The 72,089-nt window shown below is 36.5% G+C and overlaps 1 protein-coding gene across 1 annotated transcript; it reads right to left on the reverse strand.

Moving 5' to 3' along the window:
• Window positions 1-28,800: 28,800 nt before the first annotated feature.
• LOC122587804 lies at window positions 28,801-29,723 on the reverse strand. Its single transcript, XM_043759970.1, has 2 exons — window positions 29,553-29,723; window positions 28,801-29,463 (listed from the first exon to the last, which is right to left on the reverse strand). Exons 1-2 carry the CDS (start codon window positions 29,721-29,723, stop codon window positions 28,801-28,803), a joined length of 834 nt encoding a protein of 277 aa, XP_043615905.1.
• Between the last annotated feature and the right edge of the window lie 42,366 nt (window positions 29,724-72,089).

The following is a 72,089-nucleotide window of genomic DNA, read 5'->3' on the forward strand; positions in this document are numbered from 1 at the left end:
ATAAGTGTCGTAGAACACTTAAACGATGATTGGATGTTATGTACGAGCCAAACAAAGTCAAACAAAGAACAATGGGTCGTCCCTCGTGCTGACGTCATCAGCATGAAGGATCAGCCTCATGCTGACGTCAGCACGAGGCAGATCGGTTTGTTATTGTTTCGTGCCTAATACGTAATTAAGGCCTAAGCCCACACGATCCAATACTTAACTAGTATAAATACAAGACCTAATCTACGAAATTAGGTTAATGATTTTCGAATTCTTGATAGTTATTCACGAATTTCAGAGCTAAGGTTAATTGTACCTTGGTGTGTTCTTCTACACGAACCACAAGCCTTGTGCATCTCCTTGGGTTGATTAATTACTTATTAATTAACAAAAGGCAATAGCAATCTAGTTATCTCAAGAGGATTCCACACTCTTGACATAACGAATCACATCTTATTACGATCCACGCAACGATAGGGCACCTTACACGGGTCTTAATTTAATGATCGTACATTGTAAGTTTGGTTAAGTTGTGATATTTATCGAGAATTTCTTTAATAAGAAAAATACGAAAAATTATAATACAAAAAGTGTTTGTATTTGGCTTTATCGTGTTATCTAAAGAATCCTTTTCGTTAATCATATCAGGTTCAAGAAAATTCTATGTGAATTTTCAAAGTGTTAATCAAGTTCGTGAAAGTTGACTTTGGGTAAGTCAAGGTTCACATGAATCGATAAATAAGTTTAACTTTATATGCAAGATGTATCAAGTGAACTCGTATGCATAATTTAACAAAATGGGTTAAGTATGCATATTTTTGTTAAGTGGGTATAAATTTGCATGTTTTACTTTGGACTTAATATGTGCATTTTCCCAATTGAGTTGAATTTGCTTGTTCTAGTCTAGTAAAAGTGCATTTGCGAGTTTAACTTATTAAAGTCTCATATGCGTGTTTAACCTAGTGGACATCATATGCGTGTTGTGCAAAGTGGGCTTAAATTTGCGTGTTCTGGCATATTGGGCCACATATGCGTGTTTCTTTGACAGTATAGGGTTTGCGTGTTTGTGTGAGTATATAAAGAAGGAAAATACGCATTTAATGATATATTTTTGTTTTATCATTTGTGTGTTCTTCACAAACTCTCCACATTTGCGTGTTTCCAATCCGAGCACTTTTCACGCATTTTGAACAAAGGTATATGATTAACACAATTTCTAAGTCCAGATTTTGTGTTTAAATGACCAAATATTTAGGGTTTTTATTTTCAAACATAAAACCACTAAATGGGACTATTAACATGAAATGGATGAAGAAACGGAACCAATAAACATTTAAATCGGACTAATACGAACCTAATCGTACCAGATTTAGAGGTTTTCGGGTTCAAATCGTTTGGATTGTGTTTTAAAAGGATGAACAGCCATATGCGTGTTCTTGTGAACCAAGAAAGTCATCTTCAAACACTTCCAGAATTTGCTTGTTCTTGACGACGTCATCAAGGTCAAACACGCATTTGACCAGATATGCGTGTTTCTAAGTAAAATACACCATTTACGTATTTTGTCACTATTTGCTTGTTGTTACTCCATATGCGTGTTTCATGACTTGTAAAATTTTTAAATTGGAAAAATTTTAAAATAAGTAAAATATGAAACAAAACATGTACTATCCAGTCAAACCCGACACCATATGTGTGTGTATGGTCACCATATGCGTGTGTACAAGGAATTCACTTATTCTAGGACTTCGGAAAATTTTCAAATTGGGAAAATTTTCAAATGAGTCAAATTAGAAAGTATGAATTGCCATATAACTTTGAACTTTAAAATTTAAGTAAAACAAATGATTTTCGGTTAAATTTTAATAAAGTTCAAAGTGTCGCTTATTAAAACTAAAAGTTTTGGAAAGTTATAAAACAAATTGTTTTGCGACTTTGGAAAACTATAAAAGTTTTAATTTCGACCTATTGAAATGTTTTGGGGGATTATGAAACAAATGGTTTCGATATCCTAGAAAATGTTAAGAATTTTATTATTCAACTTATTTGTTGATAAGTTGAAGTTGATAACATTCTCCGAACCGATGAAATTATGAGTTTCAAGGGTTTTTGAAAATGTTAAAAGCTTTAAAGTTCGACTGATTTATCAATGGTTAAAGTTTATAACATTCTTAAACTTCATAAACTACAGGGTTTCAGAAGCTTAAAATGTCAGGACTTGCCAGAGATAATGAAGATAGTTCATCTCAACAGCCCAATAGGAGGAAAGTAGCCGAAGGAGGTGAACCGTCTTTGATATCTTCTCAACCAAGCAGCTCAAAATTCAATGAAGACGTTGTGTCTGGTTTGGAGAAAGAACTAAAATATATGAGAGTCTTGATTGTAAGCTTAACGGAAAATATTTTCCAAGCAAGAAGAGTCACACCATGAAATGCTTGAAGAGTTGAAGGAAGAAAATACTCAACTCCAGACAAGACACAAGGCTCTACAGAAGATTCAATCTGAGACAATGGAGTATCTGAAAAGAGTTGTCAAGAAACTGAATAAGCATAAAGAAGCAATAGAGAGCCAAACGGAGGGTCTGGCAAGCTTTGATGTAGATTATAAGGAGCTAAATGAGATAGTTGATAATCTTGGATCTCAGGGGGAGAAAGATCCAATTTGTAAGGATAGTGATCTTAGGAAGCAAAGGAGAGAGGATGAGATCAATATTCCTAGTAGACAAGAAGAAAATATCTCAAGATTATCAAAGGGCATATGGATTGGCACTCCAATTGCTACATCTCAGTGGAGCAAAGCTAGCATGATGCAGTTGTTACCTCTCAGGCTCCCACTGCTCAAGACAAAGGGAAGAGTGTTCCCGTTACTGACTGGAGATGTAGATGTCGGTTTCCAAACTCATGCTTATGAATCTGAGAATGATGAGGAGCTCATTGCCATTGATGCCATCAATGACTTGGATGACATAGCTGAAGAAGATTCGGAAGGCTCAGAGGAAGGGGAATGGATACCTCACTCAGATTGGAAAGGAGTGATGGTGTCACCTGAGCATAGGTTTGAATATGAAGATGCACTTATCGCAAACCCGAATCTCTTCAAGTCTGAAGGTCAGAAGGAGCGTAAAATCAAATCCTTTTATGAGCTTCTTGCTCAGGATTTGATTTTCTTTGTCTACTATAAGAAAGGTACAGGAAGAGATGCTAAACTAGTTAGCAGTCTCATGGATGAACAAGGCAGAGATATTAATGATGCTTTTGCTTCTGATGATGAAGATGAGTATTATCATGTCATACCAAATGTTTATTGTGGAGATCCAAATCATCCATATTGTACTTTGGATATTCCTCTTCCACATAGGTATTTCGAGTACGTCAAAGATCCTCGTGCATCAGTTCTACAATAACTCATCCTCAGTTGGACATTTGATGAGGAGAAGAGGCTCTTCATGATGGAAAGACTTGATGGATGTCAGTACCTTGAGCCTAACATTGAAGCTTTTAATTCAATGCCCAAGGCAGACTTCTATGGTCTTGCAGGGCTTAGGCTTATTGGTAATCACAAGCATGCGAAGTTGTTTGAGAGCTGGATCAAGAATGACAACCATCAACCATCTCAAACAGAGTGGAGAGTCAGATCCAAGAAAGTTCATGTTCAACCCAATTCTGAGAAACAAGCGTGTCACTAAAGGACCAAATGGTGAAGAGATCGTTGTTAGATTTATTAACAAGATCAAGAATGTTCGCAAGGTCCCTTTGAAGAAATGGACGCAAAACATGCTTGGTGACAAGGAGCATTGGAAAGTAGATGACTTTAGTGAAGCCACTGTTGTTATGTCAACAATAGCAACTGGGCACAAAGAGTTGCTTAGAGTCTACGATCCACTTCAGGTTATTAATCTATCAAGAAAGGACTTGAAAAGATTACATAGGAATCAGCTAAGAAGCTCACAACTCCTTGTAGGCATAAAGGGTGTCTATAAAAGGATGGTGAAGGTTTCTCTAGCTTAATTATTCCATGCTGACAGTCGAAGATTCTTTGATGAAATACCTAGATGGGTACGAGCAAGGGCTCCAGTTGGAAGTGAACAAAGTATGGTTCCTCCAGTTGTTGATCCAAGTGCAGAAGCAGAGATTCCAACTGGAAATGAACAAAATAAGGTTTTTCCAGTCATTGAACCAAGTGCAGAAGCAAGGGATCCAGAAGGAATGGAACAAAATGTGGTTCTCCCAACTGTTGAACCAAATGCAGAAGTAAGTGTTCTAGCAAAGGATGGTAAAAGTGTTGATCCTCTTACAGCAAGTGAACCAAGTACTTCAGTACCAGTACCTTATACTGACGTTCCTGAAGACAGGGTTTTTGGCCAGCACTTAGGATGACAAACGAAGACTTGAAGGTTACATCTAGATGTTAATGTCAAGGGGGAAACTGTTAGTGCATGTTTCTCGATGACAAAAAGATTCTAGATGTGTTACATATATTTTCATATATATCTAAGTCTTGTAATTACCGTTTGTCAATAATATTACATTGGCATATATTGTTGATCATATTGGGATCCATTTATGCTTATGTGTTTGTTTATTATTTGTATTTTGCAGGTTCTAGACATTACATGTAAAGAGTCATTAAGTTAATATTGTTTCTGTGTTTTACAGCACTTGAAATATTAACTTAATGTACTTCCAAAGGGACGTTAAGATAGTTGTGTTTCTTCGTATTAACAGCAGGAGAAACATTATCTTAAATATATACTTCCAATAGGTAATATTGACGACGTTGTTGCTGCGTATTTACAACAGCAGAAAAAATTATCATAGCTAATGTCGTTTCTGCGTATATTTATAGCAGTAGAAACATTAGCTGAGTTAATGACAGCAGTAAAGACATTAATCAAATATTCCTAAGTGTTATTTGAGTGTTCTCGGGAACTAGCAATTAGTTGCATGTGGTGAGAACACTCAAAAGGTCATTTGAGGGTTCTTGGGAACGAGCAAAAGTTTGCTTGTGTAAAGAACACTCAAATGGTCATTTGAGAGTTTCTGGGGAACAAGCAAAAGTATGCTTGTTCATAAGAACTCTCAAATGGTTTGAGAGTTTCTGTGGAAACAAGCAAAAGTATGCTTGTACACAAGAACTCTGAAACTAGGCCAAAACCCTAATGGGCTTGACATGAAAACACTCAAATCCATTGGATTTGAGAGTTTTTGTCACTTGCCTATAAATAGAGATGTGTGTTCATGCGTGTTCTAACAAGAGTGTAGAGAGAGAAACGAGCAAAACCTATGGAGAGAAAACCAAGAAACACACACGGTTTGATCTTGTGGGTTCTTGACTCACGTACGAACCGCAAACACACACCCGGTTTGGACAGCTTGTAGACTTAGGTTGCCACGGTGGTTGGTAAAGTTTTTCTGCAGAGCCGTTTCACTATATAACCAAATACGAGTGTTTATATTGACACAAAAAGATATATATATATATATGTAATGAATGATATTGAGCTTAATATGTGTAAAAATGGTGGAATGTGTGTTTTAGTGTGTGTGGGTGATGAGAGGTAGAAGATGAAGTTAGAGAGAGAAAGTAAGTTAGAGAGAAGTTGGTATGAAAATTATGACTAAAGTCTTTTTACAAGGTTAGTCATAAATGACTTATGGAGGGGTATTTATACAAATCATCTAATTAACACTAATACCCCTTCCATAGATAGAATATACAATTAAACACCACATTTATAATTCTAACAATCTCCCCCTTGGTGTTGAATTGTAAATGTTGCATTGTCTTTGGTCTTTAAATAAACATGATGAGCCCATTTGTTGAAAATCTCCAGTGTTGATTGGACTTTGAAGCTTTCTCATTGTCTTCAACGTCTTGTATCAACCTTGACTTTAAATCTTTTCAACAAACATATATTCTTGACGATGACTTTCTAAATCTTGATCTTCTCTTGCAACTTTGGATACTTGGAAGCATCTTTGAAATCTTTGTAGCTTTTGAGCTTCCACAACTTGAACTTATGAATGTTGATTTCAACTTGATGTTGTTTGGAGAAGTAAGTTGAATCTTTTAGTAGCATGCTGAAGCTTGGTTTTGACTTTGAATTCTTTTGGATTGCGGAAGCTTGATTGTCTTGAACTCTTTTGGCATTGCGGAAGCTTGGTTTTAGGAATGCAGAAATTTGATTTGACTATGAAGCTTCAATTCTTGATCTAACTTGTCTCTGAATCACAATCATCATGGAGCATTTTATCCTTGAATTCTTGATGTAACTTGTCTTTGATCAAACAATTTTGCTCCCCCTCAAACAAACAATCATTTCAGAACATATTTAACAATTCATGAGTTTTTTCTTGCTCCGCCTCAAATGAACAATCTCTTCAAAGCATGAACGAACATAATATCAAAAGATCAACCATTCAATCTCAAACTCTTCTTATCAACAAACAATGATCATTTTACCAATAAATCTTTCAAATATCGACCATGTACATCATCTTGAATATACTAACGATCTCTCAACTTAGCACGATATTTATTCACTCTCTTCACCTAAACTAACGATCCTTTGAACAACCAAACACAACGATTATCCTCAATCAAAATCTACCAATCAAATTCTAATCAAATTCTACCTAGATCCTTGAACTCTATCTATCAATCATATAAACATTTCTCCCCCTTATGATGAAAATGTGAAACGGTTTCATCATACAATAATGATTCGCATAAACGGTAGATGACAACAAACGAGCAAGCAAATTAACCCAACCCAATTCCCAAGGAACCTATTGGTGAACTAGAATGTGAGTTTGCGTTGTGGGAAAAAGATTTTTATATGGTGTTTGTTTTTTTTTTGGTTTTTTGTTAGAGAGAAGCTGTTATGGAACTAGAATTTACAATTAAACACCACATTTATAATTCTAACAATATATATATCATAAAAGGTAGATATAGTAACCGTGGGTTATCTCGAGGGATTCCGTACCTCGACATATCCTTAAGTCGATCTCGGTTTAGTAAGACCCGAGGGACTTACAATTGTTACCAAGACGTTCGCTTTAAACAAGAACTCACAAGAAGTATGAGTCATTCTTTGCAATTTCCATTGAAAACCTCACTAGTACTATTACAAGGTTTACTAATTTAATTAAAAATTCCGGATTCAAAAATTTTCATAATAAACACCACAAAAGGCGGAATAGGTCTTATTAAATGTAAAAATTGTCGACTAACAAGTCGAGTTTAATAGTATGTTTCATTAGGGGTGTCGATCACCAGCTAATCTTATAGACATAAATCAAATAAACCCAAAATACAAATGCATGGGCAAACACATGCCAAGAACTAAAGACAATATTAAATGTCTAAATGTATCTAGTGCCTAAGGCCTCTTCAAGACTATGCACTCTAATCTACCCGCTGCTCATGACACGATCCTTTATCCATGCTACTCTGCAAGACACAATCGACAAAGTAGAAACAAGCGTCAATCTATAAAACTGAGTAAGGTAAAGACATTATATAAATATATTCCCAAAAACAGTTTCTTGAAAACGATTACTAATATATATTTCGCCATGGGTTACTCCAACTCAAGCAACCCGCCCGAATCAACAGTAGACAAACACCGAATAGGATCAAGATGCAAATTTTATATATGTTCACGCACATAACCTCAGGTTATCTCAATAGTATGTGTCCATCATGTAAGTCCCCTTGACATGGATCATTAATAGTTTGATCCCGTTATCCAGAGATGCATAATTCCTCTCTATAACGTGGTGATTCACAATGAAAGCCTCTAGATCATCTGCGGTCTCGCAATTCGACAAATGTTTGACCCTAATCTCTGTTAGGGTTCTGGTATTTATAGGAAACACCCGAATGGATTTCCAGGGAGTTGGCCTTGCAAATCCAAGCCCAGCCCGTCACTAATACGAGGTCGTATTCTGTGATTGGCCTCGTATTTGACCCTGCAAATACGGGGTCGTTTTCCTATAGCCACCTCGTAATTGTCCCTGCAATTACGAGGTCATAATCCGTCTCAAGCAGATTAATTATACATTCAATACTTAAACTTAATTTAGTATTCTATGCATACCACAAAGTTCATTAATGACAATTACAATGACAAAGACATATTACAATATAAGTCCAAACAATCTAGACTGCTATTGACGTAGACGTGCACTTACAGACTCCCCCTTGGTAATAGCTTCTAGACGTTAAAATAAATGTCTTCGTCTCATCTTTGTCATCAATCTACTTCTTCTGCTTCTTTTTCTTGCTCTTAATCTGCTCCTTCTCAGTCTCTGTCTCATAATCAGAATCTGACTCTGACTCTGAAGGAGTATGAGTTAACCCTAACCTTTTCTTCATTTGATCCCTCAGAGATCCCGGATCAAAATAATCATCACTACCCATAATCTCTACTCTAGCTTTCATATGAGCCTGTGGATCATAACCCAATCTCTTCTCTAGTCTATGCACGATCACTGGGTGCAAATTTGAATCTGTAGAAGCATTGGTAGTAGAATCGGTCTTGGTCGACTCACTATCCTGAGCACTAGCAATTTCTTTATTAAGAGCAACAACTTTAGATTGCCCTACCAAACCCTTACCTAATCTGTCAACGTCAACATCTCCTGTAAGGAGTTTGGTTTGAGGTGCCTCAGACTCAACTAACATATTCATCTCGGTGACAACCAGTTCTTGAGTCTGTGGAGCTTATGAGGTAGCCTTGCCAGCAACAGCAGCCTAGCTAGACTCTCCTAGAGTCTCTGTTCTGAACACAGAACTCCCTCCTAGCTCTTGAGTAGCTCTAGCAGCATCAGGATCTTCATTATGATCATCAACCCTTGCCTTAGCCAACTCATCACCTCTGCATCCTAAGCTATCTCTCTTAGCTCTAACCTTGAGATAGTTGTCGATGAGCTCATGCAGTTTGTCTTCAGAGATCTTAACTCCCTTCTTTAATGCATCTGCCATCCTGACAACCTTCTCATCTAGAGCCAAATACTTTTTGTACATGTTGGACACCACCACCTCAGCCTTGCCCAACTTGTCTTCAACAATCATGTTCTTGTCACTAACAACCTTCAAATCACCAGCCAAACGAGTGATCAAACTTCTCATCTCATTCATCTGTCTCTGCAGATCACCAGAAGTTTGGTACACTCTACAAGACACCAACAGCAGCAGAAGTTTCTTGTTCCTTGACAAGTCTTGTTCTCTTAAGTAGCGGCTGCTCTGGCACCCAACAGAAGATATAGGGATCATGTAGCTGCTCTGGAAGCTCAACATTCCCTGCAGCTTCACCATCCTCTGGTTGAGGCCCTTCATAAGCTGATATGACCCCATTAGCCGGTGCAATGTAGTTTGCATTGATGATCGCACCAAAAAATGCAACATCCTGTGCATTTGGATCATTCGGATAGCGAGACAAAAACTCATCATAACCACGGTGAATGATCGAACTCACTTGGTTCACTTCCCTTCCAGCAGGTAGATTCGGAAGTCGAGCATTGATAATCATCATCACAAGTCGAGGAAACAACAAAAACCTCCTCTTGCTTGCAGCTGTGATCTGTTTTCTCATCTCGTCGAAGAAGACCTTCGAGAAGCTATATGGCTTATTGAAAAACTAAGCCAACAATTTGTGCTTGGGCTTCCTGGTTCAAAGTATCGAAACCAGACTTCTTATTACTCAACCCAACATTAATCACATGAGCGAGATACCTCCACCTGCCGTAGAAACCCTTCTTGAACAACATTCTACTGGCCAGGTCACCTGCAAAGCCCATCCTCCGGAAAGCACCCTGAATTAACTCATGTCGGAATCTGGTGAGACCTGTAGCACCACCTTCCTGCTCAACTGTGCCTAAACGAAGTATACCAATGAGATCTAAAAGTCCCTTTGCCACCTGATCTAACGAGATTAAGTATATAATGTATAAGTGCGGAAATTCTTATACAAAAGCAATCAATAACAAGAACACGAATGTGAATATAAACTTGAACCGTAGATCCAACTTATATGCCTTATCCCAATGGGTAGACCGCTGGACCAGAAACGTAACAATCATCCGATGCAATAATTTCAGCCTGACATTCTTGATTTTAGAAACAGTACCTGAACCACCAGATGGTCAGGCTTCTCCTCCTGAAATTCGAGTCCAATATTGTGCAACGGACTCATTATCACCAAGATCCTGCTTAACATACAGTCCTCTTCACAACACTTGCCTGAATTCATTGTTTCTCAACTGTTCCTGTGAGTACATACCAATATAATAACCAAATTGAGCAATAGATATCTTCCGTTGTGTTCCCCCGCAGTAAAATGAAACACATCTCTCCTCGAAACTATCTTTCACCTTGTTCAACTCCTTAGATAGTTTCAGAGTTGAATAGAATTCCAAGCACAACTCACGGTACACTGGTTCCCTATTCAGAAAAATTTCTTACCACATATCAACATGGACTACCCTATCACCTACGGGCACCTGAATACTAAACCATCTATTAACATCAGCTTCAACCCCAAACAAACAAGCCCCAGTATGATGAAGATATCTTGGCGGGCAGACAACCTGCTTGTGTAGTGAGAACAACTTATTTAAATAAATGTTCTTATGGGGTTGTCTTACCCCTTCAAATGTCAACCAGGTATGCCTTTCATTCCAACTTCCAGGCCAAAACGTAACAGGTGATGGTTCCACTGTTCTCCTAGCAGCCATAGCCGGTTCCTGAGTGGTACAGCTCCCTTGTCCCTCTTCCAGTTGCTTTCTTTTGTCCATTCCAGCAGCATCCTACAATCACAAACCATAAGATAATCACACCTCTTAAATAAGGAATGCTAAACGGGAATCATGTAAATTAACCGAGCTAAATTGGACAGGAAAAGCCCCCCACTGCGGCGCAGTGGGCATAAGCACCCCCTCACTGCGGCGTAGTGGGGTGTAAGGACAAACAGAGACGAAGATTGCCACTGGGGCGCAGTGGCTAGGTTTTCTGGGCAATTTCATCATTGTTCATCACGAATTCAAGCAAACTAATCGGGCTAATTAATCATTCTAACAGTTATATTAAGCATCAATTACCACTTAATCACACTTTAATTCCCCCCCCCCCCACTTGTTCATAAAAAAGCCCTAATTTTTTTTCAAAACCCTAGCTTAAATTTCAAATTAAATCCGGTTGAACAAGTGGTTGAATTGGGAAATCACATACCACATTGGCTTAAATACCCCATAACCAACAAAACCCACAACTTAATTCGGAAATTAAACCTCAAAAATTAAAAATCACAAATTAAAGAAAATAGTCAAGAAAACTTACTCCTCTTCCCATGTTGATGATGAATGGATGATAATCTAAGAGAAAGAGAGAATAAAAGTGCAAGATTGATGGTGGATTAAGATTAAAAATCGGAGCTCTTGGAGGGTATGAAAAAGTCCCGTTTGGTTTTGAAAATAGAGAGAAAAAGAGATAGAGATTTTTGTGGTGAAAAACAAATACATCCCTCCTTATCCCTTTTTCTATTTAAACCCCGCTCCCTTTTTTGACCGGTCAGCATGCCCACTACGGCGCAATGGGCTTCGATCTCCTCCACTGCGGCGCAATGGGGCTTAATGCACTTGGAGCCAAGCAAACAGACTGCGGCGCAGTGAACTCCCCACACCCCCACTACGGCGCAGTAGGGTGATGGTCAATTCTGGACGAGTAATTGGACTGCGTCGCAGTCACCTAATCACATCCCCACTGCGGCGCAGTAGGGCAAAGTGCATTCCAGGGCCGTGGTTTTGGACTACGACGCAGTCACACTTACCTCTCCACTGCGGCGCAGTGGGGATCCACGGCCCAAATTCCTTTTTTTTATCTCATTAGAAAAAATTTCAATGAAAATCTATACCTACACTTTCTTGAGAAGACAAAATCAAAATCTAACTAACAAAACGAAATACAAAGCAACAAAATTAGATACGGGTTGCCTCCCGAGAAGCGCTTAATTTATTCACGAGTCTTGAGCTAGACTCGACCTACTTCAAGTTTTCGGTTCAAAAATTGGGACTTCTTCAACCATCCCCTCTTCCTACTCTTCTTCCAAATATAACTTTAACCTATGACCATTGACAATGAAAGACCCATTTCCATCCCTTTTAAACTGTTCAACATAACCGGACGGATACACATGTTTAATACAAAAGGACCTATCCATCTGGAAGTCAACTTTGGTTGTTTGATTTTAAATTTTGACAAGAACAACAAAACTTTTGCTCCAACCTTAAAGTCCTTCCTACGGATCTTTTTATCATGACAAACCTTGGTCTTTTCCTTATAAAGCCTAGAATTCTCATAAGCTCCTAACCTAAGCTCATCGAACTCATGGAGCTGCAACATCCTAAGTTCACCGGCTTCCATCATGTCTAGGTTCAAGTTTCTCAACGCCCAATACGCCTTATGCTCTAGTTAAACCGGTAGATGACATGTCTTTCCATAAAGCAACCGGTATGGCGTGGTGCCAATTGGTGACTTAAAGGCGGTCCTAAATGCCCACAAGGCGTCATCTAACATTTTTGACCAAACCTTGGGGTATCCCCTACCGTTTTTTCCAAGATTCTTTTTAAAGCCCTGTTGGTGTTTTCCACTTGACCACTGGTATGTGGGTGATAAGAAGTCGAAAAATAATGAACAACACCATATCTTTTTAGGACCTTAGCTAACTGATGGTTTGCAAAATGTGTACCTCGGTCACTAATTAAGGCTCTCGGACAACCAAAACGACAAAACAACTGTTTCAAGAAATCAATGACTACCCGAGCATCATTCGTGGGTAAAGCATTGGCTTCGGCCCACTTTGACACGTAGTCAACAACAACTAAAATATACTAAAACTTATTAGACAGTGGGAATGGTCCCATGAAGTCTATACCCCAAATGTCAAAAATTTCACATACTTGAATTCCTTGTCGTTGTTCATATTAGTGATGTTCATATTAGACGGTGGGAATCATCCCGTCTAGTGATGTTCCCTTGTCGTTGGCAAATGTCACAAGTTTCTACCAAAGTCCGGGCCTCTTGAAAGATTGTAGGCCAATAGAAACCTACATCAAACACTTTTTTACCAGTAACTTGAGGACCATAGTGACCTCCAGTTGGACCATAATGACAAGCATCCAAAATCTCCCTGGTTTCAGCTTCAGCTACACATCTCCTCACCATGCCATCTGCACAAATACGAAACAAATATGGGGACTCCCAAAAGTAGAGCCTAGCATCGGTCTTAAGCTTCTTCTTTTGCTGTTTCGAGAAATCATCTGGTATCTCTCCTGCAACCAAATAATTAGCTATATCTGCAAACCAAGGACCATCATTAGTATTATAGAAAACATTAACCGACTCATCGGGGAAACGATCATTGATCTCCCCCTCTTGAAGTTCCTCCCGGTGAGGATCCTCTAGACGACTTAAATGGTCGGCAGCCAAATATTCGGCCCGTTTCTTATCCTTAATTTCTATGTTAAATTCTTGCAATAACAAAATCCAGCGGATAAGTCTAGGCTTAGCATCTTGTTTCGAGAACAAGTACTTTAGGGCCGAATGGTCAATAAACACAACGGTTTTACTCAATACTAAATATGATCTAAATTTGTCAAATGCATAAACAACTGCAAGCAACTCTTTCTCTGTAGTTGTGTAGTTCTGCTGGGCTGGGTTCAAGGTTTTACTAGCAAAGTAGATCGGCTTGAAATGCTTATCAATCCTTTGCCCAAGCACTGCTCCTACGGCATAGTCACTTGCATCACGCATTAATTCAAATGGCAAATTCCAGTCCAGTCTAACCATGATAGGAGAATTAGTCAACTTCTCCTTTAATACCTGAAAAGCTCTCAAACAAGCATCATCAAAAACAAAAGGGACATCCTTCTCCAACAGGTGGGTCATCGGACGAGTAATCTTGGAGAAATCTTTCATGAATCTCCGGTAGAAACCGGCATGACCAAGAAAACTTCTTACCCCTTTCACATTGGAAGGCGGGGGTAGCTTGGCTATAATGTAACAACCGTCTTAGAAATGTAGTAAATAAAACCCACAAATTTCATCAAAGTTCTAGACGTGCTTTAGACTTAAGATATATGCTCACATGTAGGTCAATTCGATCTTAAACCTTAGAGTTATATGACGAGTTTATAATTTAATACGATAAAATACTAGATTTCGAGTCGTAGACGATCGTATTTAAGAAAGTTCTAGTCCAAAAATGTTCACAAATAGTCCCTACATTTATTAGGTTATTTAATATTGGAAAACTATAAATAGATTCTCTTAGAGAGAGAAACCCCATTTCTTCATCTTCTCCATCTCACCTCTCTCTCTCTAAAACACTCTTGCAACCACCATTTTCACACACAAAATCCATCTCTTGATTTTGGGTTGTTAAACCAAAATTTCTTGTACTTTTAGCTTTCTTGTGATAATCAAAACATATTTCTAGCATCAAATTTCAGGTAACAACATCAAATTTTGAGTTTTTGATCAAAATAAAAGTGTACTTTTTCAAGTTTATGTTCTTGATGATTTGGTCCATTTTTGATATGAAAAACGTGTTAAAAGCTAATGGGTTTGTGTCTAAATGTGTTTAGTAACCTTTTTATGCACGAATTTGGGTCATAACATGCTTAAATCTACAAAACCCATTTTTGAAAATGAGGGAAAACTTGTTCATAATGTGCCACGTCTTATTTGTGTTATAGATGGTCTTGAAATCGTTAAAAGTGTTAATGGTTAGTGTTATTATGTACATATGTACTAGTTTGATGTTCTAACAAGTCCCGGAATCGATCTGGATCATTCGTGTATTGATTAAGTGTTGTTTTCAGCCGTCCTGGAGACTAAGACGATCTCCTAGGACGATCTCCTAAGACGATCTCCCAGGACGATCTTGTTGTTAAGATCGTCCTGGCAGCCTTCTCAATTCTTGTTTCGTGCTCGTTTGTTCTTGTGTGATGTTGTGTTGTATTGGAATGTTTAATGGGTAACCGATCCTTTGGATTGGTTTAGCTCAAACACTTGATCGTGAAACGATCTTGTGACTTTTTCATGTCCTTAAAATGGGATGATCTTCATCCTTGGTGGCCAAAACGATCTTGAGAAACGATCTTGTGAAACGATCTTGACCCCTCTTGCACCTAAAACGATCTTGAGGAACATCCAGGACGATCCTGGCTAGCCAGTGGGACGATCTTGGCTAGTCACGGGGACGATCTTGCCTTCCAAACAGTAGAACGACTTTGTTCATTCCTTAAACAACTTGAGCTTGTTTTATATCACTCCACACTTTATCCTTTAACATCAAAACAGTTCATAACAACATCATTACTCGATTTAACACCTCAAGGGCTGATCATTGACACCAAGGCTAGTTCCTAATTCGATCTAAGGCAACGTACGAAGTGCAAACCCTAATTAAAGTACAATAAAGACATGTTTTATCTTGATTATTAAAGTACAAATCCTATGAACAACTAAATTGAGTTCTTAAGTCTAAAGTTCACTATTTAAAGGCTCATACAACTCATTATTACGATAAGTACTTATGTGTGAGTTCAAAGACATTCATTTCGGGTCCAATTCATGTACAACACTTTTGAGTCAAAACGTTCAAAGATCTTTAAGGGACCAAATCATCAGTTCATCAAGGACAACTCAGTGAATAATTAATCACAAGAACTAACACATGTATCCATCTATGCTCAATGATTTGTGATTAGGTTGACATCAAGACATACTTGGATTCGAATAGACATATCTCACTTATATCTGTGCTCATACTCTGTACTTGTAGAACTACGCTTGTAGCAGATCACTGTGAGTCTTCGTAGCCCCTTTTTCCATACTTATATTTTGGGGTGAAAGGAATACTATCTATGCTTTTATATATGTCGTAACTGCTTTTACTACTCCATGGCTATTTGACTACTTGATACTGTTAGCCGGTCCTGTTGAGGATTGTGTGTGCTCGATTGATACTATTAGCCGGTCCTGTTGAGGATAGTGTGTGCTCGATTGATACTATTAGCCGGTCCTGTTGAGGATTGTGTGTGCTCGATTGATACTATTAGCCGGTCCTGTTGAGGATTGTGTGTACTCGATTGATACTTTTAGCCAGTCCTGTTGAGGATTGTGTGTGCTCGCTTATTTATGTGCAAGTTGATCTTTAGCCATTACATACTACTTTACAATTGATTTCTATTGACGGCATAAAACGCTTTTATACTACTTGTTTATACTCAAACCTACGAACTCACCAACCTTTGTGTTGACACGTTTAAGTATTCCTTTCAGGTAATCAAGCTAATCGTGGCTAGGATTGGTAGCATGGGACTCTTAGCAGACTTCAGGATTTAGGATGGGAGTTTGCATGCTTTTACTTATGCTTGGTGCCAATATGCCTAATTGTTTCCCCTGCATGGGAACTTATCGTACTTGATTTGATTACTTTTGTTGAACTTGTGTGTGATGACTACTACTATGCTTGCTTAGTTATGAATTTGACTATTTACGGTTATTCTATACACTCATTTAGTATTCCTATGTAACATCCATGTGTGCGTGTGCTTTATCTTACATCCCGAGTTTCCGCCTTAGTCGGGGTGTTACATATAACATCTATCTTAGCCCTATCAACCTCTATCCCGGCCTTTGACACTTTGTGCCCCAACTATAATAACACGATTTCTGCTCTAGATTTGATCTCAACAATGGCGGATGTAAGTGTGTGTGTTCTTGGTGTGTTTAGTGTGTGTATTGAGAGAGTATGTGTGTGTGTGTGTTTTGGATGGACTACGGTGTGAGTCGAATTATGAGGGCTGTTATTGAAATAGTTATATGTACATGTATGTATATGATGCCTAAGGAATGAGGAGTATTTATACTATAAGTCCTTACACATGCTAAACTATACATTTAGCTCCTCATCCTTAGTTATCATATATCTATCATTTAACAACAAGTAAGTCCACAATCTTGATTACAATTTATCACTATTTTTGGATTTTTAACATCCTCCCCCTTAGTGATATATTGTAATGGATGAAGTACGTGTTATTTTGTCTTGTAGGAATGAAGTAGATGAGCCCGGTGGTGAAGACAATTGGTATGATGAAACAAGACTTCAAAGCTTTCTCATTGCCTTTGGAGATCTTGAATCAATCTTGCTCTTGGACTTCTTGAAGTTAAAACATAAGGTAATTCTCAATGTTCTTAATTGAATAGAGAATAAAAAATGTGTCTTGAATCTTTGAGAATTGTTGAACCAAGAATCAGAGTTGTCTTTTGAAATGCGGAAGGTATAAACTTGGCGTTGGTTCTTCAATCTTCGATTCTTGAGTGAAAATTGTTTTCTTGGAATAAAGTATCAAAAGTTTGTACTCTCCCCCTTGATGTATGCATAGGAACATTCTTGAACAAGTGTAAATAAACAACTTGAAGATCTTCAATGAAATCTGTTGATGAAGACTCTTTTGAAGCTTTACTTCTTGGTCTTGAATCTTCCAATCAATTTTCAACTTTTCGTAACTTTGATCTTTGTTACATTTAACTTGAACACTTTGGAGAGTAAATATTTGAATGAAATTTGGATAAATCTCTTATAAAGTGATCATAAATATTTGAATGAAATTTGGATAAATCTCTTATAAAGTGATCATGCTCCCCCTCAATTCATGAGTATAAACATTTTGGAGCATCTTTGAACATTTGTTCCATCTTGAGATAATATCCTTGACTGAAATTCCATTAATTGCAAGTTTTTCAATTAATCCCATACATCCTTAACTCTAAATATTCTCTCTTATCTTCATCCCTAACCTCCATACACTCACTTCAGCACAAATCAAGCTAAAAAATCAATTATAATCGTTTCTCCCCCTCATAATGACAAAGTTGGGAACCAATGTCATTATGCAAACATTGATTGATTAAATACTAAAAGAAATAACACAAGTTAAAACAAGATTTGCCTGGAGAAATATCAAGCATCCACTCATCAACTCAAATCATTAGCCCAACCCAAAGAATCCTAAGGGTAACTAAAATGTTAGGTTGAAATTGTTGGTACAAATGTTATAGAATGGTGTTGGTGGTTTCAGTGTTTGTGAGATGAGAAAAGAAACCGGATAAGAATGATCCGTTAACATGTTCAAAAATCAAAAGGATTAATGAAATGATCGAAAGAAATGTATAACATTTTTCGGATTTCCTATGTATCATTGAGACATGCACAAAGCACTGTTCTAACATAGTTCGGTCTGCGACTTTTCACCACTAGATTGCTCTAAAGAATATAAATCATGGTTAGTACAGCCGAAGCGTTCGATGACCACAATCTATTATCCTTAAAGACTTTTAGGTAAAATCCGAGGTCACTATTAGACTTCTCGTTCACTTGATAATCACATAAATGCAATTATGAGACCTACGTTCAACGTTGGAAAAGATGTTAGCATTGGTAGGATTTCCATTTGATCATCGTGGAATATCAATTAAGATATCACTACATATGTTCCGGCTATATCACATAGATAAGCAATAATATCACAAAGATATGACTCGAATGTGTCTTAAGAAAATGAAAATGATCAAATGAATGATCAAGCACGATAGCTCTAGACACAATGTGATCAAATGAAGTCGGGGACTGGAGCAGAATGTCTCCCTTTTTCAATATCAACATCTTCCAAATGAAGAGTCAATAGAAATGTGAAAATATCCATGAGAAATGAAACAAGTATTTGTTAAGAAACACTTGAGTGGTTAGGTAAAGATGTGCATCGCTTCACCGGGTCTATGAAGTCTTTATCAAGATATCAACAAATGACATTCGATAGAAATTTGTTTTACCCGGCGATTTGAGAAATTTAGGGAAGGGTATCATTTCTTTTAACCCTTTTCTCACAACATATCACCATAACCTCTCACTTTTCGACTTTACTCCCTCCACCCTATTTGCACGAAATCATCATCACTCAAAATACCCTTACTATCTAATGAAAGAATTGAATACTCCGGGGTTAGAACTTATCGGCGATGATGAAGTTTATGGAGTGAACGAATCGCTCATGTGCACACTAATCACCGAACTTCAATTGATGAGAAGTCATTTAGAAATCATCAAACATGTGTATGAAAAGATTTAAAACACATTTGAAGTTTTGAAATCATAAACTACCCCTTAATCTATGCAAAGTTATATCAAAATGTTTTTCATAGAAAGGTAGAGCAAAAATTGATTTTTGTGAAATCAAAAAAAATCTTCGTTGTGATATATACAGAAAAATTTGAGAGTCTAAAGTGAACAAAAATTTATTTTTTTTTTAAACACAAAATTTTTGCTTCAACAACAATGTTCATAGTAAGAATACTAGGGAGTACACAAAGGCGTTCGATCCTTCGCATCTTACATCAACAAGTTGGATGCAACATAAAAGATTTAAGCACATTTAACTCAATCAATTGTTCAAGATGAGACAACTAGGGAGTACACAAAGGCGTTCGATCCTTCGCTTCTCATATCAACAATTGAGAGTGAAAGAATATTTTGACGGGAAAAATAATACTTTTGGAAATAAATAAAAACTTTTAAGAACGGGTTATACACAGAGTATGTATAAGCCATTAAGTAATAAATAAATCATTTAAGCACGGGTTACATACAGAGTATATGTAAACCACTTTGAAATAAATAAATCTTTTTGTTATTTTTTTTTAAAATTTTACATTTTTGTATTTGATTTTTGTCTTTTCAAATTTTGTATTTTGTTTTTCAAGAATGAATCAAAAACAAAAAAAGTTAAGGTTCAAGATTTAACATGCCAAGCTTAGAGATAAGAAAATTAAACCTCTTTTCGTCCAATGGTTTGGTGAACAAATCTGCAAGCTGATAGTTAGTTCCCACAAAGTAAAGCTCGATGTCACCTTTCTCAATATGATCTTTGAGAAAATGATATCTCACATCTATATGCTTTGATCGAGTGTGGTTTACTGAGTTGACTGCAATAGCAATGGCACTTTGAGAATCACAATAGATAGGGATATGATCATATTTCAGACCATAATCTGTAAGTTGAGTCTTCATCCATAGTACTTGAGCACAACAACTAGCCGCAACCACATATTCAACTTCAGGTGTTGATAGTGACACACAATTCTGTTTCTTGGAAGACCAACTCACAATTTTATCACCTAAAAATTGTAAAGTAACGGAAGTGCTCTTGCGATCAAGTTTACAACCTGCATGATCTGCATCTGAATAAGCAGTTAGATTGAATCCAGTATCCCTTGGATACCAGAGACCTAAATTGGGTGTACCCTTCAGATAACGAAATATTCGTTTCACAGCTTGAAAATGTAAATCTGTTGGAGCAGCTTGATACCTAGCACATATACATGTTGCAAACATTATATCTGGGCGAGATGCTGTAAGATACAACAACGAACCAATCATACTTCTATATCTCTTTTGGTCAAATGGTTTCCCATTTTTATCAGCATTAATATTTGTTCGAGCAGCCATTGGGGTAGAAATTGAAGAACATGTAGTCATATCAAACTTTTTCAACATATCATTAATGTATTTACCTTGTGATATAAAAATACCATTTGGTAATTGTTTGATTTGAAAACCCAAAAAATAGTTCATTTCCCCAATCATGCTCATTTCAAAATGATTAACCATTAGAGATGAAAAATTTCGACAAAATGTTTGACTGGTTAACCCAAAGATAATATCATCAACATATATTTGGACAAGAAGAACATGTTTACCTTGTTTACGAATGAACAGAGTAGGGTCAATTGTGCCTTTGGTAAAGCCCCCTCTTATCAAGAAAGTAGTTAAGGAATCATACCATGTGCGGGGTGCTTGCTTAAGACCGTAGAGAGCCTTGTCTAACCTGTAGACATGGTTTGGCCTTTTAGAATCAACAAAACCTTCTGGTTGTTCAACGTAAACTTCTTCTTTGAGTTCACCATTCAAGAAAGCTGTCTTCACATCCATTTGAAACACAGTGAAGTTTCGGAATGCGACATAAGCTAAGAAAATCCGAATGGCTTCCATTCTTGCAACTGGAGCAAAAGTTTCATCGAAGTCAACACCAGGTTGTTGGCAATAACCCTTTGCAACTAGTCGAGCTTTGTTCCTTACTACTACTCCATTCTCATCCTTCTTGTTCTTGAAAATCCACTTTGTTCCAATAGGTTCATCTTTTCTTGGATTTGGAACTAATCTCCATACTTTCAGTCTTTCAAATTGAGCGAGTTCTTCTTGCATAGCTTTAACCCACTCTAGATCACGAAGAGCTTCAGAGACAGTTTTGGGTTCGATGTTGCTGAAAGAAAGTGCAACAAGACACTCGTTTACTGAAGTACGAGTAGATACTCCGGCTTGTGGATCTCCAATAATTTGATCAGTAGGATGATTTTTCAGCATACGTGACCACTTGCGATCATGCGGAAGAGGATCTTGTTGTTGAACATCTACATCATCATCATTAAAACCTGAGTTTTGTTGAGAGATGGAATCATAGCTTGGTAGAATAGCTTCCTCATAGGATGGATGATCGAAGTTAAGTGGCACATACACATTTGGAGTGTTTATCGGATTGGTAGTCTGAGTAAACTGGGTAGGTTGTTCTTGAACATTCACTTGAGAAGAAATATTAGGAGAGGGTGGTGAAGAAGAATCATTAGAAGAGGATGAAGAGCTACTACTAGAAGATGTAGCACCTTGCTCAGAAGAACTTGACGATGATTCATGATTGTTGTCAGGAATTGGATTATTTGTCTGAATTGGTTCAACGATGATTTGAGATTCTTCATCATGAATTGGTTTAGAATTGTAGAATTCTTCAAAAAGAATATCTAATTCATCACTTGTTGGAGTTGGAAACTTCTTGAATTTTGATGCTAAAGTAGAAGTCCTTGATGAAGTACCTGAAGCACTTGGATCATTACTTGTTGGTAACAAACTTTCTTGTTCAAAGATCATGCCCGACATCTCATCAAACCAAACATTCATTGTTTCTTGAATTGTATTTGTTCGGCGATTGTAGATTCGGTAGGCAATTGATGTCTTGGAATAACCAACAAAGTAACTTTCATCACCTTTCTTCTCGAACTTTCCAAGATTCTCCCGATCATTCAAAGTATAACAAACACACCCAAAGATATGAAAATAGTTAATGTTGGGTTTGCGTTTGTTAACAACCTCATAAGGAGTCTTCTCGAAACGCTGATTGACAATGGACTGATTCTGAGTGTGACACACACTGTCAACAACTTTAGCCCACATATTGGAAGGCAACTTGGAATAAGCAAGCATTGTTCTTGCAGCTTCCACTAGCGTTCGATTTCTCCTTTCAACCACTCCGTTTTGTTGTGGGGTACGAACTGCTGAGAATTGGTGAGTAATGCCCTTGGATTTACAAAACTCATCAAATACGGTATTCTTGAACTCGGTACCGTTATCCGAACGGATGTAACAAAATGGAAGTTGAAGATTTACTTGAGTAGTAGTGATGAAATTGATCACAATCTGAGTTGTTTCATCTTTGAATGCAAGGAACTTGACCCAAGTATATCTTGAATAATCATCAACAATAACCAAGATGTATTTCTTCCCATTTCGACTTTATACTTTCATCGGCCCACAAAGATCCATGTGAAGCAAATGAAGAGGTGCTAATGAATTTGGAGATTTCTTTGGTTTATGAGAAGCTCGTTTAATCTTCCCAACAGCACAAGAAGGACAAACATGCTCACTCTCATACTTATAGTCCGGCAAGCCTTCAACAAGATGCTTGTTGACCAAAGTATTGATGGTTGGAAAATTTAGGTGAGAAATCCTTCTATGCCACAACCAAGAATTCTTTGATGTAGCTTTCAAAATGAGACAAATATTGTCGGTTGGTTGGTTATCATCAAGATTGACGGTAAAAAGGTTATCATCGCGATCGCCACACAGAATGTCAACTCCATCTAGAGTTTGGATTTTGCAAAGAGATTGTCGAAAAAGAACTTGAAGATTGTTGTCACAAAATTGTCCAACACTGAACAAGTTATGACTTAATCCTTCAACATAATGAACTCTCTTGATGACAATTCCATTGCGTTCAATGTCTCCATAACCTAAGATAGGAGCGAAATTGTTGTTCCCAAATCAGACAGTTCCCATGAATCGTTCGATAAAGTTCTTGAGCAATGCTTTATTGCCAGTCATGTGTTTTGAACACCCGGAATCGAGTATCCAAACACAGATGGTTATTTCCTTCAATCAAAGAAATTTAACCGACTTTAGGTACCCACTTGAAGACGGGTCCTTTGTGGTTAGTTAACACAGGCAGGGTATATAACTTAGGAATTGCATTCAAACATTCTTTAGAATCTACATGAGCATTAACAAGCACATTATCAATAAGCACACTTGGATAAAAAGTACGAACATTCACACATGAATTAAAATTAACATGTCTACCAGCATTCAAACCATACACACGAGAACAAGAATTAACATTGTTTACAACATCACAAGGCCTAGCCTTGGCACCATTAACATTGTTTTTCACTGAGGACTTAAAAGATAAATTGTTTGACTCAACAGAAACATGCTTCTTCTTACTACCAGTTTTTCTACTTTGTCTTTTCTTCTTTTTCTCAACATTAGTGAACTTAGGTACTAACAACTCAGCTACTCATTTAGTATCACTATTTATGCTTTTTCCACCTGTTGAATTGACACTAAGAAGATTAGAACGAGGGTTTTGAAGCACTTTTATCTTTTTAGACTCTTTTGGAGGTGTGGAAACTTCTTGTTTCTTAGCTACCCATACAAAGGTTCTATTTCATCCTTGGCTTTTTGCCATGGTGTGATATTCTCAAATCCCAACCCGAGAAAAAGATCATCTTTTGCAATTTTTGACTTGTTAAAATAGGCAGTGAAACCCAAGAGAGGGTTTTGCTCAACTTTATATAACTTCTCTTGATAGAAAAGTATATTCTTTTTAAATTCCTCAACTTGTTTTTCAAGATTTCCAATCTCAACGCCTTTTAGAAATAAAGTATGATTTAAGTCAGAAATCTTTCTTTCGAGTTCAACGTTGTTTGGTTTAGCTTCTTGAAGCTTCTTATTGAGAATATCAACATCCATTTGTCTAGCATTTGCCCGAAGTCATTCATTGGTCTTTTGAATTTCAAGATCTTGATTGGCTTTTTCAAGATCTTGAATGGTCTTTTCAAGATTATGACATTTTTCTAATAACTTAGAATCAGGAGAGGCATTCAACTCACATTCTTTAACCAACATCCTTTCTTTATATGATTGAAAGTCTTGTTTAATAGCATCATGTTCAAAAAGTAATTTTGAATGTTCTTCAAGAAGTTTTGAAAATTTACTTTTAGACAATGAAATACTATTTTGCAAGTTTTTGTTTTTGTTGGTTAAAGACTTAATATGAGTTGTCAAGTTTGACAAAGCTAAATTAAGCGACTCTTTATCTCTAACTAATGAAAAAGTAGAGTTAAGATTTACCTCATCATCTGGGTACTCATCATCAGTGCTTTCAGCCTCAAAAGCCTTGTCCTTGGCCAACCTTGCCATAAAGCAAACATTAGCAGAAAGATCTTCATCTTCATCATCCGAGAGCAATAGCCATTTGTCATCTTCAGCAAGCAATGCATGACTGGCTTCCACTTGCTTGGCTAATAACATCTTCTGCTTGTAGTACTCATAGTTCTGCTTACGAGGTTGCTTGCAATCAATAGAAAAATGATCAGGAATTCCACAGTTGTAGCACTTTTTGTCTGATGTTTTCCCTTTCTCAACAACTGGTTTCTCAAATCCTTCTTTCTTCTCACCATGCTTTGATCCACTTCCTTCACCATGCTCATAACTCTTTGAATGATATTGTTCCTTCTTTGGAAATGCACTTGTAGAAGAGGTGTGGAGATTGTTGTTTGTTGGCCTCGCTTTGTAGAATTTCTTCTTGAAATGCTTAGTTACCGGGCAAGAGCTTGATATAGTTCATCTGAGACACCATCTCTTGTAGCCATCATATCATCTCCCTCCTCATCAGATGAAGAAACAACTACCATTTTCCTTTTAAGAGCTTCAGAAACCTTCTTTTCAACAATCAATGCCAAAGGATCAGAAGATACAACTTCTGGCATTTTGTTTGATGAAGCTTTGTTTAGAACTTGATATTCATTGAGTTTGAAGGATTCATGAAGATTATGGATGGTGAACTTGGCTAGATTTTGATGTTGCTTAATCTGTGTTCCATAATCTTCCCATTCAGGACCAAGAGCTTTGATGAATTTGATGTTTAACTCAATCTCTGATTTCTTGACATTGTTCTTCCTAAGTTCATTTATGACATTGCAGAATCTACAGTAGACAGCCTCTAGAGATTCATTTGGCAATTTTCTGAAGTTGTCAAACTCAGTCAACACATTTGTCAATCTTATTGTTGAAGTCAGGTCAGATGCTTCCATTTCTCTTGCCACCTCATCCCATATCTCCTTGGCTGTATCATAAGAATCAACAGAACCATAGATTTCATCTGGTAGTGCTTTGTATAAGCATGATCTAGCTCTGTTATCTGCAGCTGTACGATCTTTTTGTTCAGCATTCAAAAGATCAAGAGTGAGAATTGCACCGGTAGTGGGATGGCGATGAACTGCAAGTCCATTAAGAAAGGAATCTTTAAGTAGGTGACCATTCGGTTGACATTCCACATAGTCCATGAATCTTTTCTTCCATAGTCCATAAGAACCACGGTAGAGAACTGGAGGTCTTGTATCGGAACCCAATGCCAATGCTTCACGAGAAACCATTTGAAAGAGATTTGTTTTGAAACTTGAAATGAGAGTTTAAAAAAATCAGGAAGTGAAACGATCTTGATGAAGCTCGTTTTAGGTGAAGATCGTTTTTGAAAGATCGTCCTAGATTTGGAAAAAGAAGCAAGACGAATGAATGGAAGATCGTCTTGGAAGAAATTCAGTGGAATTTGTCTAAGTATGAAATGAAATTGAAATTGAGATATGTTTTTGGATTTTTGAAAATGAGAATTGAAATTGAATTAAAGGAATTGAAAATGAAAAATTGAGAAATGAAAGACTTAGAAATGAAACGATCTTGTTTAAGATCGTCTTAGAAATTTTGAAGAGAAAATGAGACGGTCTTGAGATGAAGATCGTTTTGGGTTACTGAGAAATTTTCTAAGTAATTTTTGAAAAATTTGACAGAGTTTCAGTATGACTTTGGAAGGAATGAATATGAGCAAAACCAATCACGAATGATCAGTTACCAAGGAAGTGTGTGATTCCCAATCACAACAACTTCAATTAAACAACCAAAACACACCAACTTTCAACAGACACTAAGACGATCTTGGGCAAGATCGTCCTAGAGTCAGGTAACTGAGACGATCTTGGCAAGATCGTCTTAGTTTTCTGCCTTAATTTTCAAAGTAAACCACTTTGAATAGACCAAAACCGATCCTTTCGGATTAGTTAGCCACAAACAATACTTCACACCACAACCACTTGCTAGAACGATCTTGTGAAGATCGTCCTACAAGCCACAACACACAGAGTATGAACGAATGAAAATTCAAGCATTGAGACGATCTGCAGAAGATCGTCCTAGTGAGAATCGTCCTGAGATCATCCTCTTCATCAGATAACAACACATTTTCAGAAACTCCATTAATGACTTTTAAAACTTCAATATCTTTTGAATTACTTGGAGTTAGAACTTGAAATCACTTGCAAACTGCTTGTTTTCACGTCCGCAACAAATCCTTGAACATAATTCAGCTAAAAACACAACAAAATCAAATTCCGAAATTTGAGCGCCAAAATCTAAAAATTCAATCTCAAGTTCTAGATCGAATTGAAACTTGAAACTTAACAGGATTATGTTTTAAGCTATAAGGAATCTAAATTTGAACAAAAATTGATGATTTTATGTGATTTAAACGATGAAAAATGATGAAACAGGGGACGGTATGAAAAACGGTTTTTGAATTTGATTTTTGATGAAATTGAGATCAAAAACAGTTATGGATCGATATCAAAGTGATGTTTGCTCTGATACCACATGTAATAACACGATTTCTGCTCTAGATTTGATCTCAACAATGGCGGATGTAAGTGTGTGTGTTCTTGGTGTGTTTAGTGTGTGTATTGAGAGAGTATGTGTGTGTGTGTGTTTTGGACGGACTACGGTGTGAGTCAAATTATGAGGGCTGTTATTGAAATAGTTATATGTACATGTATATGATGCCTAAGGAATGAGGAGTATTTATACATGCTAAACTTTATATTTAGCTCCTCATCCTTAGTTATCATATATCTATGATTTAACAACAAGTAAGTCCACAATCTTGATTACAATTTATCACTATTTTTGGATTTCTAACACCAACATAATTCCCTCAGTCACCATGAAATGACACTTTTCCCAATTCAAAACAAGGCGTGCCCTTTCACACCGTGTCAACATCTTATCTAAGTTATGCAAGCAAGACCGAAAAGAATCCCCAAAAACCGAGAAATCATCCATGAAAACCTCCATGGAGGTCTCAGGCATGTCCTGGAAAATAGCAATCATGCACCTTTGAAAGGTGCCCGGGGCATTACACAAACCAAACGGCATTCGCCTATAAGCAAAAGTACCAAATGGGCATGTGAAAGTGGTCTTTTCTTGGTCTTTTGGATCGATGGGCATTTGAAAGTACCCTGAAAATCCATCTAAGAAACAAAAGTATTCATTGCCTGCAAGTCTTTCCAACATTTGATCAATAAATGGCAGGGGAAAGTGATCCTTTCGGGTGACATCATTAAGCTTACGGTAATCAATATAAACCCGCCAACCCGTCACTGTTCTAGTAGCCAAAAGTTCATTATTTTCATTTTCAATCACTGTCATGCACCCTTTTTGGGCACACAGTGAACTGGACTTACCCAAGAACTATCGGCAATAGGGAAAATTATCCCTGCATCTAACAATTTAATGACTTCTTTTTTCACTACCTCTTTCATGTTAGGATTAAGCCTCCTTTGTCTCTGGACAACGGGCTTCACATCATCAGCAAAATCAATTTTATGTTGGCAAAAATCAGGACTAATATCTGGAATGTCGGTAGTCTTCTAAGCAAAAGTCCGCTTATGAGCCTTAAGTACGGCCAAAAGAAGTCCTTTCTCGTCACTCGAGAGTGAGGACAAGATAATTACGGGTAGAGAGGATTTACCTGCCAAGTAAGCATACTCCAAGTGGGCAGGCAATGGTTTAAGCTCCAAATCAGTAGGTGGTACATCAACCAAATTTGGTACCCTCGAGCTTCCATCCGCAACAACCTTATCAAAACTCTCATCTTCTAGAGGTGTCTCATCCAGACTAAGTGCCATCACCTCTGCAAACAAATCATCATCATCAATTTCTCCAGCTCCTAAGCATGTGAGCTCTTCATCAACTTCTGTCTCCATGAGTTCCTAAAATTCTTGATCTAAAGCATCATCAATGACATCAATCCTGAAACAAGACTCGTCAGTAGAATAAGAATGCTTAATAGACCTTTCAACATTAAACACAATCCTATCAGTACCCACACCCAAAGAAATCTCCTTAACTTTTACCCGGATAACGGCATCCGCGGTGTTAAGGAATGGTCTACCTAGAACAAGGAGTACCTTAGTGTCTTCTTCCATTTCTAAGATTACGAAGTCAACCAAAAACACAATATGGCCTACCTAGACAGTCATATTTTCAGCAATCCCAATGGGATACTGAAAAGAATGGTCAGCTAATCTTATACTCATTCTGGTAGGTCTCAATACTCCCAAAGCCAGTTTACTCCAAACCGAGTAAGGCATCAAATTGATACTAGCATCTAAGTCGGCAAGTGCCTTACAAGTAAAAGAACGAATAGAACAAGTGATAAGGAAACTCCCTGGATCCTCAAGCTTAGGTGGAAAATGTTGGTTCTGCAAGATAGCAAAACACTCGGCATTAAGATAAGTGGCCCTCACCTCATCCATCTTTCCTTTATCCGTCACAAGTTCTTTGATAAACTTGGCATAGTTGGGCATTCCCTGAATCAAATCAACCAAAGGAACATTAATGTGAAAATTTTTAATCATATTGACAAATTTATCATACTGTTCCTTCAACTTCGCCTTTCTGAACAGTTGTGGAAATGGAACCTTAGGTTTGTATGGCTTAGCCTCGGGTGTCACAGCCGGTTTCGGTGGATTAACCAGATTCTTCACAGTTGGACTATCCTCCATTTCAATCTTCTCATCAACATCAGCATCTCCATTCCCTGAATCCTGCACATCTGAAAGAACAACATTAGGCATAGGAGGAGGATCATAGGATCTACCTGTTCTGGTTGTAATGGCCTTTGCTTGCTCCTGACGAATTGGAAGTGGAGTGTACTTATGTCCATTGTTAGGACGTTGGTTCTGCTTTGGATTCTGCTGAGTGTTACTAGGCAAAGCACCCTGGGCCTAGTGATAGCAGCCATCCTACTCTCAAGATCCTTGAAGTTGATATCCTGATTCTTGGCATTCATCTCCACTTTGCCATTGATCCTATCCAACCTCTCACTCAACTCCTTAGTATCCTCTCTTATATTCTGAATGCTTTGGCTGGTCTCAATCTGGTTGCTCATCATTTGCTTCATCATCTCTCTCAAATCGGCATTAGGATGGGTAGTAGAAGATGAAGAAGTTGATCCTTGACTTTGTTGAGTCTCCTGCTGCTATGGCTGACTTTGATAATTATTCCTTTGCCACCTGTTGCCTGAAAAACGAGTAGAATTAGCAGGAAAAGAAGAGTTATAGGAGTTACTACCCGATGACCGGTTCTGAAAACCGGTGTTTTGCTGAAAACCTCCTTGTAGCTGATTCTGAATGTAGTTTACATCTTCAGCTCCCCGATTGGGACAATCTTCAGAATAATGTGTAACACCACAATGATCACACCCATCAGCAAGAACTTTCACATCCCTTTCAAGGTAACCAAACCGAGACTCTTGAGCTGCAAATCCCTTATCCATACGTGCAGACAAAGCCTGAATCTCGTCAATGACATTAGAATTGTGGCTACCATCGGCCCTTGCAACTTTACCTTGCTTAGCTCCTCTGTTGAATCTACTCTCATTCTTCAAAAACCTCTTATCATCCATAGCTGCATTATCCTTCACGATAGCTTCTAAGATGTCATAACCTTCATTTGGAGTAATCTTGCTGAAACTTCCACCAAAAGCATACCCCATCTCTCTTTTGGAAGCTTTATTCAATCCATCGAAGAACAACTCTACATACTTTTCCTTGGTTAATTCATCTCCCGGACAAATTCTCAACATTTCTTTAAATCGGATCCATGCATCAACAACATCTTCCCCATCTTCTTGCAAAAAGGATCTAATCAAATTTTCCAATTGTCTTTGAGTTCAAACTGAATAAAACTCACCAATAAACGCTTCTTTGAGTTGATCCCAAGTAGTAATCGAATTCTCGGGAAGATCATTGAACCAATCTTCGCCTTTTCCGGTTAAAGTAATGGGAAAAGTCTCAAGCTTCACGACATTCATTTGATTTTGGCCATATTGATAAAGCCGTGCTAACTTCTCAAATCTCTCCAAGTGCTTATATGGATTCCATTTCACTTTCCCATCAAACTTCTGCTCTTTGATGCTCTTAAGATGATTTGGCTTCAGGTTGAAATTTTGATCAACACCCGGTGTTCTAATAGCGAAACCACGAGCTGTAGGAATAGTTCGGGCTCGGTCACCATACCGGATGTTATTTGGATCTCTCGGTCTTTCGTCACCCATTTCTTCTTTAATAAAGGCAAGATTAAAGAATTCCTCTAAATTAAAGCCTTCATCATCTGAATCTGGAGTGGGTAAGGCTAGAGGTGAATACGGTGGTGGTGCTTCGAAATTAATCTTGCGTCTTGGTGGAGTTCTCAAAGGACTATTCAAAGGTAACCCTGAAGAACGCAAGTTCATCAACTAATAAAGCAAACCTGCAAAACACACCACACGTCAAATGCACCTGTGATAAACAAAGAAAAAGAACTAAACTATTAAAGCAAATAACTTCCTCACGCGTGAGGAAGGATCAAACCACTAAATTAACAACTAAATCGGCACACAATCCCCGGCAGCGGCGCCAAAAACTTCATGTGCAAAATTGAGCTTTAAATTTATAAAACTAGAACTACCTAAAAACTCACTACTACGCACTCATGGGCAGTGGACCCGATCCTTTGTAATATAGTTAAGAGGTAAGACCGTGTTCGTTAGCAGGGATTGGATTGTCTAGTTGTTGGAAGAAATGGTTTGTAAAACGGGTGTTGCTTCAAATTTCCTTTACCAAATTTAATTTAAAAATAAATTGCATTAAATAAAAGAGAACCTCAGACAATGATAATAAAAGTCATCCACCTTGACTTTACTTGACTTCAAATGTGATTGCATTTAATAAAGACCACATTCTTTAGAGTTTACAGATAACCGTGACAAGATTAAGTTGCTCACGTGGTACCACCAACCGTGAACAAATTACCGAATCACCTAATTGCTAGTTAAATTAACCAAGCCGGTACCACCAAAACAAAGACAACCTTTTCCAACAATTAGTTTTATTGACTATCGAATTATCAATTGCACCTATGTGACAATAACGTGGTTCCACCAACCGCTATGAATCACGTTGACAAAATTAATCTTTTCTTAAAATGACATTCAATATCATACCATGAGCTAGTGATAATTACTCATAGACAAGTAACCGTTTTAAAATCACATATACATTCAACTGGTACCACCAACGAAGAAATATATGCAACCAATATCATATTTAATTATTAAAAAGAATTAAACCATCAAGATCACGGAACAACGATAATTAAATAAACTCTTTTGAATTAAAAATATTGCAATCACATCATTCGTCTCATTTCATCAAGGTGGATGATTAAACGTTTAGCCACTCATGATTAATTCAAAATAATAATTAACATAGAAGAAAAAACATGATGTAATAATCATTTGAGAAATTGAAATTGCAAGATAATAAAAGTAGATATGATCTAGATGGGTGCTCGTGAATCTTTAACGAATCTGCCTAAGAAAAACTTGCTTGGAGATTGAAGAACCCTTGTAGAACAACTCCTAGAAAGATTTTTGATAACCTGATAATTAGGGTTTTGGTTTTTGTTTATACCCTCTCAATATCTGATGCAGAAACACTCCAAATCTTCAGCCCCCGTGCACTCACTGCGGCGCAGTGAGATGTGCCTTCCCTCACTACGGCGCAGTGAGGGGTCTTTGACTTTGACCTTCAAGTGACTGCGACGAGTGAGAATTACATCCTCCACTGCGGCGCAGTCCAAATCCATGTCCCCGTTTCTCCTTCCACTGATTGCAGCTCAGTCGGTCTTATGCACTCCCCACTGCGGCGCAATGGGGTAACTTCAATTCCTTTACGTGGATCATGGCTGCGGCGCAATGGGCTAGGTACATCCCCACTGCGGCGCAGTCTCAATCTTGTGAACAAGTTCTTCTTTCGATCTTGAACTTGTTAACTCGCCGTCTCTTACACTTAAATCAACTTCTGGCCAATAAATCTTCCGAAAATGTGCCAAATGAACGCGTAACCTGTTTAGAGCCCGAAAATGTGCCAAATGCACATAAAATCGACTTAAAACATATAATAAAATGGCCAATAATGATGTGGGTAATGGGTATAAATTAGTCACATCACCATCGAATATTCATGTTTTCCCTGATCTTCGTCTTAAACCTGAAAAGTTAATAAACTTACACAAAATTCTTTAACTTTTCCACAATCAATCTTTCTTAAACAATCTCGAAACGAGCTTTCCCTTACTGTACCAGTTGCAAATAATTTACCACTTGTAAAATTGACAAACGTATTCATACAATTTCACAACATATTCATAGTTATAAAATTGATTCTTCATTCTTACACTCCCCCTCAGTTTTATGACTAGGAGTATAACTATGATCAATCAACATAACTACCATCATTCTTATGTGCTCCTCCTAATTTATGACTGGGATACATAACTATGATGTTGTTTTGAATAATTAATCATTCTTATGTACTCCCCCTCAATACATAACTATGATTAATTATCAGAGCAATAGAAATTCTTATGATATAAAATCCTTTTATATCATACAAATATCATATTATCAGAGCAAAATATACATTATGAAATGTAGAAATTCTTATAACATATCTTTACATTATATAAATTTCATACACTTTAACATATTGATTATAACTTCATATTCTTATGAAAATAATTTCATAACTATATGACCTAAATAATCAATAGTTATACATGAGTATATGTTTCTATATCTAAAGTTTCAAAATATCTTTGAACACTTTTCATATTCAAACATAATACTCTTGTCTAAAGTATAATTTACCTTTCACATTCATATATTCATTTCTATTTCTAAGGTTTATACCTATAAAAACCTTTCGAATTTAAACGAAATATCTATGTCTAAAGTATATATAACATCAACCTTTCACATTTAAACATTAAACATTATGTTTCTATGTCTAAGGCATATAATAATGTAAATCTTTTCATATTTACTTAATGTGTTTATAACATGTACATTAAGTCTATATCTAAGGATTTAACATAACCTCTACATTCACATTATGTATATGTCAAAGATTTATCTAACCTTTTACACTTACATTATGTCGATGTCTAAGGATTTTATTATAACCTTTTATATTCACAGTAAGTCTATGTCTAAGATTTTAATTAATCTTCTACATCCACAAACTATCTATATCTAAGGATAGTACTTAACCACTTGTGAAATTCCATTATGTCTATTTCTAAGACCTAATAGTCTTCTACATTCACATAATGTCAAAGTTCACATAACCTTTCACATTTACTTAATATCGATGTTAAGGTCTTACTTAACCTTCTACATTCATACTAAGTTTATGTCTAAGGATTTCCATAAGAATTATGTTTGAATATACATAGTTGATAATCTTTCATATTTAAATCAAGATTTCTATATCTAAGATCTTCAACTAACAATATTATAAACAGTACTATAATCATCTTGTTAATAACTGTATTAGAACACGTCTGGCATTAACCTTGTCAGAGCAATGATCCCTTTAATAACCTGATGATCTTAGCTTTGCTTATCAATCTTTAGTCTTTTGCTCAAAATTCCTTTCTGGAGATCTTTCGTCCAAAATCTGACCCTTTTTGGAGATCAACATTTTTGAACCAGTTGTAGGAAAAATCAAGAAAAACATTGTTCTAGATGGATTTAGACGACACAAAAAAATTTTCAAAATTATAACTTCAAGAGCTATCTCGTTCATATGTATTTACTACTATTTTTACACATGACTAAAATTTGAGACATCTGAAGCCCTTGGTTTATAACATCAATTCGACCCTCAAACCAAAACTTAAAACCACACATACTTCCAGATCATATTTACACATAAAAGTGACCATTTTGATGATACAAAACCAAAACCAACCCTTACTCAATCACAACATTTACATTACAAACGGTTTACCAATTGACCAAAAAACGTTAATTTTTTATTATGAAAGAAACCATATCATAAAACCCAGAGATTATACTAATTACAAGACCTAAAAATACAATTAACAACAAGTAAAATAGTACCTCAAACCTGAACTTTGACCATTGGGACGATTTAAGGCCTTAACGGACATCAAATCTCTACCGGGAACTCTAGAATGCAAAGAAGGATTAAGGATGGTTCATAGCTGCTTGTAATCCTCCGTAACTAGTTCAGGATCAGTCAGTTTTCCTCCAATTAGCTTTTCATGAGCAAACACAAACGAAGCTAGCATGCCTAAATGTCCCTCAGCAGATCTTATGCTCATCGGCATACCTGATAAACCCGAGCTTGGAGAACTACTATTCTGATTATCATTATGAACAACAATCGCTGATCCGGAGAACTTACATACAACAAGTTGTTTGTCAGAATCCATCGTCATCTTCTTTCTCTCATCATCTCCACTGTAGAAGGTAGTAACCCCTCCACTTGAAGATCTTACAGAAGGAACGCTTGATTTGCTATGATAAAGTTCAGGGTACTGAACAAAATCACTGCTACCTGCTTCCTTCGATTTTCGTTTCATATCTTGACTTTTCAGCTTTCGAATAATCTATTCCAGAGTCCATTTACTGAATTCGGGATTTTGTTGGATAGACATGATAAATCCTTCCCATTTAATTGGAAGTGCCTCCAAGAACTTCTCGATGACATCTTCTGGATCAGGATTATACCCAAAGTAAGCAAGCTCAACCAGCAAATGACTGTAACGAACCAGCGTCTCATCAAGAGATTCATCCTTGAAGCTAGTAAAAAACATAATACTGCTTCTTTAACAAGTCTATCCTACTCTTCTTGAGATCATCGTCACCTTCACAATGCTATTTGAGTGCATCCCATAAGCCTTTATCTGTATCATACTTTTTAGACAAATGCAGAACTTCCCCTTGGAGAGCCATTCGAAGTGATCCTAATGCCTTGCTTTCAGCCTCGTAGTCTTTCTTTTTGTCCACATCCATTTGTTCATACGAAGCTAGCCTAGCACTGCTCGAACCTAGAGTGTCACCTGGCACTGTGGGAGGAGTATAACCATTCGTAATACAAATCCGCATCCTCACATCCATCAGTCTGTAGTATGACTCAAATCTGCCCTTCCAATTGAAGTATTTGTCTAGGCTTATCAACTTTGGTGGTGAATTGGCCTTTCCGGTTTCATGATCCATCAGAATCATTTGATTCAGCAAAGCTTGATAGTTTGCGGGTAACTGAGATGTCATATCCTCCGATCTAGCAAAGTTCACGAGCGGTTCAAAATAAACGAGGTCGTAAAGTTCACGAGGTCAAAGAAATACGAGGTCACAATTAGAAGTCGAGGTTGTAATTGAACTGTGAGGTCGTAATTGAGCTCACGAGGTCACAAACGAAATACGAGGTCGCAATTGAACTGGAGAGGTCGTAATTAGCTGCTCAGGTCATAATACGAGTTGGATGAGGTAATACGAGCCCACGAGGTCGCAAACGATGTTGTAACCCTTAATTCTCTTGAATTCGAACCCTAAAAGCCAATAACACACTTTCGACGGCTGCAAATACCAAGATATATCACGAACAAGATTTTTGGTCGTAAACTTGTGAAAGAATCACGTCTAAATGACCATAAATCAAACGTTGTCTATCACCACAAACTATAACCTTCCGGTATGAAACCTAGAGGTTCTGATACCACTTGTAAGCCCCCTTGAATCAGATCGTTAACAGTTTGCTCAAGTTATCCAGAGGTGCGGAATCCCTCTCTAAAACTTGGTGATTCACAACGAAGCCCCTAGATCACTTGTTGCCTCGCAGATCTTCTTCGGGCTAGCGGAACAACCTTTGACGGCTATAACCTGCACAATATGCTTGATATTTAGACAAATGTTCAACCCTAAACTCTGTTAGGGTTCAGTATTTATAGGAAAACATCCGAAAAGGCTTCAGCTCATCGGGGTCGTATCTCAGAGCCCAACTCGACTCAATTACGACCTCGTAATTGTGCTCTAGCCTCGTATTTGTCCCAGCAAATACGGGGTCATATTCCCATATGAAATGCGAGGTCGCATTTTATACTTAAGCAGATTAATTATACATTCAATACCTAAATTTAATCTAGTATCTATGCATAATACAAAGTCTATTAATGACAATCACATTACAAAGACATATTACAATAAAGGACCAAACAATCTAGACTGCTATTGACTTAGATATACACTTACAGAAAAGTTTCTAAACGATTCAGGCCACATAACACATGTGAAAGACCAGAAACCGAATCCATTTATTCACCAACAATCGAAACAAAATCATGAAAACCGAATCAAAGTTTCCATATGTATCGGGGCATTGAGTGTTAGAACTTTCTGTAGTTGTTCAAGGCAGTTTTGCAATAACACCACTAGAGCCGAAGTCCTATATAGTCCCACATCCATATTGAAAAGAGCACACATCCCATGGTTACATGGGTACAAGATCAACACCAATTCGTACTAAAAGTTAACAACAATGGCAAAAGAGTGTGTATATGGTTAATGAATTTCTGATATAAGCGAAGAAGATGAAATGATATAAAAGTAAGAAAAAGAAATACGTTCGTTGAAAAATGCTTGATGCATTTGATTAGTGAGGAAATGTAGTATCCGAATTGTAATGAAGGGATGAGATCATGATACTGCTAATTGGTGGAAGGATCTTCTTAATAATTTTGTGATTTCAGTATATATGATAGAATATTATATAAAATTGGGTAAATATGAAATTTCTAATTTTTATTAGCTATATGTGTAATTGTTAAAGTTGGGTATATATCAAATTCTCCCGAAAAAAATAATAAAAAAATGATATGGTGAAAAAAAAGAAAAAGCTATTATATATAAATATTGTTGCCGGTAAGTGTTGATAAAATTAAATATTAGCCATAGGATGTCTATTACTTTTAATCTGGAACGTTCAAATTAGTCCTTTTAATAAGGGAAGTTTCTTATTTCATATGTAACATGTGCTCTTATCTAAAAGAAAACTAATATGGCAGTTTATATGTTACGAAAATTATGTGGATATTAATAATATTTAATAATTACTATATATTAGGAAAGTTTGTTATTTCATATTTAATATAATATGTGCTCATTTCGAGCCGGCTTCCGTGGAAAATTCAGACTTTCTTTTTGATGCGGCCCAGTTTAATAGATTCAATGGTCGACTTGCTTGAATCGAAGAGGAAGATTTTTTTTTAAAGAAAAACTCATGTTGGCAGTTCATGTAATACAAAAATTCTGGGAATAATGCAACTTTTAAGTTGCGATTTATTAGTCATTTTGATACTAATATTAATTAGGGATTTGCTAACTAGTGCCCCTAGTGCACTAGTTAAGAAGCATTCAATAAACTTGTTATTTCCTTATTAATCAAAAATTATATTTAATGTGTATCAATTTAACCTAACAATTTTTATTTTTAAATGAATAATTAATACATATTTTCATATTTTAAGAAGATTGGACTTCATTAAATGTTACTTAACTGGTGCACTAGGGGCACTAGTTAGCAAATCCCTATTAATTATTGTTAGAAATCCAAAAATAGTGATAAATTGTAATTTAAGTTAATGGACGTTGTTGTTGTTAAGACATGGTGAAATGATTTCTAAGGATGAGGGACTAGGAGTGCCAATTAGCTTAATTGTAGATTTAGACAATAAATACCCTCAACTCCTTAGAAATCATAAGCCTTTAATCCATTTTGACATAAAACTTATTCAGATCGTCTCTCTCTCTCTCTCTCTAGAAAATCACACACACTAAACACACCAAGAACATACACAATTGAACTGCCATTGTTGAGATCGAATCAATTGCAGAAATTGTGTTATTACATGTGGTATCAGAGAAAAACATCACTTTGATATTGATCCATAACTGATTTTGATCTCAATTTTCATCCAATTTCATTTCAAAAACCGTTTTTCATACCGCCACTGTTTCATCATTTTTCACTAGAAAAATCATAAAAAATTATCATTTTTTGTTTACCATTAGATTCCTGATAGTTTTAAACATAATCCTGTCAAGTTTCAAGTTCCAATTCGATCTAAATCTCTAGATTGAAATTTTTAGTTTTGGCGCTAAAAATTGGGTTTTGATTCTATTGTGTTATAAGCTAAATTGTGTATTAGGATTTGTTGCGGACGTAATTACAAACATTTTGCAAGTGATTTCACATTCTAACACTCAGTAAATCGAAAGTTATTGAAGCTTGAAAATTCATCAATGGAGTTTTTACTTTGTGTTCTGTTGGAGAAGAAGACCTCAAAACGATCTTCACTAGGACGGTCTCTTTAAGATCGTCTCAGTGGTTGTTTTTCCATATTTGATACATTTTGTGTTGTGGCTTGTAGGACGATCCTCACAAGATCGTTCTAGCAAGTGTGGTTGTTGGAAAAGTGTTGTTTGTGGCTAACTGATCCATTTTGGATTGGTTTGGTCAAAATTCAAAGTGTTTAAACTTTGAAAAAGAGTTGGCAGAAACTAAGACGATCTTGCCAAGATCGTCTTAGTTACCTGACACTAAAACGATCTTGACCAAGATCGTCTCAGTGTTTGCTATTTGTTGTGTTGGTGTGGTTGATCATTTCAAGTTGTTGTGATTGGGAATCACACACTTCCTGGGTAACTGATCATTATTGATTGGTTTTGCTCAAATCTAATTCCTTCCAATTCAAAACAAATCTCTGTCCAAAAATTCTCAAAAACACTTAGAAAAATTTCCAAGTCTTCTAAAACGATCTTATCAAGACCGTTTCATTTCCTTGATCAAAATTCCAAGACGATGTCTTTTAGAATCGTTTCATCTTCAAAGATCTTTATACTTCAATTTCCTTTAATTCCTTTTCAGTTTTCATTTCCAAATCACAAAATCATTCCTCAATTTCAGTTTCATTTCATACTTAGCCAAATTTCATCAAAATTCATTCAAGACGATCTTCTCTAAATCGTTTTACTCTTCTTAATCCTAAAACGATCTTTTCCAAGTCGTTCTTAAATTCATTCATCTAGGACGATCTCTTCCAAGACGATCATATCCTAAAACGATCTTCTCAAGATCGTTTCAGCTTCTGAAAATTTCAACTTTCATTCTAATTCAAGTTCCAAATCAAATCTCTTTCAAATGGCTTCTCGTGAAGCTTTGGCATTAGGTTCTGACACAAGACCTCCAGTTCTCTACCGTGGTTCTTATGGACTATGGAAGAAAAGATTCATGGATTATGTGGAATGTCAACCAAATGGTCACCTTCTTAAAGATTCCATTCTTAATGGACTTGCAGTTCATCGTCATCCCACCACTGGTGCAATACTCACTCTTGATCTTTTGAATGCTGAACAAAAAGATTGAACAGGTGCAGATAACAGAGCTAGATCATGCTTATACAAAGCACTGCCAGATGAAATCTATGGTTCTGTTGATTCTTATGATACAGCCAAGGAGATATGGGATGAGGTGGCAAGACAAATGGAAGGATCTGACCTAACTTCAATAATTAGATTGACAAATGTGTTGACTGAATTTTTCAACTTCAGCAAATTGCCAAATGAATCTCTAGAGGCTGTCTACTGTAGATTCTACAATGTCATAAATGAACTTAGGAAGAACAATGTCAAGAAATCGGAGATTGAGTTAAACATCAAATTCATCAAAGCTCTTGGTCCTGAGTGGGAAGATTATGGAACTCAGATTAAGCAACATCAAAATCTGGCCAAGTTCTCCATCCATCATCTTCATGAATCCTTCAAACTCAATGAACATCAAGTCCTAAACAAAGCTTCATCGAACAAAATGCCAGAAGTTGTATCTTCTGATCCTTTGGCATTAATTGTTGAAAAGAAGGTTTCTGAAGCTCTTAAAAGGCAAATGGTAGTTGTTTCTTCGTCTGATGAGGAGGGAGATGATATGTTGGCTCCAAGAGATGGTGTTTCTGACGAATTATATCAAGCTCTTGCCGCAGTTACCAAGCACTTCAAGAAAAAGTTCTACAAAGCGAGGCCAACAAATAATAATCTCCGCACTTCTTCCACAGGTGCATTTCCCAAGAAGGAACACTATCATTCAAAGAATAATGGTCAAGGTGAATCAAGTGGATCCAAGCATGTGGAAAAGAAAGTTGAAGGTTATGACAAACAAGTTGTTGAGAAGGGGAAAGCTTCTGATAAAAAGTGCTACAACTGTGGTATTCCTGGTCATTTTGCAGTTGATTGCAAGCAACCTCGTAAGCGGAACTATGAGTACTACAAGCAGAAGATGTTATTGGCAAAGCAAGTGGAAGCCGGTCATGCATTGCTTACTGAGGATGACAAATGGTTGTTGCTCTCGGATGATGAAGATGAAGATCTCTCTGCAAATGTGTGCTTCATGGCGAGGTTGGCCAAGGACAAAGCTTTTGAGGCTGAAAGCACTGATGATGAATACCCGGATGATGAGGTAAATCTACACTCTACTTTTTCTTTAGTTAAAGATAAAGAGTCGTTTGATTTAGCTTTATCTAACTTGACAACTCATATTACGTCTTTAGCCAACAAAAATAAGAAGTTAAAAAATAGTATTTCATTTTCTAAAAGTAAATTTTCAAAACTCTTTGAAGAACATTCGAAATTACTTTTTGATTATGATACTATTAAACAAGATTTTCAAACCTACAAAGATCAAATGTTGGTTAAAGAGTGTGAGTTGAATGCATCTCCTGATTCTAAGTTATTGCATAAGTGTTATAAACTTGAAAAGACCATTCATGATCTTGAAAAAGCCAATCAAGATCTTGAAATTCAAAAGACCAATGAGTGGCTTCGGGCCAATGCAAGAAAAATGGATGTTGATATTCTTAACAAGAAACTTTTAGAATCCAAACCTAACAATATTGAACTTGAACGAAAGATTTCTGATTTAAATCATACTTGTTTTTTGAAAGGCGTTGAGATTGAAACTCTTCAAAACCAAATAGAGGAATTTAAAAAGAATATACTTTTCTATCAAGAGAAGTTATATAAAGTCGAACAAAACCCTCTTTTGGATTTTACCGCCTATTTCAACAAGTCAAAGATTGACAGATCGGAACTTCTTCATGGGTTGGGATTTGAGAATATCTCTCCATTACAAAAAGCCAAAGAACAAATCGAACCCTTGTATGATGAAAGATTTCTTCGCCTTGGTATGGTACAACAATTTATTCATCCACTGGATGACGATTTTGAGACTGATGAAGTTGAGAAATTACCACAAAATGATTTTTTGGTTAACTATGATGTTATTAATGCTTCAAATAACTCGAAAGAATCTTCAATTTTCAAATTGGAAGAAATAGCATCAAATTTTCAAAACCAAGAGTCAGTTGTTAATTCACCTAAACCTACTAAAATGTATGTTCCATCTACCATTTTGGAAAAACAAATAGAAGGTTTGCAACAAACGGTGAAATCTCAACAAAATGAAATTGAAAAACTTAAGTCTCAAAGTTTGAATTCGGAGGATAAATTAGTTGTTGTGGATACTAAGAAAGTTTGTATGGATGCTTCTACTCAAACTGACCTAAGTGCTTTAGTAGACCATTCCACTCAGACTACTTGTGTTTCATCTACTGATTCCTCCACCCAAATCTTGACTGATTCTCTTGAGTGTTCATGTCAAGCTGCTGCTACTATAGCTGATGATTATGTGCAATCTGATTTATCTAATGACAAACTTGCACATAGTTTAGTTTTGATATGGTACTACTTTAGGTTTTTCACTTGTGATTCTTTTGAAGAGTTAGATGTTCACCCTAAGCTTAGTGCTAGTATAGGTGTTGATACTTCTACTCTAATTTCTTGTGAAACCAAAGATGTGTCAGTTCAAGTTGAACTAATTCCTGAGACTACCCATGGTGTAAAGTTGGATACCAAGATTCTTGATTTTTCAAAAATCTCTCCGGTTGAATCTTTCACAAAAGATGATTTTGATAAATTCATGGAGGAAGAATATGCTTTTGATTCTGAAACTGAGAAAAAGATTGAATCTACCAAAATCAAAATTGAATCAAAAGAGGAATCTTCAAAATTGTTTTCCAAATATCCAACTTCACATTATTCTAAGCAACAAGTTATTCCAAAACTTGTCAAGACTGAAACAAAGACTGTCAAAAAACCAAGAATCAATAAGTTAAAAACAAAGTGTCTTACCCCGGAAAAGCATGTTAAAACCAAACAAGTTGAGACCATTCCCAAAATCAAATACAACAAAGTGAAACTTCTGGAAATCAATTCAAATGTTTCTTCGTCTAGCTCTCAATCTAGTTCATTATCTAAAGTATCTAAAACTAGCTCAGTTTTGCTAACAAGGGATGCTTCAAATGGTGCAACTAGGTATAGGGATAGATATGGCTGGTTTTCTCACGATAAACCTAAGAAACAAGAAGTTTCTGCACCTTCAAAAGAGTCTAAAAAAATAAAAGTGCTTCAAAACTCTCGTTCTAATCTTCTTAGTGTCAATCCAACAGGTGAAAAGAGCTTGATTAGTGAGTCTAAATGGTAGCTAAGTCATTAGTACCTAAGATCACTAAAGTTGAGAAAAAGAAAAAAAGGCAAAGGAGAAAAGTGGGTAGTAAGAAGAAGCTTGTTTCTGATGTTTCAAACAATTTATCTTTTAAGTCATCTTTGAAAACAAATGTTAATGATGCCAAGGCAATGCCTTGTGATGTTGTAAGCAATGTTAATTCTCGCTCTTATTTGTATGGTTTGAATGGTGGTAGACATGTTACTTTTGATTCGTGTGTTAATATTCGTTTGTTTGATCCAAATGTGCTTGTTAATAAGTATGTTGATTCGAAAGCATGTTTGTATGCATATCCTAAGTTATATACCCTGCCTGTTTTAACTAACCACAAAGGACCCGTCTTCAAGTGGGTACCTAAAGTCGGTTAAATTTCTTTGATTGCAGGAAATAACCATCTGTGTTTGGATACTCGATTCCGGATGTTCAAAACACATGACTGGCAATAAAGCATTGCTCAAGAACTTTATCGAACGATTCATGGGAACTGTTCGTTTTGGTAACAACAATTTCGCTCCTATCTTAGGCTATGGCGACATTGAACGCAATGGAATTGTCATTCAGAAAGTTCACTATGTTGAAGGATTAAGTCATAACTTGTTCAGTGTTGGACAATTCTATGACAACAATCTTCAAGTTCTTTTTCGACAATCTCTTTGCAAAGTTCAAACTCTAGATGGAGTTGACATTTTGTGTGGCGATCGCGATGATGACCTCTTTACCGTAAATCTTGATGATAACCAACCAACCGATAATATTTGTCTCATTTCAAAGGCTACTTCAAAGAATTCTTGGTTATGGCATAGAAGACTTTCCCATCTAAATTTTCCTACCATCAATACTTTGGTCAATAAGCATCTTGTTGAAGGCTTGCCAGACTATAAGTATGAAAGTGAGCATGTCTGTCCTTCTTGTGCCGTTGGGAAGATAAAACGAGCTTCTCATAAACCAAAGAAATCTCCAAATTCTTTAGCACCTCTTCATTTACTTCACATGGATCTTTGTGGACCAATGAAAGTTCAAAGCCGAAATGAGAAGAGATACATTTTGGTTATCGTTGATGATTATTCAAGATACACTTGGGTCAAGTTTCTTGCCTCAAAAGATGAAACAACTCAAACTTTGATCGATTTCATCACTTCAACTCAAGTGAATCTTCAACTTCCAGTCCGATACATTCGTTTGGATAATGGAACTGAATTTAAGAATGTCGTGTTTGATGAATTTTGTAAATCTAAAGGCATTACTCACCAATTCTCTGCAGTTCGTACCCCACAACAAAATGGTGTCGTTGAAAGGAGAAATCGAACGCTTGTGGAAGCTGCAAGAACCATGCTAGCTTATTCTAAGTTACCTTCCAACATGTGGGCTGAAGCTGTTAACACTGCTTGTCACACTCATAATCGGTCCATTGTTAATCAGCGTTTTGAGAAGACTCCTTATGAGGTTGTTAACAAACGGAAACCCAACATCAACTATTTTCATATCTTTGGGTGTGTTTGTTACACTCTGAATGATCGGGAAAATCTTGGAAAGTTCGAGAAGAAAGGTGATGAAGGTTACTTTGTTGGTTATTCCAAGACATCAATTGCCTATCGAATCTACAATCGCCGAACAAATACGATTCAAGAAACAATGAATGTTTGGTTTGATAAGATGTCGGGCATGATTTTCGAGCAAGAAAGTTTGCTACCAACAAATAATGGTCCAAGTGATTCAAGTACTTCATCAAGGACTTCTACTTTAGCATCCAAATTCAAGAAGTTTCCAGCTCCAACGAGTGATGAGTTAGACATTCTTATATTAAAGAATTCTACAATTCAAAACCGTTTTTATGATAAGGAACCTCAAGTCATCATTGAACCAATTCCAAACAATGATCCAGTTCCTGACAACCTTCATGAATCATCATCAAGTTCATCTGAGCAAAATGCTACTTCTTCAAGTAGTAGTTCTTCATCCTCTTCTAATGATTCTTCTTCTCAATCCTCTCCTGATAATTCTTCTCTAGTGAATGTTCAAGAACAACCTACCCAATTTACCCAGACTACCAATCCAATAAACACTCCAAATGTATATGTGCCTCTTGATTTCGATCATCCATCTTACGAGGAAGCTGTTCTACCAAGCTATGATTCCATCTCTCAGCAAAACTCTGGTTTTAATGATGATGATGTTGATGTCAATCAACAAGATCCTCTTCCTCATAATCGCAAATGGTCACGTATGCGAAAAGATCATCCTACAGATAATATTATTGGAGATCCACAAGCTGGAGTAACTACTCGTACTTCAGTGAATGAGTGTCTGGTTGCAATTTCTCTTAGCAACATTGAACCCAAAACTGTTTCTGAAGCTCTTCGAGATCCAGAATGGGTCAAAGCTATGCAAGACGAACTCGCTCAGTTTGAAAGACTAAAAGTATGGAGACTAGTTCCAAATCCAAGGAAAAATGAACCTATTGGCACAAAATGGATTTTCAAGAACAAGAAGGATGAGAATGGAGTGGTAGTAAGGAACAAAGCAAGATTAGTTGCAAAGAATGGAAGCCATTCGATGAACCTATTGCCAACAACCTGGTGTTGATTTCGATGAAACTTTTGCTCCAGTTGCAAGAATGGAAGCCATTCGGATTTTCTTAGCTTATGCTGCATTCAGAAACTTCACTGTGTTTCAAATGGATGTGAAGACAGCTTTCTTGAATGGTGATCTCAAAGAAGAAGTTTACGTTGAACAACTAGAAGGTTTTGTTGATCCCAAAAGACCAAACCATGTCTACAGGTTAGACAAGGCTCTCTACGATCTTAAGCAAGCACCCCGAGCATGGTATGATTCCTTATCTACTTTCTTGATTAGAGGTGGCTTTACCAAAGGCACAATTGACCCTACCCTATTCATTCGCATACAAGGTAAGCATGTTCTTCTTGTCCAAATATATGTTGATGACATTATCTTTGGGTCAACCAGTCAAACATTTTGTCAAAACTTTTCATCTCTAATGGTTAATCATTTTGAAATGAGCATGATTGGGGAAATGAACTACTTTTTGAGACCTCAAATCAAACAATTACCAAATGGTATTTTCATATCATAAGGTAAGTATATTCATGACATGTTGAAAAAGTTTGATATGACTACTTGTTCTTCAATTTCAACTCCAATGGCTGTTCGTACAAGTATTAATGCTGATAAAAATGGGAAACCATTTGACCAAAAGAGATATAGAAGTATGATTGGTTCATTGTTGTATCTTACAACATCTTGCCCAGATATAATGTTTGCAACATGTATGTGTGCTAGGTATCAAGCTGCTCCAACTGATCTACATTTTCAAGCTGTGAAACGAATATTTCGTTATCTGAAGGGTACACCTAATTTAGGTCTCTGGTATCCAAGGGATACTGGATTCAATTTAACTGCCTATTCAGATGCAGATCATGCAGGTTGTAAGCTTGATCGCAAGAGCACTTCTGGTACTTTACAATTTTTGGGTGATAAAATTGTGAGTTGGTCTTCCAAAAACAAAATTGTGTGTCACTATCAACAGCTGAAGCTGAATATGTGGCTGCGGCTAGTTGTTGTGCTCAAGTGTTATGGATGAAGACTCAACTTACTGATTATGGTCTGAAATATGATCATATTCCCATCTATTGTGACTCTCAAAGTGTTATTGCTATTGCAGTCAACTCAGTAAACCACTCTCGATCAAAGCATATTGATGTGAGATATCATTTTCTCAAAGATCATATTGAAGAAGTTGATATCGAGCTCTACTTTGTGGGAACTGACTATCAGCTTGCAGATTTGTTCACTAAACCACTGGATGAGAAAAGGTTTAACTTTCTTATCTCTAAGCTTGGCATGTTAAATCTTGAACCTTAACTTATTTTGTTCTTGATACATTCTTGAAAAACAAAATACAAAATTTGAAAAGACAAAAATCAAATACAAAAATATAAAATTTTGAAAAATAACAAAAAGATTTTCTTAATTTTTTTCTTTTTCAAAGTGGCTTGCATATATTCTGTATGCAACCCGTTCTTCATTGAGCTATTTATTTCAAAATGGCTTATGCATACTCTGTGCATAATCCGTTCTTATTTGAAATTATTTATATTTCAAAGTTGGTATAAAATGTGTTGTTATACATATAGATTGATATAAGATAACGCGGAATTGAATGCCGTTGTGTACTTCCAAGTGGTCTTATATGAATATGTATGTGTAATGGCAATCTTTCATTTGTTTAAAATTGCAAACAATTCTCTTCAAGAGTCTTGATGTTGTTGCAAACAACTTCAAATTTTTCAAATGAATTTCATGTTTGAAAAAACACTCAATTGTTGATATGAGAAGCAAAGGATTGAACGCCTTTGTGTACTCCCGAGTTGTCTCATCTTGAACAATTGATTGAGTTAAATTTATGCTTAAATGTTTTATTTGCATCCAACTTGTTGATGTAAGATGCAAAGGATTGAACGCCTTTGTGTATTCCCTAGTAGTCTTACTATGAACATTGTTGTTGACGCAAAAATTTGTGTTTCTTAAAATCTTGTTCACTTTTAGACTCTCAAATTTTACTCTAGTTGACTTCATAGAAACCAATTTTTGCTCTACCTTTCTATGAAAAACATTTTTGATCTACCTTTGCATAGATTAAGGGGGAGTTTTGTGATTTCAAACCTTTGTCAAACTTCAAATGTGTTTTTAAATCATTTTTTTTTCACATTTGATGATTTTCAAAAGATTTTCTCCAAAGGAAGTTTGGTGTTTAGTTTGCACATGAGCAACTAGGTTTTCTCAAAATTTACTCCATGGACTTCATCATCGTCGATGAGTTCTAACCCCTGAGTATTCACTTCTTTCATTAGATAGTGAGGGTATTTTGAGTGATGATGATTTCGTGCAACTAGGATGGAGGGAGTAAAGTTTAAAAGTGAGAGGTTATGGTGATATGTTGTGAGAAAAGGGTTAAAAGAAATGATACCCTTCCCTAAAACTCTCAAATAGCCGGGTACAACACATTTCTATCAGATGTCATTTGTTGATATCTTGATAAAGACTTCATGAACCCAGTGAAGCGATGCACATCTTTACCTAATCACTCAAGTGTTTCTTAACAAATGATTGTTTCATTTCTCACGGAGATTTTTCACATCTCTATTGACTCTTCATTTAGAAGATGTTGATATTGAAAAAGGGAAACATTCTGCTCCAGTCCCCGACTTCATTTGATCACGTTGTGTCTAGAGTTATCTTACTTGATCATTATTTTAATCCTTATTCATTTTTCTTAAGACACATTTGAGTCATATCTTTGTGATATTATTGCATATCTATGTGATATAGCCGGAACATTTGTAGTGATATCTTAATTGATATTCCACAATGATCAAATGGAAATCCTACCAATGCTAACATATTTTCCAACATTGAACGTAGGTCTCATAATTACATTTATGTGATTATTGAGTGAACGAGAAGTCTATCAGTGACCTCGGATGTTTCCTAACAAGTCTTTAAGGAGAATAGATTGTGGTTATCGAACGCCTTAGGTGACACTGACCATGATTACTATTCTTTGAAGCAATCTCGTAGTTGAAAAGCTACAAGACCGAACTATGTTAGAAAATTGCTTTGTGCATAATTCAATGATACATAGGAAATCCGAAAAATGTCATACATTTCTTTCGGTCATTTCATTAATCCTTTTGATTTTTGGACATGTTAACGAATCAGCCTTATCCGGTTTTTCCATTTCTCATCTCACCAACACAAAAACCACCAATATCTTACTATAACATTTGTATCAACAACGTCAACCCTACATTTTAGTTATCCTTAGGATTCTTTGGATTAGTACTATTGAATTGGGTTGATGTGTTGCTGTTTGATAAATCTCCATGCAAATCTAGTTTTACCTTGTGATATTTCTTTTCGTATTCGATCAATCAATGTTTGCATAATGACATTGGTTCCCAACTTTGTCATTATGAGGGGGAGAGAAAGATTATGATTGATTGAGAAAGAAAATCTTTGAGCTTGATTTGTGCAAACATGGAGTTAGTAAGAAGGTTGTAGTGAGTGTATGGAGGTTACGGATAAAAGATAAGAGAGAATATTTAGTGTATGGGATTGATGGGACAATTTGCAATTAATAGAAATTTAGTCAATTGAGCTCAGATTTTCAAATTTGAGTTGTTCATTTTATAAATTGAGTTCTTGACTTGAAAAAAGGATAATTACAAAGATAAGGATATGATGTTCAAAGATGCTCCAAAATGCTTACACTCATGAATTGAGGGGGAGCATGATTAATTCAAGTTTTGTTTAAAAGTTTACTCTCCAAAGTGTTTAAGTCAAAATGCCAAAGATCAAAGCTACAAAAGTTGAAAGATTGATTGGAAGATTCAAGACAAAGAAGTAAAACTTCGAAAGAGTCTTCATCAACACATTTCATTCAAGATCTTCAAAGTCATATAATAATACTTGATCAAGAAGCTTCAATGCATATATCAAGGGGGAGAGTTTAAGTTTTTGATACTTCATTCCAAGGAAACAAATTTTCATTCAAGAATCGAAGATTGAAGAACCAAAGCCAAATTTATACATTCTGCACTTCAAAAGACAACTCTGATTCACGGTTCAACAATTTTCAAAGATTCTAGACTCATTCATTTTATTCTCTGTTCAAAAAGAACATTGAGAATTTCATCATGTTTTAACTACAAGAACTCCAAGACCAAGATTGATTCAAGTTCTCCAGAGACAATGAGAAAGCTTTGAAGACTTGTTTCATCACACCAATTGTCTTCACCATCGGGCTCATCAACTTAATTCCTACAAGACAAAATAACACGTACTTCATTCATTACAATATATCACTAAGGGGGAGAATGTTAGAAATCCAAAAATAGTGATAAATTGTAATTTAAGTTAGTGGACGTTGTTGTTGTTAAGACATGGTGAAATGATTTCTAAGGATGAGGGACTAGGAGTGTCAATTAGCTTAATTGTAGATTTAGACTATAAATACCCTTAACTCCTTAGAAATCATAAGCCTTTAATCCATTTTGACATACAACTTATTCAGATCGTCTCTCTCTCTCTCTCTAGAAAATCACACACACTAAACACACCAAGAACACACACAATTGAACTGCCATTGTTGAGATCGAATCAATTGCAGAAATCGTGTTATTACAATTATTATATTCGTTTAGCATCAAAAGTTGCATATTTGTTTTATAATAATTATATTTATTTTAGTTAAAAAAAAATAATCTAAACTTTCAAAGGTGACTGTTGGATATCAAATTCAATGCATTTTAGTTGTATAAATTCCTCCTTTTTAAGTGCATAGGCAACTAAAAGTGATAATAAGAACGTGTTTAATTGGTATGTAGTTTGTTAATTATAGTGGAAAAAGTCATGGGTGTGTTAAACGAGTTTGAAGGAGTGGACTAGTTATTTTGGAGTTTCCATTAGGATTGGTAAATGATATATAGTGATTTTGTATGAATAATTCCTAATTGTCTACCCATACCATATTTGACACTCACATCCATCAAACCAATACAACAAGCCATGCTTCTCGATATTTTATTCATATGCTTACTTTATATTTCTGTCACCATCATGCATCAATTAAGTTTCAAATTTCATACTCATTTTTTTGTTCTTGCAGATTTATGCATGAGTTACCCATCATGGTCATGTGGCCTACTTCTAATATGCAAGTTAAATTCAGTTTTTTCTATTTTTCTTTTCCTTTTATTTATATGATGATTCACGGTGTTGATTGTGTGTGCGTGTATGTGTTTTATTTTGTTTGCAGATTCTTTAACTCTAAATCTCTAATGCGATGACTCATAATGGTGATCGTGTTTTTGTATGCTTATTTTTAATCTATTGTGTGCAGATGTATACTTTATTTACTAACGAGCTCCTTCAAATTCGTGAGTGAGTTTATGTTTTGTTTCATTATGATTAATAATAGATGATTTTTCAATCTAGCTAAGCATTATAGAAATCAGCTATTATGATGCAGAAATGTCTAGACTCGCTGATTGGGCCCTTGTCAGTGAGCGGAGCAAAACAACTGAAGTGACCAAAATTTCTGAGGAAAAAGAAGATTCTGAAGTGAAGTTAAATTCTGAGCTGAAGTCCATATATGAGCTGGTGCAGAATTTTGATGCCTTGATGCCATCTGAGCAAGCCATGTTAATTCTGCCAGCGATAGCCCATTTCAGACAAGTGTTCACTGAACAAGCTCAGTCTCCAGTTGTAACACTTCTCCAGTGGCAAGAAGCTCCAGATACCACCCTCAGAAATCCATCAAAGAATGTCTCCACTGAAGTGCTCCAATCCACTAAAGCTCTCCAGTGACCAGTTCCAGTCTCCGAATGGATGCTCCAGACATACATCTCTAGTGGAAGTCCAGATTTTAGATTTTTCAGTGACCTTAATAAAGTGTTCTGACTGTGCTTGTAGGGTCCAATAAATGAAGGATGACAGCTGTCCAAAGAAGATGACAACAAAGGAATGAGTGCCCATGTTATTTCTAACGGTTTGTGGGCCCTCTTGCAAAAGGAATATTTCTAGAAGCTTTGTGTGTGCTCTTCCTATTGGTCCATTTTGTTAGTGGATGTCCCCACCATGTGCCAGTCTTTTATTTATTTTATTTCCTTATTATTTTAATTTCGATGATTCCTAGGCAGGTAGTTATCTATAAATAGAGGCTTATCTCTCATTGTAAAAACAGATTATGTTGAGTTGAATGAAATTAACAGAGCAGCCTCTATTTCTTAAAAATCTTCATTTACCTTTATAGATCTTTGATCTTGGTGGTTTGGAGTGATCCCTTTATTTATAATTGTGGTGGTTCGTCCTTTATCAATTATAGTGATGAGATCCAAAATCTTCGATTCCTTTATCTATGTTTGTGATGACTCGATCTTTATCAAACATAGTGGTGGGTTGGAGTGTTTCCTTTATCCTTGGTTCCGCTGGCTTGGCCTTTATGAATCTTGGTGGTGGATTCTTTTATCTATCATTTTATTTATCGTCTTGCTTTGTTGTTTATTTCATAAAATCCAGAAAATACCAAAAATATCTAATTCCATTTTGTTTAATTTCCGTTGTGCTTGAGTTATCGCGTGATTTACGCATCAAATTTGGTATCAGAGACAGGTTTGAAAAAGGTTTATTAATCTTTTTATCCGTGGGTTTTGTTATCTTGTCTGTTGGGTCAGATTAGATCTATTGGGATTGTGGTTTGTTTTGTCTAAATCTGGTATTATTGGTGTTATTTTGTTGAATATAAATGGCTTATAGAAGAAATATGACTCTAGAAGAAGCTCATAATGCTAGGAGAGATAGGCAGATTGAAGATCTACAAGAAACACTTGGTAAGGTTGTTAATCTGTGTAACACCCATCGTTTAAAAATAAGGATTTCCAAAAACTTTTGCCTAACGGCGTTAAGAGAAGCGGAATTAGCTTTAAAAATCCAAACTAGTAAAATCTGTTTGGTTTATTCATTAAATGGTGTTACTAGCCATATCATCAAAATAAGTCTAAATGGAAATTCATCGGTTGCCCAACATTAAACAACCGAGTACATTATCAATACAAGAAATTAATATTTAAACATAAAGCAAATGTCTAAAGCGAGCAGCCACTATGGGTAATCTATAGCTAGCTTCAAGATCATCTACCCATGCCTCACATCTTCTCACATCTACCTGCTCACTATTGTTGGACCTGAGGGCACAACACATTTTAAAAGAGCAAGTGTTAGCTAACGAATTAGCTAAGTAAGATAACACATAAGTTATGAAACATTTGTCTATTTAAAACATTATATAAAAGTCATATTAAGTCGTTAAGGCACAAATCCTCAAACAGATCATCACACTTACATATCATATCATCAACATCATTTATATTAGGATGGGTCATTCTACATGTGCCTAGTCATCTTTTGCATCATCACCTATCACATTTGAACATCTTTATAATTGTGACAAAAGTCACGCGTCTCATATAACATATGCATCTCGTTAAGTGTGACATAAGTCGCACCCGACTAGATGAACCACCATTCAGTAGTGCATCAATGTCGTTAAGGAATGGCAAGCCAATCCAGGAGTAATCCGTATGTTCAATGACAATGGGGCTGGTAAGACCTCCCGTATTACTCTTCACGTTGTACCATGTTGCAAGGAGCCACCCAAGCAACCACATCAACGCACTTAACCGGGCTAGGGCAAGTACAGCTTAACACCTTCACATCAAATTTACGAGCTCGATTTCACATCACATATAGTTTAGGTGTTTACACAACCTAAACAATCATCACATATACATCTTTTACGTTTGGGCCCTTAAACGTGCACATGTCATGGCAACTTAATAAGTCTAGTGAACTAGATGGACAAGCCATGTAATCATGCACATTTCACATATCATCATCATACATCACATTTCATAGCATTTCATTTCATATCATCACATCTCATATCATTGCATAACATTTCATAGCATATCATTACATATCGTATCATTGCATAACATTTCATAGCATATCATTACATATCATATCATTGCATAAGTACATTTCATATCATAGGGACTGCATTTCAGGCCTCAATAGTCATGTACATAGCCCTTATCACCTCCCGTATAACCCCGAATACTCATAAGCAAACAAGTTATTATTAGGGAAGTTATTATATGAAAACCATGTTTATGTTGAACCCTCAGCGTGTCAAAGTAGTGTATCTTACCTCGTAGAAGCACACAACAAATGATAACGTAAGTTACCGAGCTTTGCAAGTATTCCCGACTACCTATAATCATTAAACGACATAATGAGCTAATAAATACCCACTCACTTATGGTCATGACTCACGTCTAAATACCTATAAACATGACTCATGACAATGCTTGATGCATTGGACATTCGATTAATACTTTAAAGCTTACATAACTCGACGAAACTCGGGATACACTCACTAAATTAACCTTTCTGGAAACTTGACATTACAATCATCTTTCAAAAACATTTCCATTAGAAGGTAGACTCTCTCACGATTCCGTGGATATCTTATTTGTCAAAAACGGAGTTACGGTTCAAAAGTTATGGCCATTTGAAAATTCTGTCGCTATTGCGTTGCAACTACCAAGTTGCGTCGCAACTAAAGGTCACTGTTTTCTAGTTGCGCCGCAGCTTAGTAGCTGCGCCGCAGCTAGTCCCGGTTCTGCACAAAACTCATTGTTTAACCTCCAAAACTTAACCAAACACACCCCAAACCTTATGAACGACTTTTGTACCTCAAAATTCATCATTTTAAGGCCATAATGATGCAATGAAATCATTGATTAACTCCTAATTGATTTGCATCACAATAACAAACGTTTTAGGTTATCGAATCGATCAAAACTCACGTTTATGACTCCAATCAACCCTCTAAAGACCTAGATCAGTTATGGAACGAATCAAGGGATTGAAAGGACACGAAATCAATGTAATAATACCCCAAATACCTGTAGATTACAAGAAGGATGCAAACTATGGATCAAAACCTCTACAAATCATCAAGAAACGAGCAAAACGCGTGAGGATTGATCAAGGAATTGGAGGGGCGGCTAGGGCTTGCAAAAGAGAGGCTAGGAACTGAGATGAGAATGTGATTAGGGCTTAATGAACCCTTAATCAGCTGGAGCATCTTTCCTAATCTCACACTTAGGTCCTTCCACTATTAAACATCACATTTAAGGCTTAAACGACTTAGCGGGAATACTTACTGACACCTTTAACACATCTTAATCATCTTTGACATCTTAAACACATTAACATATACGTCATTAAGGCATTGAAGCCTTCTATATATGGCACATTAATTACATATAAGCATTAAATCTCCTAGAGACTTAACGGACACGTTGTGTTGACTTTACGACTCAAATCAACCGTTGATTAAAAAGTTCGGGATGTTACATCTGTTAGAAGATGGTGGTTTAAGGTTCAATAGGGAATGTGTCGTAGGTGAAAGGGATGATGAATCTCCAGATCCTAGTGATAGATCTGATAGTATTCATAGATCCTCTAGTGATTCTGATGATGGGTCTAATCAGTCTAGAAGAAGGCATAGGAGACATAAGGATGATACTAAAGATATTAAAATAGATCCACCAGATTTTATTGGTTCTTTAAATCCTGAAGATTATTTTGAATGGGTTCAGGTGATGGATAGAATAATGGAGATAAAAGGGTATGATGATAAGAAAAGTTTTAAGGTTGCCATTATTAGGTTGAAAAAGTATGCTTCATCCTGGTATGATAATATGAAAGATGAAAGAAATTATAAAGGGAAAAGTAGAATCAAGACCTGGTCCAAACTGAAGGAAGTTATGTAGAAGAGATTTGTTCCTCAGTCGTACAAGCAAGATCAATATCTTCAGATGAACAATCTGAAGCAAGGCTCAAAAGAAGTTGTGGAGTATATCAGGGAATTCGAGCAATTGAAGACTCGAACTGGTGTGAAAGAAGCTGAAGAACATACTATTGCCAGATTCCTTGGTGGGTTGAATGCATCTATTACTGAGAAGAAAGAATTGCAGCCCATCTGGACATATGAAGGTGCTTGCAAATTGGCTCTCCAGATTGAGAAGCAACTGAAGAAGAAGGTCCAGTACAAGCCTTTTACTAAGACTTCTTCCAGTTCTAGTCAACCAGCTCTGAAGCCTAGTACAACTGGTCAGCAGTCCTTCAGAGGCAAAGAGAAAGAAACTGGAGGATCAAAAGAGCCAGTTGGAAGAAAATGCTTTAAGTGTTATGGTTTTGGTCACTTCCAGACAAAGTGCCCCAACCAGAGAGCACTTACTGCTAAGGAGATTGAAAGCTTACCAGATGTTGACACTGAAGAAGGTGAACCAGTGTATGATGATGATGAAAGTGAAGAAACATATGTTGGTGCAGATATTGGAGAAATGTTGGTCGTGAGAAAAGTGATGCATGCGAATGAAGTTGTAACTGATGCCGCCCAGAGAGAGAATATTTTTCATTCCAGATGTAATGTTAAAGGTAAGGTGTGTGATCTGATTATCGATGGTGGGAGTTGTGCTAATGCTGCTTTTACTTACATGGTAGAGTAACTGGAATTGCCAACAGTAAAGCATCCTCGTCCATACAAGTTGCAATGGCTAAGTGAAGGATCTGAGGTAAAAGTCAATCGATAAGTTACTATTCCTTTTTCCATTGGATCTGTTTATCAAGATAAAATTGTCTGTGATGTTGTCCCTATGGATGCTTGTCATATTTTACTGGGTAGACCTTGGTTATTTCATAATTATGTATTTCATAATGGTCGTGCAAATTCTTATTCATTATTTGTAAGTGGGAAGAAGGTCACTTTGACTTCTCTAAAACCCAATGAGTTATTGAAAATTAATGGGAATCAACCCAGCAAGTCTTTATTTATGTCTCAAACTGAAGTTGAAGAAGAGTTAACTGGAGGCTCTCCAGTTATGATGTTACTGGTGCTAGAGCGTACTGGAGAAAAGGAGCTCACTGGAGTCCCTAGTCTCCTGAAATCTTTACTGAAAGAATTCACTGATGTTTTCCCAGAAGACCTACCTGAGGGTTTGCCACCAGTAAGAGGTATTGAACACCAGATTGACCTGGTTCCAGGGTCAGTTCTTCCAAACAAAGCTGCTTACAGATGTTCACCAACTGAAGCAAAAGAATTGCAAAGACAAGTAGATGAGTTGGTTACCAAAAATTATGTGAGAGCAAGTATGAGTCCTTGCTCAGTTCCAGCTCTCCTGGTTCCAAAAAAAGATGGTTCGATGAGAATGTGTGTTAATAGTAGAGCCATAAATAATATAACTATTAAGTATAGATATCGCATTCCCAGGTTGGATGATATGCTTGATGAGTTACATGGCTCCAGTGTGTTTTCCAAAATTGATCTCAGAAGTGGTTATCGCCAGGTCAGAATGAAAGATGGAGATGAGTGGAAGACTGCTTTCAAAATCAAAGGAGGCCTTTATGAATGGTTAGTAATGCCTTTTGGTTTATCTAATGCTCCCAGTACTTTCATGAGACTGATGAATGAAGTTCTCAGACCACTTATTGGTCAGTTTGTTGTTGTATACTTTGATGATATTCTGGTATATTCAAAATCTGAAGTTGAACATGTTGATCATTTAAGAAGTGTGTTTGATTTACTGAGAAAACACCAATTGTATGGTAAACTGGAGAAATGTGATTTCATGGTAGAAAGTGTAATCTTTCTTGGTTATGTGGTGTCGAAAGAAGGTATCTCCAAGGATCCTTCAAAGGTGGAAGCCATCAAATCATGGCCAGTTCCTACTATACTCACTGAAGTAAGAAGTTTTCATGGACTGGCATCTTTTTATAGAAGGTTCATCAAGAATTTCTCTACAGTAGTGGCTCCAATCACTGAGTACTGTCTGAAGAAAGGTGTGTTTGACTGGCCAAGTTCAGCCCAGTTAGCATTTTAGTCACTAAAGGAAAAGCTCAGTTCAGCTCCAGTATTATCTTTGCCAGATTTTGATCAGTTATTTGAGCTAGAGTGTGACGCAAGTGGTGTGGGTAAGGTGCAGTTCTGGTGCAAATAGGGCATCCAGTTGCATTTTTCAGTGAAAAACTTAATGGCTCAAAACTGAAGTATAGCACTTATGATAAAGAGTTTTATGCAATTATTCGTGCTATCACTCACTGGTCACATTATCTGAAGCAAAAACAATTTGTTTTATTTTCTGACCACGAAGCACTGAAGTTCATTAACGGTCAATACAAGCTTAATGCCAGACATGCAAAATGGGTGAAATTTTTGCAATCTTATTCATTTGTTTCAAAACATAAGGCTGGAATGGCTAATGTTGTTGCTGATGCACTCTCCAGACGATATTCATTATTGTCCATTCTGGAAGCAAGAGTTCTTGGATTTTCTTTCATAAAGGAGTTGTATGCTGTTGATCCAGACTTTTCTGATCGTCTCACTGAAGCTCACCAAAAAGGACCATTTATTGTGCAAGATGGTTTCTTATTTAAAAATGGTAAATTGTGTATTCCAAGGGGTTCTATCCATGATCTATTGATAAGAGAAGCACATGGAGGAGGTTTAGCTGGCCATTTTGGCATAAACAAGACCGGAGAGATCCTCACAGAACACTTCTACTGGCCAAGTTTACTGACGGATATTCAGAATATTATCAGTCGCTGTCCAACTTGTTACCAGGCGAAGGCAACTTTTCACAAGGGTTTGTATACTCCTCTTCTAGTTCCAAATCAACCATGGGAAGATCTTAGCATGGATTTTATTATTGCACTGCCCAGGACTCAAAGGGGAAAAGATTCAATAATGGTGGTTGTTGATCGTTTTTCAAAGATGGCTCATTTTACTCCTTGCCATACTACAAATGATGCTTCAGCAGTAGCAAACTTATTTTTCAAGGAAATTGTTCGCTTGCATGGGCTTCCAAAGATAATTGTGTCAGATAGAGATGTGAAATTTCTAAGTTATTTCTGAAAGACATTATGGAGATTGATGGGTACCAGGTTAATGTTCAGTACATCTCACCACCCTCAAACTGATGGGCAAACTGAAGTTACAAATAGAATGATTGGTATGTTGTTGAGAACACTGGTGAAGAAGACGTTGAAAGATTAGGATCTGAAGTTAGCTCATGCTGAGTTTGCCTCAGAAATGTCTAGACTCGCTGAACGGGCCCTTGTCAGTGAGCGGAGCAAAACAACTGAAGTGACCAAAATTTCTGAGGAAAAAGAAGATTCTGAAATGAAGTTAAATTCTAAGATGAAGTCCATATATGAGCTGGTGCAGAATTCTGAGGCCTTGATGCCATCTGAGCAAGCCATGTTAATTCTGCCAGTGTTAGCCCATTTCAGACAAGTGTTCACTAAACAAGCTCAGTCTCCAGTTGTAACACTTCTCCAGTGGCAAGAAGCTCCAGATACCACCCTCAAAAATCCATCAGAGAAAGTCTCCACTGAAGTGCTCCAATCCACTAAAGCTCTCTAGTGACCAGTTCTAGTCTCCAGATGGATGCTCAGATATACGTCTCCAGTGGAAGTCCAGATTTTAGATTTTTCAGTGACCTTAATAAAGTGTTCTGACTGTGCTTGTGGGGTCCAATAAATAAAGGATGACAGCTGTCCAAAGAAGATGACAACAAAGGAATGAGTGCCCATGTTATTTTTAACGGTTTGTGGGCCCTCTTGCAAAAGGAATATTTCTAGAAGCTTTGTGTGTGCTCTTCCTATTGGTCCATTTTGTTAGTGGATGTCCCCACCATGTGTCAGTCTTTTCTTTATTTTATTTCCTTATTATTTTATTTTCGATGATTCCTAGGCAGGTAGTTATCTATAAATAGAGGCTCATTTCTCATTGTAAAAACAAATTATGTTGAGTTGAATGAAATTAATAGAGCAGCCTCTATTTCTTAAAAATCTTCATTTACCTTTATAGATCTTTGATCTTGGTGGTTTGGAGTGATCCCTTTATCTATAATTGTGGTGGTTCGTCCTTTATCAATTATAGTGGTGAGATCCAAAATCTTCGATTCCTTTATCTGTGTTTGTAGTGACTCGATCTTTTTCAAACATAGTGGTGGGTTGGAGTGTTTCCTTTATCCTTGGTTCCGGTGGGTTGGCCTTTACGAATCTTGGTGGTGGATTCTTTTATCTATCATTTTATTTATCGTCTTGCTTTGTTGTTTATTTCATAAAATCCAGAAAATACCAAAAATATCTAATTCCATTTTGTTTAATTTCCATTGTGCTTGAGTTATCGCGTGATTTACGCATCATATTACTATATAAAAATATGCTTATCTATTACTTTTGTACTTTCATAGTTTCATGTAGAACTCTCAATGGTGATGTTGTTAGAATATGAACACATAAATAAACATATAATCACGAGTAAGCGCAACGGAAGAAATCGAAACATATATGCAATCAAATTAATTAACAAAGAATAGAATCGAGATGTGTACTTTATGCAAAGCTCCAATAAAATTATAATAATAATAGTATTATTATCAAGTAGGGTTTATAGCAAATCCCCTCTACGATCGCACAATAGACACCCCTTAAACCATATGCTAGTACCCCGATCACGAACCAAACAACCCTTTGCTTGAAAACCCTTAAACTTAAAACCGAAAACCCTCTATGAAGAGGAGGTTTCGGCCGTGGCAAAGAAAGAGGTAGGGAGGAGAGAATTTGCTTTGTAAATGTGTGTGAAAAACCTTTAACTTAACCCTCTATTTATAAGGTATAATTAGGTTAAAGTTTTATTGGAAAATAAGACTAAAAAGCCCTAAACCCAAACCGTCACCCCCGCCTTTGGGTCCAATTTCATTTTTCCAATTTTCACATTTTTAATCCTCCTCTTTAACTAATTAAATATAATTAACCCTTTAATTATGTTTAATTAATAATTTCGTGATCAAACTAATTAATATATTACTTTAATATATCAATCGTTAGTTTAGAGTTACCGTGTCATTTCGTGTGACCCCGTAGGCTTAAACTATTTCCGGACATGCGATTTATAATAAAATGATCACACTCCAACAGCTCCCACTTGAGCATGTTACTATAAAGGCAATAACATTGGTTGGCGTCTAGCAACACTCCAATGTTCCCGGAAATATTTAAGAATAGATTCTTAAATTGCCAAGTTTAAATGATTTAGTCTTTAATATCCCTTTGTTCAGATACCCTTGTTAATTTATGAATATGGATCAATGTCATTTCATAATTTAACGATTATGTTTCTCATTTCTACAATTAATTAAGATTACCAAATTAGTCAAGACAACTTCTTGAGTTCATTTGGGTGTGACCACATAAACATCTTCAATTAATTAATGAGGGCGCCAAATGGTATTATACTTCAGTTGCAAATTGAAGGAACAAATCCTGTATTGACTACAAGTGTCTAGCCATGTCGCTTCTTAACATTTCTGAAAATAGCCCTTTATTACTACCTTGTTCAAGACAATTAGGAACTATATCAAGAAATGCAATCCACACATGCATAACTCACTTGTATCTCAAGTCAAACGATAAATAAGTAACCATTTTACGAATTTTATTTAATGACGCCGATCCATAAAATGATAATTCGTTATGTGGGGTAAGTCCAATATTCACCTTTTGAATATCATGTGAGTTTGGTACGATCCACCAACTTCAAAATATTCCCTTAAATATTTTCACCAATCTCTCACAATTGTCTTACTTTAATTATATTCGCATATAATTAATTGACAATAGACATTTAGAATATCAACTAATATTCATGGATCTAAACATGCAAATATAGGACACAATTATTATAAAAAAATGAAACTACTTATACCGCGTATAAAAATTCATTTATTAAAATAATAATTGTTTAACATCTCATTATCCAAATACCAACAACAGATTTACATGATATAACTAGCAATAACCTATGCCCACGGCATACTTATTGACCTTTCCTTTTGACAATACCTTTGTAAAAGAATCCGCTAAGTTATAATCTGTGTGAACTTTGAGTAATTTGATTTCACGCAATTCGTTTTGCTTATGAACGTAGTGATATCTTCTTAGGTAATGTTTGGCACCTTTCGGAACCCCAGGTTCATTGGCAATGATAATTGCTCCCGAATTATCACAGTACAATTCCATAGGTGTGTTATTTGAGGATTATCATGTTAAAACCTAAAAATAAACTTTCTAATCCAGACAACCTTCATGTCATCTTCTCTGAGACGACAATATACTCAGACTCTGTCACATATATAGCAAATGTGGTTTGCTTTTAGCTTAAAGCATTCCATCGTGTCTTCATTTAAAATGAAGACGTATCCCGACTGATATTCTTGAAACATCTTCATCAGTCATGAAATCCAACACCACAAATTCTATTACCAGGTGAATTTTGATCAAGATTTCAACCATACACCAAGAATAATTCTTTAGTAGCCCGCATGTACTTAAGAATATTTTTCACAACAGTTCACTGATCCACTCCGGGATTTTGCTGATACCGGCTAACAGTATTTTGAGCGAACACAACTTCAGGTCTAGTGCATCTTACCGTATACATGATAGAACCCACCGCCGAAGCATAAGGAATTCTTTTCATACACTCCACCTCTTCAGGCCTAGAAGCACCATTCTTGCTAGATAAATTAAGTCCTTGCATAAGCAAATTTCCGTGCTTAGAATTTTCCATCTTAATCTCCTCAAGATCTTAAGCACTTTGACTTAATCCAATCAACAATTTACTTTTATCTCTATAGATCATGATTCCAATAATGAATGCTACTTTAACCCAAGTAACATTACTCCCACTAGCTTTGCGATATACACATGGCACATCAGGATTTTGAGCAAAACCAAACTTCTTGATTTCCTCATCAAACCTTTTATTCCAACTCCTTGATGTTTGCTTCAATCCCTAAATGGACCTTTGAAGTTTGCACACTTTGTTGGGATATTTGGGATCGACAAAACCTTCGGGTTGTACCATATAGACTTCCTTGTCTATAAAACCATTTAAGAAAGCGGTTTTGACATCCATTTGCCATATCTCATAGTCATAGACGCCGCTATGGCTAAGATGCTCCTAATAGCTCTAATGTCCGCAACGGGAGAAAAGGTTTCCTTATAATCAACTCCAAAAAGTTGAGTATAACCTTTCGCCACAAGACGACCTTTATAGGTGTGTACATTTCCATCCATGTCGGTCTTCTTCTTGAAGATCCACTTACACCCAACGGTTCTACCATTTGGTGGAAGATCAACCAAGCTCCAGACTTGATTATCTTTCATGGATTTCATTTCCACATTCGCAGCTTCAAGCCATTTGTCAGACTCCAGATCTGGTAATACAACTTTGAAATTAGGAGGTCCATTCAAATCTCCTAAGACGTGTTCTTCAGATTTAAGCATAAGATTTAACCTTTCACGAGCACGTATTGTCCTTGAGGACCTACGAATTGGAATCGCTTTATCTTTAACTTGTAGTTCACCTAGAGATTCATCTCTTTGAACATTCCCCCCCCCCCCCAAGTTGAAGATTGCTAGTACTTACAGAAGTTGACACATCTTCTTGAGTTTCATCAAGTTCAACAATCCCCCCCACTGTCCTCTTGAGATATGAGTCTGCTTTCAAGGAATTCAATAAATCAAAAATACTTTGACAGTGTTTCCGGTAGGAAAGTAGAAGTAGTAACCCATTGTTTCCTTTGGGTATCCTACAAAGATGCACTTGACAGATTTAGATTCAAGCTTGTCAGGCGTATCTCATTTCACGAGTGCCTCACATCCCCAGACCATTAAGTAAGACAACTTAGGAACACTTCCATGCCACAATTCGTGCGGTGTCTTGTCAACCTTCTTGGTTGAAACCATATTGAGAATGCGAACAGCAGTCTCGAGGGCGTAATCCCAAAACGAAAAAGGAAGAGTCGTATGATTCATCATCGATCGAACCATTTCCAACAAGGTTTCTAAGAACCATTAGAAGAAGAAATCTGTCTCCCCTACTGAGTCCTCTACCTCAGATTCTGGTAGAGCTCAGGTGTCTAATGAAGAGTCTGTTTTGTTAAGGATAGAAAGTCAATTTCAATTGTTGGCCAGACAAGTGCAAAGTTGTAATGCACGATTAAAAAATGTTGAAAGCATTCCTCTGAATCCTAAACAAAACCCAAAACCTTTTTCGAAGAAAATCAAGCAAGTTAAAGAAAAATCTGAAAAGAAAAAGGTTGAAGAAATCATTAAACCAACTGTTTTTATCTCTTATGAGATCATGACCGACATCCCCTTTGATCTATCTGTTCCATATGTACCAAAGAAATCTGAGGCTGCTAAGGGAGAGCCCAGTGGACCCATCAAGAGATGGGTTCCCAAAAGAACTAATCTTTGTGTATGTGTAGGGTGACTGCAAAAAGAATACACGGTTTCTTGACAGTGCTACTGGCAGAACCATGACTGGTCACAAGACCCTGCTAGAGGAATATAGGGTGCAAGAGGGGCCCTCGATAACATTTGGAAATGATGAAAATGGACAAACTGAGGGATATGGTGTAGTGAATAATGGTCAAGTTAAATTCACAAAAGTTGCATATGTGAATGGTTTGAAATATAACCTGATCAGTGTCAGTCAACTTTGTGATGATGGCTTCAAGGTACTATTTGATATTTCGCAAGGCACCATATTCAACAGAGACTGGAAGGTAGTGATGATTGCTCCAAGAAAGGGAAACATTTACATAGTAGACATGAATAGTGCTACTTCTGAACAATGTTTCTACACAAAGGTAGATGAGGACACCAACTGGTTATGGCACAAAAGGTTATCCCATCTCAATTTCAAAAATATAAATAAGTTGTCAAGAAAACAACTTGCTGAAGGGATACCAGCAAGGTCTTTCAACAAAGACAAGCCATGTCCAGGGTGTGAAATGGGAAAGAAGAAGAGAGCATCCTTTAAGACCAAGCAAAATTTCAGCATCACTGAACCACTTCATATGCTTCATATGGATCTTTTTGGTCCTGTGAATGTGCAGACAAAAGCTGGGAAGAAATACACTCTAGTTGTAGTCGATGAATATTCAAGATATTGTTGGGTGATCATCCTCAGAACTAAAAGTGAAGTTGCTGTTGAAATTATTGCTCTCATCAAACAAATTGAACTCAAACACAAGCGAAAAGTTCGTCAGCTCAGAAGTGACAATGGCACTGAATTCAGAAATTCCATTCTGGAAACCTTCTGCACTAACACTGGCATATCTCAGGACTTCTCCTCAGCTCACACACCAGAACAGAATGGTGTTGTAGAAAGAAAGAATCGTACGCTGATAGAAGCTACCAGAAGTATGTTGAATGAATCAGGTCTTTCAAAATGCTTTTGTGCTGAAGCTGTTGCAACTGCTTACTACACCCAGAATCGTTCAATTTATGTCAAAAGACATAAGAAGACTGCCTATGAAGTGCTCAGAAATAGAAAGCCTAATATTGGATATTTCCATGTATTTGGATGTCCAGTATACATTCTGAATGATTCCAACAAATTGGGCAAGTTTTATGCCAAAGCTGATGAAGGTTACTTCTTAGGTTATTCAACAATTCGCAAAGCCTTTAGAGTCTCAAAAGACTTGAAAAGGTGAGTCAATTCATGTTACCTTTGATGAATCAAATTCTGCAATCTTTAATAAACCAATCGCTGAACCACCCTCAGAAGGTCCTATCAGTTTTGGTGAATCTGATCACAATGATAAATCTGATAAGTCACCTGAATATGTTTCTGATCATCTCAGCTCAGAACCAATTAAAAATCAGCAAAGTAACACCCCATTTTATCCTTTAGTCACTTTCAAACTACCTTCTGAATTGACTATTGGATCAGATGTGCGTGCTACTCCTCAGATATCAGTCTTTACTGAAGTATCTCAGAATGAAGAATTTCATTATGCAAATCGTGATTTACAGGATGATGAAGATGATGAAACTGAAATAGTTCATCCTGAACCATCTCCTGAAGTAAGCCAGAGGAGCTCTTGCACTGATATCATTGTTCATCCTGGTCCTCTAAATGGACTCGTTCACATCCAATTGATCAAGTGATTGGCGATCCAAGTAGAAGGGTTCAAACCAGAAGAGCCACAAGCGATCAATGCTTATATGTCAGCTTCTTATCACTGATAGAACCGAAGAAGATTGACGAGGCTATGAAAGATCCAAGTTGGGTTGAAGCCATGCAAGAAGAGCTTAACCAATTCGAAAGGAACAATGTTTGGGAGCTTGTTCCATGTCCCAGCAATCTGAAGAAGGAACCAATTGGGACAAGATGGGTCTTTTGAAACAAGGTTGATGAAGATGGCCATGTTATCAGAAACAAGGCAAGACTTGCAAAGGGTTATGCACAAGAAGAAGGAGTTGATTTTGATGAAACGTTTGCATCAGTGGCTAGACTCGAAACTATCAGAATTTTCTTAGCATTTGCAGCTCATCATGAATTCAAAGTCTACCAGATGGATGTTAAAAGTGCCTTCCTGAATGGAGAATTGGAAGAAGTCGTATATGTTTATCAACCACCAGGATTTGAAAGCAAGGAAAAACCTCACTGGGTGTATAGACTGAACAAAGCTTTATATGGTCTGAGACAAGCACCTAGAGCCTGGTATGATACTCTAACTCGACATCTTTTAGATAATGGTTTTAAAAGAGATGGAATAGATAACACTTTATTCATCTTGCATGAGAAAAGTGATATCTTACTTGTACAAGTATATGTTGATGATATTGTGTTTGGTTCTACAAATGAAAAATTGTGTGACAAGTTTTCAAAAATAATGTCTTCTGAGTATGATGGGTGAGTTGACATATTTCTTGGGTCTTCAAGTGAAACAAACCAGTGATGGTATTTTTATAAATCAAGAAAAATATGTCAGAGATTTATTAAAGAAGTATCAATTTGACTCTGTTTCATCCAAAGATACTCCAATTTCTACACCATTAACTTTGGACTCAGATCCTAATGGAAAACCTGTTGATCCCACAAAATATCGTGGTATGGTGGGATCGTTAATGTACTTAACTGCAAGTAGACCAGACATAATGTTTGCAACATGTCGTTGTGCACGATTTCAATCTGATCCTAGAGAAGCACACCAGAATGCATTAAAAAGGATTTTTTGATACCTTAAAGGTGTCCCTAGACTAGGTCTTTGGTATCCCAAAGGCTCAAGTCTAGATCTCATGGGCTATTCAGATTCTGATCATGCAGGTTGTAAGATAGATAAGGAAAAGTACCACAGGTGGTTGTCATTTCCTAGGTGGCAAATTAGTTAGTTAGACAAGCAAGAAGCAGACTGCAGTCTCATTATCCGCTGCTGAGGCTGAGTACATTTCTGCAGCAAGTTGTTGTGCTCAGATTTTATGGATGAAGAACCAACTAACTGATTATGGTGTTAAGTATACCAGAACGCCAATATTCTGTGATAACACAAGTGCCATCACCATATCTCACAATCCTGTTATGCACTCCAAAACCAAGCATATTGATCTCAGGTACCATTTCATTCGTGATCATATTTTAAAAGGTGATATTGAAATTCATTTCATTCCCACTGACAAGCAACTAGCTGATGTGTTTACAAAATCTTTAGATGTCAAAACTTTTAAACATCTCATCAGCGAGTTAGGAATGCTAAATCCTGTGTAGCATTTCAGGGGGAATTGACAAAAATATTTTTACAAGTAAAGGAAATTTTTCTCTGAGGGAGAATTTTTGCCTCAGAAAATATTTTGTCTGAAATGGTTCAGAAACTGAAGGACTTCAGAATTTTAGGAAATGAGAAGGTTCAGATTGCACTTCCTTAACCTCTGTCAGATTTTAAAATTACTAAATCTGAAGTCCATCAAAACCTTTTATTATATAGTAGATACCCATTTGGCAAGTGGACACGTGATTTTCACTGTACAAAGATACATTTTTGCTGACGTGTCATACCACTTGCGCCGTAAAGAAAAATGATCATTGTTTTTGCATTAAAAACGGTTGAATATTTTTCGAAAAAGTGGGGTCATGGCCGTTGTTGCATTAAATGTAAACGTGTAACCAAAATTATTTTCGGATTTCAAACGCGATCAAAATCATTTTCAACAAAATATCATTTTATTTTATCATGTTTGAAATTCAAAAATGTTTTTTTATTTACTTTTCTTTGGAAATCCCTTCGTATTCCCTTGAAAATATAAATACCTTTTTCCCAAAATCATTCCATCATTTACTTCATTTTTCATTTACTCCCAATCATTCATTCTCTCTCACTTTCTTTTTCCATCAAACATTCTCAAACCCTAAATTCCTTCATAACTTTTTCATTTTCATATCCTTTCATCAACATATTCAATGGCACAATCACAAAAAGAACCCAAAACATTAATCGCCTTTGAATACTCTCCCCCAAAATCGGCAATCAAAACAAGTTTGTCTTGGCCAAAAGAGTTTGAATCCAAAACCATCCGCTTTAATATGAATAATTACAAGGCAGCCCTCAATGCCAAATCCGATGGTTTGTTGGGGAGATTAAACACTTTTCTTCAACGATGCCCCATATCATATGCCTTGACTGTGTTGGGTCTTTTGGGTTTTATCAAAGTCATATTATCCTTATAACATGAAAAACGCAGCGGAAAAATGAACCTTTCATTATGTTATATATAGTTAAAACCAAATTTTAACTTATAAAAGAAAACCCCAAACAATAAGGATCCATGTATATGAATGTCATACAATCAAAATAACAACCATAGGGTGTTTAGAAGACTACCTTCTTCCAAGCTTATGAGAAGGTTGATATGAAGAAGATGATGTTCTTAAATAAGCCAAGTCTTCAAGATAGAAGTACCTCAAGCTTGCATACCCCAAGCCTCCAACAAACACCCAAATATGCTAGGATTTAGACTTGAAAAACCCTTCTCTTTTTCCTTGTTTGTGCCGAAAATCAAGAGAGAAAAAGAGAGAGTTTTTGCACTTAAGAGTTGAGAGAACACTATAGCAAGTGCATGTATTAAGTGTGTGTTTCCAATGTAGCTAGTGGGTTATATAAAACAAGCAAATGCATGTGTGTTTTTGGTGGGGGGTGGCCGACCTCATGGTGAGATCACATGGGTCTCACCAACTCAAAATCCACTTGCATTTTCCTTTTATACAATATATATAAATGTATTATAACATGTTATATACCTTATGTAACATATTATGTATTATACATAACACACATAAGTGTTTATTTTGCCAAATAAACACATTTACATATTTCTCAAAATAAATTATCCATATAATTTACTTATATTTCTCAAATGCATTTATTTAGAAATCCATTTCCTAAATGCTTCAAGTATTGATATTTATTTAAAGATCATATCATATAAATACATATCATAAGTGTTTGTCTAACTTGTTATTGGGTATGACCTGACTTGGATCATCACATACTAGCCACGTCAATTTAATATGTGTCTTGGGCATCCGAAATTCCAACAGACTGCCGATCCTAAACAAATGTACCACCGATATCTTCTTGGGTTTTGGTAATGATCGATTACATGTTTTGGTGTTATATATATGTTATGTATGATGTTTGTTGTGTGTTATACAAATACAAACATAATATGTGTTAAGATTCCTTAAGATGAAACACTTAGGAATATAACCAAGTATTACATCTAACGAAGATAAGGAATATCTTCGTTAGAGGCAAACGAAGATAAACTTCGTTTGGTACAAACGAAGATTAACTTCGTTTGGTACAAACGAAGATTAACTTCGTTACATGGGCTGGGTAGCTAAGTTCGTAAGAACAAAGCCCAGTTCGATCTGAAACATATATATACGAATGAATACCCTAAAATGACACACACATTCAACATATACGTACTCCAGACCACTAAGTTCGTTCTATAGCTTATAGAAACGAATATAGCATCATACGGCTGATTATTTACTTGATAATTAGCAATATACACGTTAACTAATCAAACTAGTTATCTCGTGAGGATTCCGCACTCACGACATAATAATAGACGATCTCGAGAGCGATCTGTAGCTATCGAGGGACTCACAAGTGGTATCAGAGCCAATCGATATCTTATCGAAGGTTCGAGATCGTTTGTTTGATTATTTTCTCTCAAAACAACCTCCCTACACCCTAACTGTCGCTAAGTTCGTTTTCTCAAACGAATTTAGCAAACGAACTTAACCTCATCTTCGTTTCAATCTCTTCAAACGTATTTAGCTTTATTTTCGTTAAGTTCCTTCAAACGAATTTAAAATTATCTTCGTTCATTCTCACCTTACGAATTTAGCCCTATCTTCATTTCTTTCCTTCAAACGAACTTAATCCTATTTTCGTTAAGTTGCAGCAAACGAATTTAAACAATGGCTTCCTCGTCAACCAACACTGCTGTTGCACAATACTTGAATTCTCTTGTCTATCATGATCATCTCGTTGGACGTACTAATTCTCCACCGAAGTTAGTTTCATTGGCTGACTTCTGGGCGTGGAGAGGCCGATTTGAAGATTATATTCAACGAGAAGATTTGAACATGTGGATAATGATCACCGAAGGATATGAATGGCCAACTCTTACTGTAAACGGTGTTACAACTAATTACAAGGTAGGAGAGTTAAAAGGAGAAGAAAAATCTTTATATGCTGTTGAAGTTAAGGCTCTTTCTACTCTTCGGATGTGCATTCCTCAAGAATTAGTGCACCTGTTTCCTTAACAAGAGTACAAGACTTCAAAGAAATTGTTCGATGCTATTGAAGCTCACTGTGAAGGTGATCCATTATTGAAGCAAAATAGAATTAAGATGCTTAAGAAACAATTTGATTGCTTTAATGCTACCAAGAACGAACTAGTTGAGGATCTTATCTTGAGATTTCAACATCTTCTTGCTGAGTTAGCCTATTTTGATCTTAAGTACACTCCTACTGAGATAGTGGATAAATTCTTGGATGGTTTGCCGAAAGCTTATAAAGAGTTTCGTCATGGATTGCAAGAAAGAGCTGATTATGCATCTCTTCGTATAGATGGTGTTATATCCACATTAAGAAACAGAGAAATGAAGGATAAGGCAAAGGATCTCCAAGACAACTTCACACAAGATCCATCTCTTTATCATGCCACGATGAAAAATCCAACAGCTGATGTTAATGCATTCTTTTCTGGGGTTGGTACGTCTGGCACGAAAGAGAGTTCTAATTGTGTTATGGATGGAGATGATTCTGCTGGTTTCATGGCTTCTGATGCTGGTTACAAGGCTAGAAAGTCTAATGAGAGTGCAAAGCCTGGAAATATGACGTTTGGTAACATTTCATCTACTTCTGCTGGTTACAAGTCTATGCCCATGGATATGAAATCTGCTGAGGGAAGGATGAATGTATTTGCCGCAATGTGTGCTGCACATGAAGCTTTTGTTGCAGGAAGGATCACAGATCCAGCACTCATTGATGAGGATTATGACCAAATAGATCCAGATGATGTTGAAAAAATGGATCTGAAATGGAATTTGGCGATGATCACCAGGAGAGTGCAAAGGTTTATGCAACGAACAGGTAGAAAGCTTATTGGGGGTACTCAGGGGTTTGACAAGTCAAAAGTTAAGTGTTATAATTGCGATAGCTTTGGACATTTTGCCAAAGAATGTCAATAACCAAAGAGAGATGTCAATATTACCCCTACACGTCAAGATAGAGGTGGTAATCGTCCTTTTAAATAGAATGCAAGTAGAGCTCTCCTGTTGACTGATGATACTACTAGAAATGGCAATGACAAGGCTATCGTAGCTGCTCAACCTGATGGTTCTTATGTTTGGGATCTTCCACAGGATGAGACCAATAATGCTTATTTGGCTGAAATAGTTGATGATATGGCTCAGATAGTAGATTCTGTTGAGGATTTCTTGGACACCACAGTTTACCACAATGATGAGCATTTGTATGAAAATGTTCAAAGCTCGAACATGGAATCTTCTGCTCAGGTATATGACACTGATTCTGAGTCTGATGAAAAGGTTGAGGTTGATGATACGAAAGATTCTGGAGAGGTGAACGCTGCTGAGAACAAAGACGATTCTGCTACTGAAAAGGTTGAAAAGACAATTGAAGAGCAGATGAAGGAGTATGAAATTCCAGCAGGCATGAGTGTGGATGACTTTGTTGCTTACATGGCAG

This window comes from Erigeron canadensis, chromosome 2 (genome assembly GCF_010389155.1).
Source record: "Erigeron canadensis isolate Cc75 chromosome 2, C_canadensis_v1, whole genome shotgun sequence".
NCBI lineage: Eukaryota > Viridiplantae > Streptophyta > Magnoliopsida > Asterales > Asteraceae > Erigeron > Erigeron canadensis.

Coding starts and splice junctions, on each gene's coding strand:
- LOC122587804 (XM_043759970.1), bottom strand. CDS start 29,723: ATGAGCAACCAGATTGAGACCAGCCAAAGCATTCAGAATATAAGAGAG. Junction 29,464..29,552: donor CTGCTATCACTAGGCCCAGG/GTGCTTTGCCTA, acceptor CCAATTCGTCAG/GAGCAAGCAAAGGCCATTAC.